This window comes from Hermetia illucens, chromosome 5, assembly GCF_905115235.1.
Source record: "Hermetia illucens chromosome 5, iHerIll2.2.curated.20191125, whole genome shotgun sequence".
In the NCBI taxonomy this organism is placed as follows: Eukaryota; Metazoa; Arthropoda; class Insecta; order Diptera; family Stratiomyidae; genus Hermetia; species Hermetia illucens.
In genome coordinates this window covers 5541551-5611504 of record NC_051853.1, presented here as the reverse complement: position 1 = coordinate 5611504, position 69954 = coordinate 5541551, and the positions used below count along the sequence as shown (strand labels likewise).

Here is a 69954-nt window from a genome sequence, read left to right as displayed (position 1 = left end):
ATTTTGTGATCACAATCAAAACCTCGTTGAGACAAGTACAACGGTACCAGTCTATACTGAGTGCATGGCTCAGCATTTATACTCGTGGATGAAAAACCTACCTAAATCTCTACCGAACTGTCGAGTACGGTATCCATGCTGCAACACACCACCACATATTAGGCCCGAAGGTCTCTGCCTGCTCGAAGGTAACCACAACCCCCATGAAACTCCCACTAGAATGCCAACCACTCCAAATGAGCTGAAAGTACATGAACCAGGAATTCTTCTGAGACATGTAAATTCGGAGGGCTATCCCGGTTCCTATGGTACCAGTATTCCCTTGGTAAGGTTTGGTGACCTACTGCTACTTCAAATGAATCCCCGTGCAGATTCGGATCTGATCGCCCTAATTAGGACTTTGGAGCATTCGCTTACTGTATCACGGCTGGCAAAACAATGTGATCTGAGTGAAAGGGGAGTGAAGGGAACAAGTGGTTCCCGAAATATCGGTATTTGCAAGAATAAATATTCACACCAACGGAAAAGAAACAACAAGTTTTTATTATTTCAATGTGATACAGCTTTTTCCGGTGCCACTGCTATGGAGGTTCCCCCCGGTCACTTGGTTTTGGTTTGGCCAACAGGGCCGCTACCCCGTCTTTCTCACCGTCACTTCTGAGTACCCCGTAGTACTGGCATGAAAGTCCTGGGGGTTTAACGTGAGTACCTGCCGTGTAGGCATAATCCCACGGTCCTCTTCGGACACGGATTGATTTTGGGACCACAATCAGAGCCCCGCCATGCAAGCACAGCGGTCCTGGTTTATACTGAGTGCAGGCTCAGCATTCATACCAGTGGATGTGAGGCCTATCTAACATCTCTGCCGCAACTAAGGGGTACGACACCCGAGTTGTACAGCGCAACTCCACGCTTGAGCTCTGAGGAGCTCTGCCCGCGATTTAGGCATAACCACAACCACCATGAAATTCCCACGAGGGGGCCAACCGCAAATAACCGGGCCGAGAACACATCCTTCAGGAATTCTCCTGGTGCATATGCTCTCAGAGGGCCGTCCCGGTTCCGATGGTACCAGATAACCTTCGGTGAGGCTTCGTGGCAGAGCCACTTCAGATGAGTCCCTTGCAGACTCGGGTCTGATCGCCCTCCTCGAGTATGTGGGGACGGAACTCTCCAACGGGTTAATTGGAATCAGCCCGAGGTGGAGAACCGCAACGGAACCTTTCACCAGCTAACTACCGCTCTGCGTACAATACAACACAAAGGACATCACAAGACAATACTAACACCAAACACACAAGATTGGTGGCTAACCACCGCGGCCACTAGGCCATTCGCCCATCAGCTGGAGCTCCCTCCTTCGTCGGAAGGCAGCACGCGCGAACACATTAGCGCATTTAAGTGTCCCACTGCTAGCAAGGCACTGGCTAATATCGAAGATACCGTTTAATACGTGAACGCCCATGTCGTCTAGATTGCCTATGTCACGGTACGCTGAACAGACACAGAGAACATGTAACCAGTCCTCCGAGTCAGTCCTACATAAAACACAGCCCTGACTGGAGGCAAGGTTGCGCTTGAAGAGGAACTCATTCAGGCTATCATGCCCCGTCAGGAGGAGGCCCATCTTGAGTCTGAAGTCCACGACGGAATTTCCTCTGGCAGACACGTTTCTAACGTACTCATACGTGACCCGACCTTTCCCACATTCATCCCATCTAAGCTGCCACTTAGATGTTACACTCTCAGTTAACAGCCTTTTGACCGCAAGCGGTCCTAACTCCTCCACCTGATCAACACTTACTAAATCGGTTTGCAGTAAAAGTACGCCCCTCCTGATCCTGTAGGTGGTGGCACGCCGGACTACCTCCAGATCAACAGGAGGAATACCCAACAAGACCTACATGGCGTCGGTCGAGACCGTACGACATGCGTTACGCGATCGTGACTCCCAAGTAGGTCACTTTCTGCCGGATCTGTAAAGACACTCCGTTCAACTTGACGTAAGGCGGACGACGTAGGATGCCTTTTAGCATCATCGCAGCGGTCTTATCTGTTGAGATCGCGACACCGGGATCACACGTTAACGACGCGCATGTATTCGGCAACCTGCTGCTCGAGCTTAAGGCGAGTGCTCCCCTCAACAAGAATGGGGAGATCATCTGCGGAAGCTACACATTCAACAATGGAAGTAAGCTCGTCCATCATCAGGTTCCATATAAATGGACCCGCGATAGATCCCTGCGGGCAGGGCAACACAGACAACCAACTTAGGTAAATGCGCCTTTGAAATCAACAAATATTCCAAGGACGTACTTGCGAGGACAACGGACAACAAAGTTCTTAATATGCATCAAGGCGTCGTCGGTGGACCTCCCAGTGCGGAAGCCATACTGCCTGTCAAACGCCAGATGGGATGATTTCACCGCCAGTCGCTGGACCATAATCCTCTCCAGGACCTTGCCAAGGGCCGGGAGAAGAGATATCCCGCTGTACGACCGAGGACTACTCTTATCCTTCTCTGGCGACTTCAGGAGCACAACCACCCTGGCAGTCTTCCAGAATGCAGGGAAATAGCCCTCCTGAAAACAACACTCAAACCAACACTGGACATGAGATGGAATGACCTGCCAGATGGCTTTGCACATCTCGCCTGTCATCCCATCCCAGCCAGGTGACTTCCGAGACCTGAGCCTCGCCATGCTCTCCTCGATCTCACAACTCGCCAGGGGAGGAATTTCTTCCCCTCCCTGAGCGTGACCGCCCGGAGACACCGAAGGCACGGATCTCGGAAAAAGTTCACCTAGCAGAGCACAAACACTGTCACGCCAAGTCAGCATCGGTTCTCCGTTCACCATGATGCCAGCTACGTTGTGAATACGCTTCCCTCTGCAAATCCGGTAGACCCTACCCCAAGGGTCATCAGAGTGCTCACCGACGAATCGCCTCCAGTCGTCTTCTTTCGACTCTCTTAACATCAACTTATAAGACAAGAGACCTCGCCTATAGGCGAGCCTAAGCTGGTCAACATCAACAACAAAAACATCACTTAGGCAACGCGCCCTTTGGAATCTCTTCCTCAGGCGACGGACCTCCCTCCGTTTATTACGAAGAGCAGTCGTCCACCACGTGACCTGCTTCCGAGCCCTCCGTTCGGGCTTCGTCAGCATGTCATCATTCACAGTACACATCTATTCATTCAACAACGCAACCTTCTCATCTACAGACAATGGGACAAACTCAGAGAGGGGTGAGCGGCCGGCTAACTCCTCCATCCGAGCGACATACTCATCCCAGTTACACCCACGCGTATTCCAACGCGCCAGCATAAGGGGGGGAGCAACACTCACATTCGCATCCCTATTGACCAGCACGACCTCAATAGGAGTGTGATCACTAACATTGCATCCATCCAACAATCTCCAAGACTGGACAAACGCCTTTGCTGCAAAGTTTACATAAGTGAAATCTATATCACTGACGCCCCTGGAGCTGGACGGGACATTCAGACAAAACAAATCGTGCTTGATCAACACTTCGGACAATACTTCCCTCCTACGTATAGCACGGTGGCAAGATGTGCGCAAGGCAATCTTGCTGTGCCACATAGGGGAGACCGCATTCGCGTCTATTCCCAGGATGAATGGCGTTCCACGAATACGTGGAACCACCTCATCTAGGTACGCTATATACAGCTCCAGGTCGTCTGTAGGCGGACAGCACATACTCAAACAATACCACCGTCCTAAAGGCCCCGTGATTGAGACACATACGCCCCACTCGTTAGTGAGACTCTCAACACAGACACAATCTAGACGCGTATCATTAACGACAACAGCCGCCTTGGCCGACCCCCTAGCACTGAACACCCGCATGTCGCCAGGTAAGCCTCTGACGCAGTCATTGACTGCCCAGGGTTCCTGCAACATCGCCACGCTAATGCTATTCTCACGCATATGCTGGCCGAGATCATGCATCACGGCAGCCGCTCTGGCGCAGTTCAGCTGCAGCAGTTTGAGCGACCGTAGCACTGACAGGTGGAATTACTCCAAATATAGGCAGTACTTGCGGAGGTGGAGGATGAACAAATGCTTCTGTTTAAATTAGTTCGAAATATTCCCGCCATCTCTCCTTTGCCGCTTGTCAATCGGTTGTGTTTGCGTATGTGTTGGCTTTTGATAAGTTGATATGTCGGTCGTATCGCCATCCAAGGATCTAGTTTATCGTAAAAATCTTTGTAATGGGTCGGTCGAGTAGCAGTGTGTTTGCCAACTCAACAGTGTTTTGTCTACGAGAAATTTATGGTAGAGACATTTCCTCTTACGGACCTTCATTTCGACATCGTCATTCCGAAGCTAAGTATCTCGGTTGATGAACCGCTTGCCAGGCTTTTGGTGGGCCCGAGAGTTGACCATTTAATTCGTGGCGAGCTAGTTGTTCACGTCAGCCAGTGACAAGAAAGCAATCAATGGCCGATTTTGCGGTGCGATGGTCTCATAGGGGATTAATTTGCAGTCAGTGACGTTGATAAAATGTCGGCGCTTTATGAGAATAGGGGTTGGTTTGCATTTTATTGCTCTCACTATTAAAATGCTCCCCACTCCCCCTATTCATTGTGAATTACACTACGCTTTAGTTTCGTTGTCATTATAAAGGTCGGAAGTGTCGCCAAGTCGACCGATTGAATTAAAACAAAAAGATTTCCATACTCAAATGTTTTTATTGCTAGAATCAAACTTCCAAAAGTCAACTTCGATATCTACGGAGCTCTTCTTATGAAATTTGTACAAGGAATCGATATTGTAACGCAATTTGGCGACAACCTCACCCGTCACACTCCACTCCTTTGTCTTCTTTGATATGTAGTCCCTGAAATAGAAAGAACCTTGTCATTTGCCCCACGAAGGAAACCCTAAAAACGAGCGGAGAATTGCTTCCCGCACCTGGTTGACGTCTTATGAAGCGAATAAATTGATTGATTCGACAATCGAACGGCGCTTTCTAGGAATCGCATGTCCATGCCGGCGTTGTGCTTCGTGCCGAAAGGTGGGTTCATTACGACTGTGTCGAAAACATTGTCCCAACTGTCGATGGTCAGGTCCCGAATGACATCACACTGGACACAGTCAATGGCAGGCAATTCCATGTCGGCTACGTTGTTCCGGAATATCTGCAAATGATAGTCATAAGTGGCGGGGAAGGTACCGTCTTTGGGTTACTTACCTCAATTGCGTCACTGTCCAACTCGAAACCCACTGTGAACTGCGCGCCTAACAGAAATGCTCCAATGCTCAGCATGCCGCTGCCGCTACCCAAGTCGGCCACGAGTTTGTTCTCGAGATCGTCGTATTTACTCTGTTCGAATGGAAGGGAAGCAATAATGAAATGAAAACTCATTTATTCCAGAAAAAAGGAGTCCCGGCGCACCTGAATGTCAAACAACATGCAGCTGGCAATGTGCGAAGGCGTTGGATACTGCTCCAGCAGGATTTTCGGCTTCTCGAAACCGTCGACGCCTTGCAAATACTCCTCCAGTTTTCTGAGTTTCATTCTAGCCATGGTAGTCGTGTCTGTTGCAAACGTGTCTCTTCTGAAGAATCTGATCCGCTTTCTTTGAGCGTCTCCTGGTAAGCGTGCGACCTAAAGGAGGAGCTGCTACTTGGGCAGGTTATTTTCGAATCGAGGGAGAACGGGCAGGATGCTGTTGCCGAAGACCGAGTCTTGCGGGACGAAAAAGCCGAAGGACTGGGTGTTGGCCTGGTTCCAGGCGGTGCGGGCAGTGGTATTCACGGGAGAATCGGCTTGTTGTGCTGGTTGCGGTGCCGATGGTAAGAACTGTAAATAGGTACCGGGAAATCCATGACAATGTGATTTTTCTGACCTTGGTATCGATAGGATACGGCCTAACGTGCCTCTATCGCAGAGCACTCACCTGTGGCATGCTAGGATTCGCTGAGACGACTGTAAGGTTCGGAATCGACGTCACCACGGGCGAGACTCCTTTCTGCAACAGTTGTTTCTTCAATTGCAGGTCTTCAAGGATCTTTCGGTTGTTTATTTCTGCAATCAAACCAGTGGCACTTCTTCGTTTACCTTCTTAGGAACACAATTCCACAAAGGCTGTCACCTACCTTGCTGAGCACTTATCGTCGGAAAAGCCATCAAAATCACAGAACAAATGAAAACAAAAGTGATTAAATATGTCCGTCAGATTATTGTTGAGATCGGTAATGGGAAAACTTCAATACGATAAACTGTAAAAGCATTTCTGCGGAGAGTCCGCACCGAGAAACGTCATAGGAAGAAAGCAACACCTTTTTGACAGTTGACTGTTGAATTTGGCTGTTCAACTCGGAGAAAGTGGAATGAGATATTGATTCAACTTGAGTCAAGGGCGTAGTGGTATTATAAATGTAGGGGGTTTGAAAAACCGATGAGTACCGATTTTCGTTAGATGTAAAAAACCCTTGAACTATGTTTTGCTGCATTTGGTTGGAAATTACGAAGGAGGTGTGACACATAACCGCGGTGGTTGTGGGAAAAATCGTCAAAATAACTAATTAATACAGAATTTGCGCGAGCTATTTCACGACGAGTAGTATTGATTGGATTGCATTCTTCAACATATTTCTCTTTTCTGCGATTTGTTCGCAAATTAACAGTACAAGGAGTCTCGCAAAGGTCCTACTATGTAGCATCTTTTCGACCTTGGACTTAATCGAGGCTTATCATTAAATACCTGTAGCTCTAGAAGACATTCCAAAGACGGCAATATGCACACCCTTTGGACTCTTCGAGTTCACCCGGATGACTTTCGGATTGTGCAATGCGGCGCAAACCTTCCACTCGGTCCTGCGAAACCTTGACTTCTGTTTCGTATATTTGGATGATCTTCCTCAGAGTCTGAGCACTTAGCCCATCTAGTGTGCATTTTTCAACGCCTCCTTGAGGCCTAAACGTTGAGAAATGTAAGTTCCTTCAAATACAGGTGAAATTCCTTGGTCACTCCATTTCCCCTGAAGGAATACAGCCCGACTCAGATAAGGTGTAAGCGATTACAAGCTTCCCGCGTCCGAAAACTGTAAAGGATTTGCGGAGGTTCTTGGGCATGCTAAACTTCTACCGTCGCTTCCTGCCCAAAGCGCCAAAGACCAGTCGTTTTGAACGCGTATTTGTCTGGCCTCAAAACTAAGGACACCTGAGGGATCGTGTGGTCTGAAGAGGCTGTCCGCGCGTTCAATAAATCCCGACAGAAACTGGCTGATGCTACACTCTTGGCATTTCCTCTGCAAGATGCATCTCTAGCCGTTTTTGTCGATGCCTCTGACACCGCACCGCCGTTCACCAAAAGGTGACGCACGTCTGGCAGTCGTTGAGCTTCTTCTCTAGGCAGTTGAACCCCGGTGAACGGAATTACAGTACCTACGGTCGTGAACTGCTTGCCGCGTACTTGAGCTTCAAATACTTCCGCTTCTCCCTTGAAGGCAGGCCGTTCACAGTGTTCACGAACCATAAACCTCTCGCATATGCGTTCCCTCGTCAGCTTCGACATCTGAGCTTTATAAGCCAGTTCACGTCCGACATACAGCACGTGTCCGGCAAGGACAATATAGTTGCTGACGCTTTGTCTCGTGTCTCCAAAGTTAACATCCCCGCCTCACTCGACTTCCCGGCTATTGCCAAGGCGCAGGAGGACGCAGCACTTCAGAGCCTCAAATCCAACCCCAAATACAAATTTCGGGAGTTGCCCATATTCGGCAGGAACCTCTCTCTCTGCTGCGAAGACTCGGAAAAGGGACCTCGGCCATACATTCCGGCCACCTTTCCCAAGGAAGTGTTCCACGTGGTTCACGACTTAGCGCATCCAGGCATCAGGTCAATAAATCGGTTAGTCACCGAGAAATACTTCTGGCCCTCCATGAACAGGGATGTCAACTCCTGGGTTAGAGAGTGCATCGAATGCCAAAAATATAAAGTTACCAGGCATGTAAGGAAAGAAGTGGGCTCATTCCTCCGCACCACCAAGCGGTTCTACACAATACACCTCGACATAGTAGGGCCTTTGCAAGACTCGCACGGTTTCAAGTTTTGCCTCACAATCATCGACAGGTTTACGCGGTGGCCTGAGGCAATACCTCTGAAAGACATTGCGGCGCAATATTGTGCCGAAGCCCTCTGTCGAGAGTGGATACCTCGCTTTGGCGTCCCTGCAGTGGTCATCACTGACCAGGGAATGCAATTTGAGTCCACCTTTTCTCGGAGTTAGGCAAACTCCTGGGGTTTAAACACCAGCGGACTACTGCATACCACCCGCAATCCAATGGGATGCTAGAACCTTGACACCGGATGTTGAAAGCCACCAATTTGGCACGCGACTATCCGTCCTGGACCCAAATTTTGCCTCTCGTCGTACGTACAACCCGCCGAGAGAAATTTGCTGTCAGCCCCACGCAGCTGGTATACGGGGAGAACCCGAGACTCCCAAGTGATCCGGTCTTCGACAAGAGATCGGGTCTCACAGAGTCGGGGTTGGTGCGTCTAATGAGAGACAATCTCCGAAGCATCAAGGCCACTCCTCCCACCCAACACTCGTCCGCACCTGGCTATGCGAACTGGACACGTGTACGCACACGTTCTCGAGCGGGGAGAACATTTCTTCCAGCTCGAGATCGGTGGACACAAAAAGGTGGTCTCCCTGTCCAGGCTGAAGTCCGTGTGCATCCCTAAACAACGGCGCGTTCGCTTCAAGGACTGATGGGGAACACAGTCCCGGATTCGGTCGCTGAAACCCCTCGGTTTCATCTGGGGGCGGAGTGATGTGGCGCGGCAGGATTCGTTCCGAATACCAGCGGACAGATGACGCCACCGGCACTCTCCATTCAGTTTAGACCTCGCCACAGGAGTGGAGAGCAGAGTGTCATGAAAGGAACGGCAGAATGTCATTTAAAAAAAAGAATTACCGAAGCAAGGACCCGGCTTCATGGCATCTCGACTTATCAGGCACCGCTGCCACCTGGGTTGGCGACGACGGCCGACTTCAAGTTCTTGCCGAAAGCCGAGGAAACGGGTTTGTCTGGATCCGGTGTTTAGGGATAACCTTCTTTAGAGCTCCGGGGTGTGGTAGTGTCGCAGCTGACACCGTCGTAAATTTAGTGATGAATCTGATAACGACGACGTGTGAGGCTTCCATGCCCCGGAGGGGCCCCAGGCGTGGCAAGCCTTCTATCTACTGGTAGACGGCAGAAATTGCCGTTCTACGAAGGGAGTGTCATAAGCTCCACCGTTTGGCATAACGTTTGCACGCCAACGAGGAGGCATGCGCCATAAAGGTACAGTATAGATCAACAAAAAGGAGGCTCCGCAGTGCTATAAATAAAAGCCAAGCTCGCGGCTGGCAGAACATTGTCAACGAGGTGAATGTGGACTTGGCTATAAGTTTGTCACCCGGAAAATCGGGGCTCTGCGGAGGCTCTGCATTCTAAGTACCGACCAGATGGACCGCATTGTGCGAGCATTGATCCCAAGACATCCTGTGCGGGTTGATGTCAAAAGTGCGGAAAGCGTCGAGGATTGTGCCAGATCCTGATGGCATCCCGGCGGAAGTTTACAAACTGGTGTTCCGCCAACGGCCAGAATTGCTGCTTGAGGCGTTTTACACTTGCTTGAAGAAGGACATTTTTCCTTGTCGTGGCCAGACTCGCGCTGATCAGCAAGGGTAAAGGACCCCCGGAGGTCCCGTCAGCATACCGACCGCTGTGTACGCTTGACACGGCCGGAAAAGTGCCCGAGGAGCTCATCACTGAAGCTATCCGCGCTGCCGGGGACTTATCCCCAAGGCAGTTCGGGTTCAGAACAGGGAGATCAACAGTGGATGCTGTTATGGAGGTGGTAGATGCGGTTCATTGAGCCAAGGCACACAACCGCCGATCTCGACGGATAGTGCTCCTCATAACGCTTGATGTTAGAAATGCCTTCAATTCCGTAAGATGGACAGATATGTTAGGTACATTAGAAAACTCATTTCACGTGCCAAACTATCTCTTCCGGGTATTGAGGGATTATCAGAAATCTCCTTGCTGTATGAGACGCTAGAGGGCCAAAGGAGGATGGAAGCACAGGGATTGATCCTATGGTCGGACCTCTGGAATGCTTCTTATGATAGTTGCTGAGACTCGATATCCCCGAAGAGTCGCGCCTGGTTTAATGTTCGACTTGAAGATGAGGTATGGGCTGATGCCCTTGGCAAGGAGGTGCATCGTAAGCGCCTTGCTCAAGTGCAGAGGCGGGGAGCTTTGCGAGTGGTGTCTACTTATCACACTGTCTTAGAAATGGCGGTGATGGTGTTCGCGGGAGTGATCCCCGTTGCCCTCCTTGCCAAGGAACGTAAAACTGTCTACCGCCGTGAGAGCGAGAACTTAAGAGAGATTGTTGCCCGTGAAAAACATCAATGCACCCTTACCGAGTGGCAACTTTCTTGAGAAAAACGAGCCAAAGGGCAGATGGACTGCGCGACTCATCGACAATTTAGACCCGTGGTTGAACCGAAAGCACCGTGAGATTGATTACTTCCTTACCTAACTTCTAAGCGGGAATTGACTGGGAAGGAGCGATCTCCTGATTGTGTGTTCTACAATGGAGAACACTGAACGCTGAACACACCTTTTTCTCTTGCGAGAGGTGGGACGGCTTTCGTCAGCAGCGTTATGCAGACACAGTGGAGCTCTCTTCAGACAACATTGCCAGAGAGATGCTGAATGGCGCTGGCAGCTGGAATCGTATTGCGCATTGTGTTCGGGCTCTTCTTATGGCGACGAAGATTGAACTCGACCAGCGGAGGGGTCGGATGGCAAGCGGTTCCCTGAGCTGACAACTCCCTTCCTCCCCTCCCCTCCCGTTGATGAAAGGAATTCCCTGACTTGAAGGCTTAAGTTTCGTAGGACAGAGTGGATTAATCTCTGGAATGTCTGCGATGCGTTGCACAAGATTTCGAAAGGTGTGTCAAAACGTATTGAAATCGCATTCGGTGGTAAATTTAGTCGCTTGAGACTTCAATTTACGGTGGTACCAACAAATTGTCGGTCAATTATGGTCCCGGCGTGCGACTACCTGAACACCCTTTTCGGGAAGTAGACCTCGGCCGTGATTGCGATCGAGATCTACTTCCCGAAGGCAAAGTACTGACTGTTGCTGTAAGCTTGGAAACTGGGTCCACCTCCTGACGGTAGTCTCCTCGTGGACTTTGTCGGCGGCAACTGTCAGCACCTCTAGCGACCCCGAATCCGCGCAGGCCAAGATAGCGCGGGTGCTGTCCGGGAGCCGCTGCAACCAGAACGTTTTCAAAAGTTCTTAGCTACCACATTTCTCGAAGCAGCGGGAGTACGGTCACCCAGCGTCAGCGTGAGTGAAGGGAGGCGGAACACTGAAGCGGAACCAGATGACCGAAGGGGAGAAAGAAGAAAGGAAAAGAGTGAAACCACGCCCCTCGACGCAATAAAACCATTGTCGTCCCTGCACTAAAAAAGGTACTACTACGACAGAAGCCAAAGTGGAACAGCATACGCCAAGGGTTGCGTGGCCATTGGGGACCTTCGTCCCTAATATTTGGAGTCTCCGTATCTTGGGCACGTTCCAAGTAAGACTCTTAATCAAGCGACCGGGATAGCTGGATATTTTTTCCAGATTAGCCGTGGGACCAAGGCATGGACTAAAATTTTTTTAAAATAAGGCCGGACAATGACGGTAGAAGCAGAGATTTTGATGACAGACGGATCATTGGAGGACGCTGGCATCCAGCGAGGAGACAGTAGCCCCCGAACAACTACTGTGCTGTAACTAATAACAGAAACCACCGGGAAGGAGGCGGTAGACGGACTAGCGGTTCCTAGCCTGGAAAGCATTGTCTTTGAACTGGATGTCGCGAGTACCAGTCACAGTGCTTTACCCCGTAACCGTCATCGTCGTTGTCCTCTAACGAACAAGCGCCAAAATCAAAGGAGTGGAATATGCAATGGTTCGAACGCCAAGGAACCTATGCAACTGTTTGCAGGCGCCAATGACGTAGCCAGAAGTCACTAACGGGTGGCGCCGATGGTTAGTAATTGAGCATTTCTTCAACGGAAATAGAGAACAGAGGGAATGTATCCCCCTAATTTGATTCCTCCCAGGTGGTCAGTGGGTTCCATGGCAAAGCCTGTGGGAACCAATTATTCAGGGTTTTTTTTGGTTCTTGAGTCGCTAAGATCAGCGACGCTTAAGAATACGTAACGGCCAACACCGATAGCTCGCATCTGGGCGCCAAAGATTTGTATGAATAAGGTCAACATTATCCAATTCGTGTGTCTCCATCCTCCCTGACCTCAGGATCCCTAAGAACGATTGAGTGGTGAATAGCGAAATTTTTCTACCCCGCATTAATGGGGAGGGCCTGGAGGCATTGGTAAAACGACTGCGAAGTGCAGTTTGGAGTCAGAAATGTAAAGGTCTTCTGGTCGACGAAGCCGGGTGATGACCTGCACCCAGTCGGTGCTTTCATCGAGCTCTTGGAAGATATGGCACGACTTATGGTAGCGGTCCTGGCTGAACTTTTGTCTGGATATTGTAGGCATCTGCGAGTTTACAGGAATCGGTAAGTAGGATCTCTTCATTTCATAAAAAGTCGAAAGGCTCCTAATGAACTTCTCTAGCTACCAGTTTGTATGCATTACCCCGCTAATGAGGGTGGTTGTAAGTCAGAACCTTCCTTGGAGGGTATGCAGTACCAGCCGTGTGGGATTATTTAATCCGTAATGCAGAGGAAAAAATGAAGAATTAAATTTTAAAGAACTCCATGTGGGATCAGAGCGGGAGTTATATGATCTGCTAGGATTCGTCATTACATTTCAAGCGACCCGCTGACGGCTGCCAAGGGTGGAGTCCTCTTAATAGTCACTGTCTTTCGATAGCTTTTGTACAGGATTCTTGCGATGTCAGACTGGACATACTCTACAATTCGCATTCATGAAGTTGCGGAGACGAGGGAGAAACCCTTAGGCACACAAAGTAAACAATTCTTTGGAGACCTCAAAAGGTATCTTTAGTTGCAGGGTGGGGGAGCTGCTATCCTTCGGGCTGGCTCTGAAGATCTGAGTGGACTGGATTTTGTTCCCCTTGCTCTTTCCACATTAGTCATGGTCTTAGGAGTTTGTGGTATCTAAACGGAAAAACAAAGCTCTAATTAGGCTCCTCGGAGCAAGCACTGATACCTACTTAAGTACCATTGATAGCTGTGCCAATACCTACAGTTGAAGCCACTATTGTAGGATGTCCGACCGACCGAGTGATCGCCCAAAAGTCCCTAGGTCTAGAGCGATTTCTGGAGAGAGCTGAAATTCAATGAATGCGTAACGATGGTGGCAGGGATGGCGTGGTTGAGGGCTTATGTTCATTGCCTCAGAATGAAGTTCCTAAGCTATTGCAAGAACCCATGGAATTTATGAATATAAACGGTTTATTCAACAAATATAAATGACGGACTTAATCAGACTTCAAAAACAACTCCTTGTGCCCGAGCCAATTCTCCTGAGTGATTGACAGTAATAGTGGCACGTTTGCAATACTGTTTCCATGCATCAGATCCTGATTCCCGACCACCGCCGGTCTGCTTCTCACCACCAAATGCTCCGCCAATTTCAGCTCCATTCGTTGTTGTGTTGATGTTGACAATACCACAATCGGAACCCTTAGCACCGATCCACTGGAAGGCTTTGTTGATATCTTGGGTGAATACGGATGACGATAGTCCTTGTTCTACTTCGTTATTCCATTCGATTGCTTCTTCGAGGGATTTCGATTTGAGGACGTAAACTATTGGAGCAAATGTCTCTTTATGGACCACTGGAGAGTTGTGGGGCAGATTGGATACTATGGTAGGTTCAACAAAGAATCCTGGACGGTCTATCACATTACCGCCGAATTCGATTTTGCCGCCCAGCTGCTTTACCTCTTCCAGGGTTTCTTTGTAGCTGCTAATGGTTGCTTGAGAGTGAACTGGGCCGATGAGGGTATTGGGCTCCAATTGGTGACCAACCCTTTTCATAACCTGTTATAAGATACAATCGGGTTATTGAAGATAATTCGCAGCAATATTTATACATCAGGCTATACATACCAACTTATATCGGTCCTTAAGGGTGGTAAGGAATTTATCGTAGATCTTTTCATGGACAATTATCCGACGAGTTGTAGTACATCGTTGTCCTGAGGTACCAATACTGCCGAAAAGCGCAGCCTCCAAGGCCATCTCAACGTTTGCGTCATCGTTCACAATCATGGCATTGTTGCCTCCTAGCTCAAGGATACTTTTACCAAACCTTTTTTGGACTTCAATGCCAACTTCTCGACCAGTGGCACAGCTTCCAGTAAAGGATACCAATTTGACACGGTTGTCTTGAACTAGAACAGATCCAACATCAGCCCCTCCTTGGCATAATATTGCTATAGGAGGCAAGTCGTTTCTTTTGAATACTTCGGAAATAACTTTAGTGGTCGCAATAGATACGAGTCCTGTTGATGATGCTCCTTTCCATAGTACGCTATTTCCAACAGCCTGAAATGATTGAGAAGTTATTAGTGAGTAATCGTTAGGGCAACGAGAGACATAAGCCCGTATGGCGGCTATTATGGATCACGTGTTCAATGCCCTTTTGCTTCATCATCCGACCGAAGTGAGTGGAATGGAATTGGACCCCATTGTCCGTCAACACCGATTCAAATCGGGTTACAGCTTCAGCTACGAAGCGTCGGAGACGACTCCGTGAAAACGAATTTCGTTTAGTGATCAAGCACGACGATAACTCCGACGTTTCCCGACTTACTTCGTGGATACCGACCAATAAGGTCGATGAACAACTTCTGGAATGGCCTATCTAGGAATGGAGTGGGAACCATAGGAGGGCGAAGCGCTTGATTGGGTGCCTTCATGGTCCTGCACGTGGTACAACTGTCCACGTATCACTTTATTTGTTCAGCCAAAAGTGGCCAAAAGTACTCGATTTTTAGACGATGTAGGGTCACATCAAACCCCCCATGAGCAGATAGGGAGTAGTCATGAAGTCACTTAATCAAACCCTCTGTCAACCCCCCCGGAAACTCCAATTTTCCAACTCGAAGCTTCCTGTATTTCTCGAGGCGTGCTTTTATAGATATACCCGTGGACCCGTGGACCGTGGACCCGTTGGATTCGAGCTACCAATAGGAGATATTCCGCAGAGAGAGTTCAGTAGTTTCCTCGTCACTGAGCATTGACATCTCGAAGGCATCAGTACCATGAACGCGGGACAAAGTGTCAGTGAACGACGTTCTGTGTTCCTTTGCGATGCTTGATGGTGAACTTGAAACCTTGGAGCTTCAATGCCCATCGTGCAAGACGACCACTCAGATCACTTTGGCTCATCAGCCATTTGAGTGAAGCGTGATCAGTGACTACTTCAAATTCATGCCTTTCCACGTAAGCCCGGAACTTCCTAATGGCTTGCACGGGAGCCAGGCACTCCTGTCTGTTATAATGTAATTGTGTTGCGCTACGTTAAGTTTCTGCGACATAAATGTAATAGAGACCTCGTCTCCTTCAGGTCTTATTTGGACGAGAACCGCACCTATTCCGTCTTTGCTGGCGTCGCAATGTATAGATAACGGTTTGGTGATGCCTGTATTATGCAGTATCCGTTGATGAAAGGCTTGGAGCCCACCATCGGTCCATTCGAACCGCCGACCCTTACATAGCATATTGGTCAGAAGAGTTGTAACAGCTGCCAAGTCGCGGATGAACCTAGGGCACCAGCCGCAGACACCCAAGAATCGACGCAATTGTCTCACTGATTTTGGTAGCCACAATGGCCTTTATTTTGCCAGGATCCGTTCGAACTACTTCATATCCGATGATATGCCTCAAGTACTTCACCTCCTTCCGTCGAGATGGCTTTCCTCCACATTGATAGTCAAACCCTTTTTAGATGAGCTTCAACCTGTTAAAGGATGAGCATGTGCTCCTTGAAAGTCTCAGATACGACCAACAAATCAACCAGATAGACGAACACTTGATCCCTCAGATGGATTGGAATCACCTTGTCCATTAACTCACACAACGTTCCATTGCACAATACGACGGGCTTTTTGGTGAACTGATGTAAGGGTCTACCTGGGATGACGAAGGCGTTCTTATCCCTTGACGTGTCATCAAAAGGTATCTGCAAGAAGGTGTCCTTAAGGTCAGAATTGTATTGAGCCTTAGGCAACCGACTCAAGATCCCATCAACGAGCGGCAAGAAATAAGCACCCTTTACCGTGCAGAGATTAACTTTCATACATTCGCACCTCGCCTGGTTTCAGGACAACCACCATTGGGAAAGTCCAAGCGCTTTGCGACTTCTTGACGACCCCCATTTCTAACAGAAGATCTACCACCACGTACAAAAACTTCTCCACAGCTGGCAATACCGGATAGTAACGTTGTTTGATCGGTTTGGTATCTCTTACATCAAAGTGATGCAATACCAACGATGTGCGTCCTAATCCTTGTTTCGTGAAAGACGGAAACATAGGTTTCGCTCCTGCACGAGCAACAGAACATGCCGCTGGCCACAGGTATCATCGACAGTCTCCAAAGTTCCAGAACCTTGCGAAGACGGAATACCGTTTGTCAGAAAAAGGCCAGGTGCCAAATTAAAAGCGGGAACAAAATCAACTCCCAAATACAGACTTTGACTAAGGCTAGGGATGATCCCTCCAGGACTCCAGGTCAGCTGTAGATCCCTTGAACCTGGCCATAGCAGAAACCTTTCCTAGTGCGGAATGAGGAGTCCCACCTGCCGTCTTTACCGTGAGGCGTAATTTTCGGATGTGAACTAATTTTTTCACGTAGGACTTGCTCAGCCAGTTCAGCGGAGGTACAACTCAGTGAAGCTCCGGTGTCCATCAGGCCCAGTACATCCTTACCCCAAAGGGTGATGTTCGCATATGGTCGTAAGTCTTCCTTCGGCTTGCCCGCCAACACTACCGACGAAAGGAATTGATGTGCCCTTTTTCCTGTAGCCCAGTAGGCGCGGACGCGGAGAGTGGAACGCTTAAGCGGGTCGGTATCATGCAGCTCCGAGATGCCCATAATTCGCTCTCGAAATTTCTGATACTTCCGCAGCTGAATATGGTACGGGAGCCAGTGCCTAGGTACGTGTCCATATGTCTCCTCCTCAGGCAAATCTGACGAAGGGATTGAGGGCGTAATAGGTGTATTAGAACTTATTGAAAGTTTACCTTAATTGCCAGTATTGGCTACAATGCTCATTGACGAATCCGAGTTGGGTGTTGCGGTTACTTTCATAAAGTTATCTTTAGAATACGTTATGGCCTTGACAGATTCAGAGGCACTACAGACGTTAAATGCAACCCTGCATTGCGAAGGAACTATGCCTGCTGATAGAGACGGAATACGGACATGACAAATTTGTGAATTAATTGATACGGTGTCTCCTATGTTCTGGAATCGCTGACGTTAGGAAGCCGTTGATGGTAGGGTGCTCCCCTTCGGGCTGTTTTTTGATGCACACACAGGGCAGGCAGGTTTATAAGTGCCAGACGCGCCGCATCCGTAGCAGAATACCCTACGGGGCGCGCGACACCGGTCCCATCGGTGGCCAGGTTCACGGCAGTTCCAGCACAAAGGAGCTGCCAAAATAGCTCCGAGCTGGTTGTTCACTTTTTCAACGTTTGAAGGGGTAAGATCTGATTCGCTCACGATGGGGTTGATGGCGGGAAGGGGGGGGGGGGGATGGAGTGAAGGGTTTGGTGTCCGAGAAGTTGTAAACCTTCCCCTCGATCGTTCTTCCCTATCCAGGAACTACAATCCTCCAGTTGCCTGCGAAGTTGCGTTACGGTGCTAAGACGCTGTCTGAATACAGTTCTCCTAAGCGCTCGTAGCACATCGAGCAGTTCGTCGTTGGTAAGGGGCGTGGATAGGCAGGATAGCTGAAGAATGGCCAGGAGATACTCATAGATTGGCGCGCCTTCTCCCTGAAACCGGCTGCTCATGAGCTTCCGGATATTTCCACCGAAGACAGGCTGATCGAACCGCTCTATTAGTTCGTCCCACAGTCGATTCAAGAGCAGAAGACCAGCCCTCCGGCGACAACGCCAATATCATTCTAGGGCAGGTCCTGCTAACAACAAGTGGAGATGCCGACTCAGGGAGTGAAACTGCCCTCCCGGGGTGTCTTCTGTCAGCAGATGTCTCCTGAGAACTTCTGTCCCGATCCGGACACTATCTTACCCACGTGGTCGTCCGGGTAATTGACTTTTCTGGAGAATCTGTTCAGGTCGGTAGTTAGTCTCCGAACTCGCAGATGGCAAATGTGATGCTCCAGCACGAGTGATACAGGTATTCTTGTACCATTGGAGACCCGGCGAGTCTTCATTGGGCGCGGTTGCTGAATAGCGAACCGTGCAGTGGTTCGGTGCGAACCTAAGTTCCCGGATTTCCTCTTGTAGCCACTCAATCTGCTGGACGAGCCAGACGATTTGTCAGAGGCTATGTTCTGTCCGGTATGTCTTGGTCGAGAGGGGATGAAGGGGTTTTTGCTTCAGCATTGAAGGGTAGGTCCGCTGCCGGTGTTACGAAGGCGCTCGGGCTTCTCTTCCCTTCTGATGTCTGGCGGCTATTTTCCCAATGGGGATTTTGGGCAATGCTCCGGCTGCTATTTGTGCTCTTCCCCAACTCCCAGAAAGCGTCAGTCCAGAGAGATAAAGAAAATATAAAGTCGACGACCACTGGCCAAACCCGTAGATTAATCAGTACTAAGCTTTTTAGGGAGGTTTGGGAAATTCTACGTTTTGTGGGGAATCTGCCCGGAATCGCAGACCTAAGTCCCTCCCAGCCTAGGGATGGGGTGACAGCGTGGCCTTTCTCCCAGCTTCAACTAGTCCGGTCGAAATTCAGAGCCAAGATCCCAACCAGACATCCAAAAAGTCAACAACCGTGACGATGAACTTTAATTTTAATATGTTGGTACCAATGGAAAACTGCGTTATGAAATTGCTTCAGGCCTTAACGCACCCTGGATGAAGTGGCGTTCCACAACTGGTGTTCTTTGTGATCGACGTATTAACGCACGTTTCAGGTCTAAAATTTACCGCAAAGTCGTCTGTCCTGTCGCCCTCTATGGTTCTGAGTGTTGGCCGATTATACAAGGCAATGAACGACGTCTTCCAGTAATGGAGACGAAGATGTTGCGTTGGACTAGTGGCGTGACACCTTTTGATTACATCCGAAATGAGAATATCCGCGATCGTTATGGGGTTGCATCGATCGTGGAAAAACTGCGAGGGAGGCGTCTTCGATGGTATGGTCACGCAATTCGTGCTAACGAGAATTCATTTGCAAAGATTGGTCTGAACATTGAAGTCAATGGTAAACGACCAAAAGGCAAGCCGAAACAATGGTGGCTTGATGCGGTGGATGGGGATTTAAAAGCCTCGAGATTGCACTCAGATCAGGCATTCGATAGAGCCAAATGGCGAAACCGATCACGACGAGCCGAACCCGATTGCGAACGGGACAAAGGGTCTATGATTTGAGCTTACTCCTCGGCAAACATTAAAAATGTGGAGCTCCTGAGTTTCAGATGGGCAAATGAATGGACAAGGTCTACTCTACTTTTTTTCTACATCCTCTACTCAGGTACCCTTGGCAATAGTTTCAGCCGGCTATGCAGAGGAATCCGCTGAAGAGCCCTGTTTTGAGCGTCAAGCTTAAGGGTTTTGATTTGTCAATTATGCTTAAATTTTTTTTCACTCCTTTGGCAACAGGTGCTCAGAGGTGGCGGTGAGGAAGACGGCCAAACCAAAACTAAATGGCTGAGGAGAACCTCCAGAGTGATGGCACCGGGAGACGCTGTACTCACTTTGGCTTGCCGGCCGTGATGCAGTAGGCGAATGCTCCAAAGACCTAATCAGGGCGATCAGACGAGTCGGCACGGGGACTCATCTGAAGTGGCAATTTAGTCACGAAACCTTACCAGGGGTATACTGGTACCATGGGAACCGGGATAGCCCCTGGACTCTCATACTTCGGGTGAACTCCTGTTGTGCAGCTCGGTTGTTTGCGGTTGGCCCCCTAGTGGAAGTTTTATGGGGGTTGTGGTTATGCTCAAGCGAGAAGAGACCTTCGGGCCTCGGCGTGGTGTTGCGTTTCAACACGGGTGCCATACACCTTAGTCCGGTAGAGATTTAGGTATGTCTTGCATCCACCAGTATGAATGCTAAGCCATGCGCTTGGTATAGACTGGTACCGTTGTTGCTTGTCTCAGCGGGACTCTGATTGTGGGATTAAGTCGTCCAGACAGGTGCTCACGTTAAACCCTCAAGGACTTAACTCCTTTGGCAACACATATGAACTAAATAACCATTTTTATCTACAACTAAAGTATCTTACCATTGCAATTGCAGCGTTCCATCCAAAAACCGCATTCGGGAAATTATAAGCTGAAATTACACCGACCAAACCAAGTGGACGCCACGCTTCAAGAATAGTGTGCTTCTTTCGCTCCGAACTGATGACCTGTCCTGCGTAAATTCGTGACAGTCCCACCGCATAATCACAAATATCGATGAATTCCTGAACTTCTCCCAATCCCTCGGAAACAGGTTTTCCCACCTCCAAACTGACTAACTTCCCGAGTGGCTCTTTATACTTGCGTAATTCCTCTCCAATTTGACGAATGATTTCACCTCTCACTGGGGCAGGAACCTCACACCAAGTATTATAGGCCTCCACCCCCGTCTTAATACATTCCTGCATTTCAGCTGGTGTGGCCTGTTTTACTTCAGCGATCACTTGACCAGAACCAGGGTCAATAGATTTCACAGTGGTCCCTGAAGCTGACCAGCTTCCATTGTACACTCCGAGGTTGGTCCGTTCCAAACCGATGTCCTTGAGAAACGAGTAGGATGGGGAGTCGATGAGGTAGTCCTTGGATCGGGTTGATGGTGTGGTATGAAGGCATGCGGCTGTTGAAGCGAGTTTTTGATGTCGGGCCAGTAGGCTAGTGATAGCTGGCAGGCGGATCATTTTGCACTACTTTCTTTTTTCACGTCACTGTTCGATTTTTAAAGCTACTCAAATCCCGGTAATATCTTCGATACAAAGATAGATTGAAAATGTGCTTCAACTATGACTGAAAAACCCGACTCTTCCCCTGATCTCGATTAGAATGGCTGGAAAAACAAGCGAGATAGCACCCGGCTCGTTCCCTGTGTTTGAGGGTATGGTCTTCATCCACTATGAGTAGATAATGATAGCTCTTATCTGCAAGTTATTTTTGTTTTCGCTTCACAAATAAGATGATGTCGCCAACAGTTCTTCCACTTTCTGATAAGAGTGAATTAGTTGAGATTTCTGTCGTATATGCCCACCAGCCGCCTCTATTTTGATGAACGTTTCAGCGCTTGTTGTTACACATATTCATACATATTTATATTGAAAATCTAAAACAATTAACTACGAGTATCTGATAAGGAAGAAAGGAATATTTTGCAAAGATAATATGTGCGCCTGAGATACAAGTGGGGCTAGAATCTGCTTATGGTTTAGGGCAGTTGCGGATACCAGTATGGATGGATTTTTCCGAAAAAGAGATTTGTTTGATACTTTAATTGTTGATTTTGAATTCAGCTGCGAGCAAGCAGGTTAAGAGATAAGAATGGCCAACATCTTCTTAATTTTTTTAATCTAAAATCACATGCAATATTATTGGAACTAATTAAAAAAAAACCTGATGAACCCAAAAGTGCTTTATTTTCGTGCATCTTTCTGGTTTGCTCGTAAACTTGGCTTGTTTGATATTGTGGTCTCAGAATATTCTAGCCAAGCCTAAAGGCGAGGAAACGAAGAAGGATTAGACAGTTGGCTCTGCTCATTAAGCCGATGGAAGGAAGGACATTTACAGAAGTTCTTAGCGAAATGCGCTACAAAATAGAGCCCGAAGACTATGGAGGAGAAGTATCTTCCAGACGAAAACGGACTTCCCGTTGAACTATGCCCGAAGAGAACTAGCAAGAACACGTTCTGCGAAGCGGTCAAGGACCCACTAGGGAAGAAGGCTTTTGTTTCTAGTTTAGAGCCTATAAGCTCTCTAGAAATCCGAGATCTTGACTGCCCTACAGAAAAGGTCGAAGTGAATATCTAAAAGTAACCAATACCCGGATAAGTATCACTTCTGTGAATGCTCGAAGCCAAAAATCCGTTGTAGTATAAGTTGCCTAGCAACATGTGAGGAAACTCCCTAACAGCGGAGTAGTATGCAGGGTACAAATGCTGATAACCCTCACCAAGTGTTACAAGTGCCTGGACTATGGACAGACATCTGCAACTTGCCTGAGACTCTACAGGAGGGCAGCATGCTCTAGATGCGCCCAGGTAGGTCATCAAGCCTGTGAGGAGTGGCCAGATCTCCCATCAGGCGCGACCCCAGCTGGCGGATTGGGGCATACCTATTGATGTGTAAATGTGTGCTCATGCACTTTTCCTTTCTGACTGTGCATGGGCTAGTGTTTGCTCATCTCTGGTGTGCGGACCAAAATGGCTATGGGAAGGACACCCAGAAAATAAAACCAACATGGACGAATTGAGAAGGAGTAAAGTTACGGTGCAGGGGCTCGGAACCCCAGTACCGGCGGCTTTTGGGAGTGAGCAAGCGGGCTCCCGGCCGTCGATATCCCTAGACCGCAGTGCCTCGGTGGTGGAAAACTTGGCCACCGTTGCATCTAATGCTACAAGTGTTTTAGATTTGGAAGAGGAAGTGTTCAGCGAAGTACCACTCTACCAAGGACACCAGTAACAAAACCGAAAAAGGGTGAATTGAAAGCAGATCGTTGGATAACAAAAACAGCAACAACATCGACCGCACATATTCAAGAGGAGCAGCAACAGGAGGTACTCCAGGACCAGGAAAAGGACCCATTCAGAAGAAGTTCGTCAACTTTGAGATCTCCGCCAATGCCAAACATCAAAAAAGATAAAACGGAGGGAAGGTCAATGAATGCCAAATGTGAAGGACTATTTAAAACTAGTAATCTGGTTAGGAATCATCATGGAGAGCAGAGCCCTGAAGCACAGGAATTACCCTTCACACAGCTTGGTGCAAAAATAGTGGAGCTGTCTGAGTTCATCAAGGACAAGCACAACGTCCACCAAGCCATAAAAAATATGGTGAGAGCAATTAGAGTGCTCTACAATAAATCGCAGCAGGAGGAACAAAATTCCAAGGGCAAGTCGAAATCTGTTGCCCCAACGGTGTCACAAGCGACCCAAGTGACACTTAATCGTGTTGCAATCGTCTTGCCACCAAACAAGAGAGTGCGGGAAGGAGATGTGGCTCCTCTGGGAAGTCAACAGGCGCCTAAGAGGAAAAAAGCCATACAAATAGTTCCGAAAAACGGAACTAAAGGCACCGAAGAGAGAAAGCAGGTCCCCGAAGTGCGAGCTCCGGCAATCGACTCGACGAAATCCAAGGGGAATGAAAAAGGTGGTTGGACCAAAGTAGAAGCGATTGTAATCTCCAGCAATGGAAGTTTGTCTTACGCTGAGATACTGAAAAAGGTCAAAGCTGACCCCGACCTAAAGGATCTAAGCGGAAATGTCAGCAAGATTCGAAGGACCCAAAAGGGTGACCTCATATTTGAACTGAAAAAAAAAACAGCTTGGGGAAAACTGATGGCTTCCGAGCTCAGGTTAAGAGCTCACTTGGGGAGAATGTCACAGTACGGACCCAAAAACATAAGGTCTATATCCAGTGCAAGGATCTCGATGAAGTGACATCCAAAGGAAAAATTTGCACTGCCTTGATGGAACAGTTCAATTTGGAGGAACTTGCCGAAGAGCCCATTGTGAGTTTGCGGAAAGCCTATGGCAATACTCAGACGGCCACATTGCGATTGCCAGTGGACGTCGCGCAGAAGTTATTGGCGGCCGGGAAGGTTCGAATCGGATGGGTTGTTTGCCGTCTGAGAGAGCAGATTTCTCTAAAGAGGTGCTTCAAGTGCCTCGCGTTTGGTCATTTCGCGAAGGCATGCACCAGTGGCATTGATCGGTCCGATCGATGCAGAAGGTGTGGGGAGAAAGGCCATATTGCCAAAGCGTGCAATAGGGACCCCAAATGCTTATTATGCGAAGGAAGTGAGGGACGGGATTACCGGCATATTGCCCGAAGTGCTAAATGCCCGGAATTTAGGAAGGCGCTGACTTCAATGAAAAAATGAGGTTTATTCAAATAAACCTCAATCATTGTAGGGTCGCTCAAGATTTACTCGAGCTGACCATCTACGAATCCGAGGTGGAAATTGCCATCATTAGCGAACCTTATAAAAACCGTCACGGTGACGTGTGGGTTATAGATTCGTCTGGTGGAGCGGCGATATGGGCATGTGGTCGACAAGCCATCCAATGTACTGGGAATCAGACATACAGCGGCTTTGTGTGGGCGAAAATAAACGGGGTATATGTGTACAGCTGTTACGCGCCACCAAGCCTGACACTGCCCGAATTCGAGGAAATGCTTGACAGCCTTGTTCTCGACGCAAGGGGTCGTAGTCCAAGGGTGATAGCTGGTGACTTCAATGCTTGGGCCCGTGAGTGGGGTAGCAGAGAGACAAATGCAAGGGGTCGCAGTCTATTAGACACTTTCGCACAGTTCGATGTCGTTCTGACCAACGAAGGATGTGTAAAGACCTTTCAGAAAGGGGGGTCTACCTCAATCGTAGACCTAACTTTTGTCAACCTTGCACTGACACGTGGTATGGCTTGGTGTGTCAGCAACCACTACACCCACAGCGATCACCAGGCAATCTTCTTTGGGCTATGGGTGGAGTCACCGGGCATAAGATCATCATGCCCGAAACCGAGAAAGATGTCAGGCTGGTCTGCTAAAGCTCTGGATGAGCAGACCTTCACGGAGGTGTGGTTAGACCAACCTAATAAAGCAGGCGCCTCTACGGAACGAGCTGTCCATGTGGCCGAATGCATCGCCAAAGCGTGTGACGCGTCCATGACGAAGAGGTGCTCATTCCCCAGTAGAAGACCAAACTACTGGTGGAATACTGAACTGGCCAGCCTTCGATCAGCCTGTCACCGAGCCAGAAGAGCCGCTCAAAGAGCGGTAGGCAGAATCGACCAAGGGCAAAAAGAGCGCGCCTATAAGGAAGCCGGCAAAACCTTCAAGCTCGCCATCCAACGGAGCAAGAGGGAATGCTTTAAGGAACTCTGTTTAGAAGCAGACGTAAACCCGTGGGGGAACGCCTATAGAATCGTGATGGGGCGATTCAGAGGCCGATCATCCCCGCAGATCACGTGCCCTATGCTCTTGTTGAAAATAATCCAGGGGTTATTTCCCCAGCAAGAGTGGGGTACTAACACTTTCTAGCGTCCCCTGAATGTGACGCCGTTTCCACCAGTCACCAGGGACGAGCTGCTGGAGATCTGCAGTCGAATAGGCGACAGCAAAGCCCCGGGTCTGGACGGCATACCGAATAAGGCGCTCAAACTTGCCGTCAAATGTAGACCGGATATGTTCGCGGAGCTGTTCGAAGCGTGCATGTCCGAGGGTATCTTTCCAGCGACGTGGAAGCGGCAGAAGCTGGTGTTGCTGCCTAAGGCTAGCAAACCGCCAGGGGAACCGTCCTCCTATAGACCCATATGTCTTCTAGACACTATGGGGAAAATGTTGGAGCGGGTTATTTATAATAGACTACTCCCAGTCGTCGAGAGCCAAGGCGGCCTTTCAGATAGGCAGTATGGGTTCCGCAAAGCCAGATCAACCATTGATGCCATCAAAATGGTTACTGGCTTGGCCGAAAATGCAATTCACGGAAGGGGTTCTACCAGCAAATATTGTGTGGTGGTCACCCTGGATGTGAGGAATGCTTTTAACTCGGCCAATTGGAACCTTATACGAAAGTCTCTGGCGACGATTGGTGTTCCCACCTACCTTGCCACTATCATAGATAGCTATTTGCACGAGCGAACATTGTGGTATAATACCGATGATGGACCCAAGGAGTACATTGTCTCCGCGGGTGTCCCACAGGGCTCTGTACTGGGCCCACTACTGTGGAACATCATGTACAATGATGTGCTTAACCTTCCGGTTCCGGAGGAGGCCACGGTGGTGGGTTACGCCGATGACATAGCACTGGTTGTTTTCGCAAAGCATCTCGAGGATGCTGAGTTGTACTCAAGCGAAGCAATCAGTGCTGTTAAGGCTTGGCTGGAAAGTGCTGGACTGGCACTCGCGGAGGAAAAGACGTAAGCGGTCCTCATCACTAAGCGCTGCAAAAGAAATTACGCCTGCGTCAGAATCGGGGATCATATCATCACTTCCAAGCCGGCCATCAAATACTTGGGGGTGATGATAGACGGAAAACTCAATTTTAAGCAGCACATAGAGCATACTTGTAAAAAAGCATCCACCACGAGTATGGCTCTCGCAAGGATGATGCCGAACGTAGGAGGACCGCGGCATACTTGCAGGCTGCTCATAGCCAAGGTGGTGAGTTCTATCATGCTGTATGCAGTCCCAGTTTGGGGAAACGCGCTGCAGGTTTTGGGAAATGCATATAAACTGAGTAGGGTTTACAGAAGAACAGCCTTAAGGGTGTGTTCTGCCTTCAGGACCGTCTCAGACGATGCAGCGTTCATCATCTCGGGAATGATGCCAATTGACATCCTGGCAACCGAAATGATGAACATTTATAACACCAGGTCCATCTCTCCCTTATCGCAGGTGAAAAAAGCCGAAAGAGAGAGATCCATAAGCAGGTGGCAACAGCGATGGAACCAGTCAGAAAAAGGTCGTTGGACTTACAGGTTGATCCCTTCCATCAGGGAGTGGCTGGAGAGAAAGCATGGGGAGATCAATTATAATCTCACCCAGTTTCTCACCGGCCATGGAGGATACCGTCAATACCTGTACAGGTTTAAATTGGACACCTCGCCTAATTGTCCAAACTGCGACAAACCCAGCGACAAACCCAGCGCAAGTATTCTTCCAATGTCCTAGGTTCGTGGAAGAAAGGAGGAACCTAGAGGAAACTCTAGGTGAGGTGCTATCACCGGAAAATTTTGTCCGGAGAATGGTAGCTTGCCAGGAAGACTGGGATGCAATCAATTTCATGATCGCAGTGATCCAGGAGAAACTGCGAAAAACAGAAGAAGTGAGGAAAGCGCGGTTACGGACCCCGCGGGAAGACGGAAGGAGACCTAGCTAAAGTAAGCTAACTCCGCCCCGTGATGTAATACCTAAAGGTGGTTCCACGGGGTAGGGGGGGAGTCGGGGGTGGTTTTAGTGGGTAAAAATCCCACACGCTGGTGTGTCCAGACCAGTGTCTTTTGAAGATTTCCACCTCCTCAAAAAAAAAAAAAAAGGGCAGTGTCTAGTTTTTAGGCCGGAATTAGAAAAGACTAGGACGCGGCGAGCATGATCCGCTTCCTACAAATTATCATGTACCGAAGTGCAACCGCTCAGTTGCTAGTGCAGTTCGTTGCGGGAGTAAAAGCTGATCTAGTGTTAACCAGCGAGCAATACCGGAGCAAAGACCCGTCTCGACTTATTGGGTACTGCTCCCATCCAAGGCCAACTTTCGACGCAGGCCGGATCCTTTCGAGGACGCCGTTTTGGGCACGGAGGGGCGAATGCTGATAGGCGGTGACTTTATCGCTAGGGCCCTTGAATAGGGCATGCCTTGCCCAGACTCCAAACAGAGGGAAACGGATCTTTGAAATGCCAGTGAGAACGGGTTCGCAGTTTCAAACCCCGCAACCACGCCGGTGTTCCGGTGTCCAGGCTGCCAAGGAAGCAACCCTGACGTAGCCTTGCGTCGGAATTTTTGGTGAGTTTTGGAACACTTCTTGGAAATCCATTGCATTTGAAATGGTTGATGCTATTTGTCGGCGTGCATCAACCCAGCGCTCCCCCTGCGCGTGGAATGTCGCAAGTGTGAGCATCGGGAGATTCGTCGAAACTCTTGGAATAGGCAGAGTCGCGCTTGAGGGCACTTCGTAGATTCAGTGATGAACGGAATAACGACATCCTTTGAAGTTTCCATATCCCAGAGAGACGCAAGCCGGGTCAAGCCTACTATGTACTGCTGGACGGCAGAAACTGCTGAACTACGGAAGTAGTATCATAGGCTGCGTCATTTGGCATAACGTTTACACGCCTGCGAGAAGCCAAAAGGAGACTCCACAACGTGATACATAAAAGCAAAGCTCGCGGCGAGCAGAACCTAGTCAACCAGATCCGTAGGAACTCGGCTATAAATTTGTCACTCGGAAAATTCGGGCTTTGAAGAAACCCTGCATACTTAGCATCGACTAGATGGATTACATTGTACGGGCATTATTCCTCAGATGTTCGGTACGAGTTGATGCCAATAGCGAGGAAGACGTCGAGGACTGCCTTTTTTCACAAAGAAAGAATTCCAAGAGGCAAAAATAAGAAGGCGCCAGGTCCTGATGGGATCCCGGCGAAAGTTTACAAACTGGTGTTCTGCCTACGGCGAGACTTGCTGTTCGGGGTGTTCAGCGAATGCCTCAAGGAGGGTGTTCAGCGAATGCCTCAAGGAGGGCATTTTTCCTTTCCTCTGGTAGATGGCGATGGTCGCGCTAATCAGCAAAGAAAGAGGGTGACTACTGTGTATGATTGACATAGCCGGGAAAGTGCTCAAAAAGCTCATCAGGAGTAGACCCGCTGAAGCGATTCGTGCTACCGGGGACTTGTTCCCAAGGCAGTTCAGGTTAAGAACAGTAAGATCCATGGTGGATGCAGTTACGAAGGTCATAGATGAGGTTCACCGTCCCGAGATACGCAGCCACTGAGTTCAACGGATAGTGCTCCTCATGAAGTTTGATGTCAGATATGCCCTCAATTTCGTAAGATGTTCAAATATGCTAGGCGCATTAGAAAACTCATCCCATGCGCCGACCCATCTCCTGTGAATATTGAGGGATTATCTGAGAGACCGCTCCCTATTCAATGAGACGCTAGAGGGCCAGAGGAGGATGGATATCAATCCCAAGAGTAGCACAGTGATCCATCCTAGGGACTGGCTCTAGAACGCTTTCTACGATAGTCTGCTAAAACTCAACATGCCAGATGAGTTGCACCTGGTCAGTTATACAAACGACATTGCGACCCTTGTTTCTGGATGCACTGTTGATTAGGCGCAAAGGAGCCTCACGGTTTCAGTCTTGCGAAGTACTCATCTTGACCAAAAAGAGAATCTCAACCCTGCGCCCCATATCGATTGGCGGGTTGACTATAGAGTTAAAATCAGCGGTTATATACCTTAATTTAATGCTCGATTTGATGATGAGCTTCATCGAGCAAATCAATGTAGGTACGGAATAGTTTGGGGGCTTTATATCTAACAGGAGAAGTGTTCTTTTCGGACTAACGCAGTTCGTTTTGCTTTACGGTGCTGAGGTTTGAGTTGATGCCCATGCCAAGAAGGTGTATCGTGGGTACCTTGTCCAAGTGCAGAGTGGCGTCTGCTTATCGCACTGTCTCAGCAGCCATGATGGTGCATGGTTGAACCGGAAATATGGTGAGATTGACTATTTTCTTACCCAACTTCTCAGTGGCCAAGTTTCACCTACACAAGCCTGGGAAAGCACCATCTCCTGATTGTCTGTTCTGCAATGGATTGGCGCCGAACACACCTTTTTCTTTTGTGAAAGATGGTGAGAAGCGTTGGTAGATGAAAGCGTGTCGGGGATTACATTCGCGGAGGGATTGGATGGCAAGGGGTTCTTTGGACTAAAAACTCCTTTCCCCTTATGCCCTCCCGTTGGTGAAAGGAATTTTCTGACTTGAAAGATCTATAAGCCGGGAGAGTCCAAGGTAGTGTGTCAAACGGTTAAACGCTAGTTCTTTGATTACGGGGAAGTGTTTAGTTGGTAGTACGACGGCGTACCGTTGCGGATATCCAGCACTCTGTGTGTAAACACATTCACTTATCCTACTCCAAACAAATTAAACCCCATGAGAAGCTTTGATCATGCCTCTGTAGCTATTGTGGGTAAATGTTTATAAATTAAACGCGATTAGTAGCTAACAATTAAACTTTTTATTTCACTCAAATTACAAACACGCGGAATTGAACCTATAACTGTCGATCGTGCGAGAGGATCTGACAGTTGACGGATATGTCTATGACAACTTATGACAGCATTGTCACACCCCTACACCTCCTCTATTTTTCTGTGCCATATGTTTCTTAGGCGACCCCAGGGATAGGGGAGTGCCTTATCCCTACCCCCCACATTCTGTTTGTTCGCCAGTGCTTGTGTTGCGCCAGAGTTTAGACAGGTGTAAAGGAGCGCATCCACTGGGACCGACACGACACGACAGTTTTTTTAAAGCCTATTGGGAACGACACGACACAATATATTGAAAACACTATTATTAACTTATGTTTGGCGTAGGGAAATGCCTCCGGCTGCCTCAAGACAAATGTCAGGGTCAGACAAATGTTTGTTTCAGACAAAATCTTTTTCTGCAATTGTCTGTGTCTGTCTCACACATCAGACAGACAACTGACTGAGTGTGGCTCAGACATCAGACAGACAAATTTCTGTGTCAGACAAATGTCTGCTTCAGCCAAATGTCTGCTTCAGGCTGCTGCTTTTTCTGTTTTAAACAAATGTCTGGGTGTGGACAGAGACAGATGTCTGTCTGACATCTGAGGCAGGTTCAAACATTTGTCTGACTGATATGTGTCTGATGTGTGAGATAGACACAGACAATTGAATGGTGCAGAAAAAGGTTTTTTCTGAAACAATTTAGTTTTGTTGGTGTTTTTCTTCAGTCCGCTCTGTTTGAGGTCTTTTCCGAATCTAGAGAAATTTAGCCAAGGTCCATGACTAGGTGAGAGAGCAAACAGATGACATCAGTGTTATCGAGGTGCGCCGTAGCTGCATTGACTTTGGTTGGTGTCTTTCCTCGGGCAGGTCCTGTGAATTCGTTGCCCTGTGGTATCTGTGGTTTCGTAGAATGCGCATCATTCATTCTTGCTTCGTCGTTTGTTGGTATGTAGCATTTCTAGCCTTTTATTTGAAAAGGTAAATTGATTACAACACACATTTTTACGTCTCGATCTTGAATTTGCAGAATAACAGTGTCAGTATTTTGTTGGCAATACTACTTGCGTGAAAAATTGCTGATACTGGTCAATGACTTGCTTGCAGATGGCAAGCATGTTTGATTACCCAAGGTGAAGGTCGCCGACTTGCTTGGATGTCAAGCGTTATCAGTTCCCGGAGATCACTTTGCGGGTGTCTTGTTTCTGGTGCGATAATTTTCATGTGGAGTGGAAATCAGGTTGGAGATATATATGTTGCTAAGTGCAAAGGGTTGATACTGATTATTGCTACAATGGTGATTAGGCCTACTGAGAAATTAAATGTGTGAGAGGGGACTTCCTTCCATGTCTTTATCAAAGAACGCCAAAATATTTATCAGAACATAAGGGCCATGATTGGAGGCATCAGGTTGTAATACGGCTAGGTCCAGGGCAATCGAATAGTAAAGGCCTTTGGCGAAAAAGTAAGCCAGGCAATAATAGCGATACCCACTCAAAACTTGGGAGAGAAGCAACCGGGAGGGAGGCTACCCGAACGGTTTAACGAATTAAGAGGGCAGCAAACTCCTAAGAGAAAAAAAGCTCAACTCCCAGAAAGTCGAGCGGCTAAGGAGGGTGTGAACCCTTCAATGAGGATGTGGAAGCCTGGATAAAGATGTCACCTCGAAAAAAGTGAGATACGAGGAGGATATTATCATCTCCAAATGGGGCGAAGGGTTATAAGTCGACATTTTTAGGAGACTAAAGGCAGACCCAGAACTAACCAATTTGGGAGGTAGTGTTAGCCGCGTTAGACGATCCCAGAAAATAGACCTTATGTTGCAGTTCAGGAAATCCAAGGATATAACCGCAGACAATTTTTTTCGTCAAATCGGTAAATCCTTAGAACAAGAAGCTGAAATCAGGGCTAGCACCGCTAGACCCGAGATCTTTATAGTCAGCAAGGACCTAGATGGAGCCACGATAAAGAAAGAGGTCTGCGAGACTTTGAAAAAGGAGTTCGACTTAATTTGACTACAAGGGTCAGCGGTAAAAACCCCACGGAAAGCCTACGGCGAGACATAAACCAGTGGAGGTAGCACTCAAACTGTTAACAATAGGCAGAGTAAAAACGATTGCGATGGCGTGAAAACGGTAAGGACTAGGCTGGAAAAGGCGGCGCAGGAGATCACTGAGGCCCTGATCCAATATGAATTGTTGCGCTAACGATTATTATTATTATTAAAAATTGGCAGTCGGACATGAGGCATTGCATCAAATGGGATGGTGCCCACGGACCTGATGAGTGGTCTAAGATGGGCTAACAACTCTCGGCACTGATGAAGGGAACAAGTGGTTCCCGAAATATTGGCATTTGCAAGACCAATAATGCTAGCGAATAGGAAAACGAAGTTTTTATTAAAAATTAAAATAATTTAATCGCTAGTAATACTGCGTAATTATACTCAGACCAGTAGATATTTTTTTTAAATCACAATTAAATCACTAGCCCCAAAAATTATTCCATTGATCGCAGCAAACAAAGCCTAAAACAAGAAGCCGGAAACAAATATCCTTTGTGAATTGTTGGGTATCCTTTTAAAACTATTCAATAAAGCAAAAGGGTCCTGACCCAAAATTTTTTAATTTTTAATTGGCTTTTTTCCCTTAAAATTAAAAAGTAAAAAATATTTCAACTTTAATTTAATTTTTTTTAGAAATTGTTTAAATTTTCTGGTAATTGTATCTTTTAAATCAGTTTTTCAGAAAAAGATTTTTTTTTTCCTTAAAATTATTTGATGAAATTCATCCTATAAGCCCTTACGCGATAGGAAGAGCACAGATAAATAATTATATCGAAATGTTGAGACCACTCACAGCAAGAATTGAACACCGGGCCGGTTGCGAGGTTATTAACTCCGTTGCCAGTTGGTGTACTACCCTGAAACAGAGTTTAGTGGGGCGGTCGTATGTGTCAGCTGCACCTCAGGGAACCGCAGATCAGAGAAGTAATGGAGCCGATGTTGGGAGTACCAAGCATGGTGCAGGTGATGAAGTCGATGCAGGGAAGCAAGTTGTAATAGGGCCCCGAGGTGGTAACCTAATGGAAGACACAGATAAGGGTGTAGGAAAAGATGCTGGTAAGTAGTCTCGGATGGTAGTGGCATTTTTTTATGATTGAATTGGAGGCTTGGTTGCGTTTGACGCTGAGCGCTCTTAGTTTTCCTTAGCGTATGGTACGGAACGGTTTAATGGTTCCAGTTGTCTTTGTAGCTTCCCCACATGTATACCTGGTTCTTAATTTCCTCTTCTATGTTGTGGACCTGCAATCGGATAGATCCGGGGTCAGAGTCGCGGTGGGCAAGCCTTTGTTATCGACCAGCTATGCATTTTTCGGGACTCAGTAGAGAAATACTCAATAGTTTCACAGCGGAGTCGTTACTGTCGATAAGCTCTGTTGCATATACGCTATCCTACTGTCAATCCAAGGCTAGTAACCCAAGAAACTCAAAAGGGAGTTAAAAATTATTTTTGAGATTCCTATTAGGCGAAATAGAACTGTCACACTGAGGGTTGTAAATGGAATACAATCGGGTTCATCAGGTCAATTACGTGTTAGACCATTTGATGGTTAAACAAGGATAGAGAAATCCCAGCCAGTTTGAATGGATGACGATGTAATTCGGTGTACCACTATCAGTTGTAACAAAAGTACCTAGCTGGTAGGGTAGGGCGTATGAAATGAGTTCACCTATAAGATCGATGAGGTCTGTGATGTAAGTGGGTAGACTGATGGATGGTGCCAGTTTTGACGTGAATAGGTCCATCTCTCTCTCTGTTGTCAACCCTTCATCCTGTTCGGCACGTGGTCGACTTCGTCTTGTGACAGCAGTAGCAGATGACTCAATACTATTACGAGGGTAAGGAATCTTGTATGAGGTTTCGCAAGGTAGGAAGGTTTCGTGGTTGAGCTTGTGGTTATCTACCCATGGAATTGACATCTTCCTTGCTTATCTCTACCGCTACGCGTTACTCTTCTCTCTCTTAGAAGGGCATCCCTCGATGGAGAGGATGTAGACACGGTCTTTTATAGAGACCAGTCGTGGTATCCAACTGGTAGCTGGTTGAAGGATTGAGACTGTATTAGGTAGAAACCAATAAACTAAGGCTTTGTTACCACTTTCGATCAGAATGCTCCCAGGCCAGGGGTGAGCTGGACTCAGGGCTCCCTCGATTTTCAAATAATCGCGGTTGAGCTATTCATTAGTTTTATGATTGGTTACTTTTGGAACCTCTTGGGAGGGGTGATGAAAGTAACCGGAACACTTGGGGGGGGGGGGGGGGGCAAGATAGAGCAAGTTTGTATGGCATGGGAGACTGGTTTCAGCCGCACTCAGACCGTAGTATTCCATTATATAGAACGTGAGAAAGCCTGTCATAGGGGAGCCTCCTTCTTTGAATCAGCCAATAGATTCTAGGAGAGGCCAGGCCAGGTCTGGACTTTTTATTGTAAGAATTCTAATACGTCTTATCAAAGACACTACAGCACTACCTTGAACGTATCCCCACCACTGCAGTTACGAGAGAGGTCAAGGTTGTTGGTAGAGGTGGGTTTACTAGGAGATTCAAGCATGTCAATTACTAAATTGATGTGTTGGGATTAACTCTGGACAAGGGGGTTCGGGACCAAACAATCAAGACAGACGAAACAAGATGGGAGGATTCAACAGTAACTCGTAAGAATCCGTTCATTTCGGGGGTACGTAATTTTGTCCGACCAAAGTGTGGTTTCTGTGCTTAGCCTGAGATTTCGAATATTTTGCTAAAAGTTCAGTACTTCAATGTCATGGTAGAAACAATTGAATTAGAAGGTTTAATTGATCTTTGAGCGAAAAAAAGCCAAGGCTGGAAATAGATGGGTATTGGAACTCTGGAGCCCCGGATCTTCAGTTTGTATTTTAGCTACTTTACACTTGTCCTCCCAGTCGAACTAAGAACTGCTTTCTCAGATACTTCCTCCTTCAATGCGCGTTCTTTAGAGTTATCAAAGGTACGAAACTTCTTACCAAATTTCCATTGAAAGGGACTGTTTCTCCCCCCATCGACGTTTAAGCTCTCTTTGTAGGAGATAAAGCCACACCTTTTTGTTCCTAAGGAACCTATTTCTCGTTTTTTTACACACATTTTTTTCTCCGCACATCGTCGAATACTGTCACGGTAGCTACTTTAAGCCCTTCCTTTGGCTATCCCTTCCCCCGGCTATTCTTTGCCCCAGTGGCTTGTTATATAATACGCTGGAGCCAGTCACCAGAGGTTTCTCTTTTAATCAATCGACAGACACGTATCATGCCGTTCGAAACGCAAGGTTAGATGTCTAGATTGGTAGGTTTCTCCCAAATGGATATAGTTCTCGCTCTGGAGCTGTTTACAGCGGACCTCGTGTCTCCCTTGCCTAATCATTACATCTTGAATCGCCCAGTGATCTCCCTTCTAACTGGATTGACGTAGGGCGTTCAAATATTTTCATGTCAAAATAACTTGAATTTATAGGTACCACGATGGCCAACATATCCGCCATGAAGTATGCAGCTGATGGGGGGAGGTAATCTTGAAGAGACACTGGCTTGAACCTTAGAGTTTGTCAGAAATTCGGAAGAGTTTGGGTACATAGTGCCAAATAGAAGCAAGAAGTCCTTCACTCAGCTGTGGTACCTTTTACTCCATATCCCATATCCAGTTTCACATAGTTGCTCAGAAGCGGGCATTCCTTACCCAGGTTAAACTTGGTCCGTAGTTTTGAGGTGTCGAAAGTGAGAAGTGTGTGCCTTCGGTGATATTAATTGTAATCTTTGATTTGCAGATTTGTTTGCGTTGACGAATCAGCGATCTGATATTTCGCTAAAAGCTCTGAAGCGGAAACGCCAATATTTCAACAGGACTTGCCTTGGTATTCCGAGCTTTTGCTAGACAACTAGCTTACTGTCAACGGCTGATCCAATTTCTAGTTTTGAAGTGACAAGAATTCAAAGGTTCCACAGTGGCATTACGCTGGGGACCAGATTAGACCGAGCCAGATATGCAGGATATCACTCAGATGGATGTAAATGCTCCCAGTGCTATGGGAGTAAATCTTTAGTCAGAAGTATGGGGTACGGAGGTCCTGGCAATGAACAAAATAGTGCTCATGATTTAGGGAAGCTTGTAGGAATGGTACTACAAGTAAATGGACGACCACCGAGAGTACGTAGGCAAGTCGGAGCAGGTGGTAGCGCTTGCGCAGCACAAGGCCTGTCTTGCGTTCCAGTCCCAAACCCTTGTCGGCTAGAGCCTTAACAATGCAAGGATATATCGTTACAAGACAAGCCCTTATTTTCGACCTGCGATGCATTCTTCGGTACTGAGTAGAGAAGTACGCCAATAGACAACCGTACTTCAATAGACAACAAATGTACTTAGCTGGTAGTGTAGGTCAACGAGGCCTGTTATGCAAGTGGGTAGGACTCCCAAACAAAATATAGGATTCGACCCTACGATGGAGCTAGTTCTGACGTTAATAGGTCCCTCTCTCTCTCTTGTTAACCACTCCTCCTGTTCAGTCCCTTGGTTGGTTTCATCTTATGATAGCAGTAGTAGGTGAGTTAGTACTATTGAGTCTTCAAACTGTATTTTTGAACGAAGGCAAGGAGTTTTCGAGAGAAGACGAGGGCAGGGACGAGATTTTGAAAAAATCTTCACTTGGCCAGTGTACAAGAGCGGAAGCGAAAGCTTGAGAGAGGTAATCTTTCCTTCAAGGCATCATTCAGCTTGAACTACGTATATGCCATGCGTTGATGGTTTTGAGTAAGCTAAACTACTTTCAAACGAAGCGGAGAAACCCAACTAGGTAGGGTAGGTAGGGTAGGTAGGTATCAGTGGCCGCTCCGAGGAGCCTAATTAGCGCTTTGGTGCGCCGTTTTGATGCCACAAACTCCCTAAGACCGTGACTGTTGTTATAGGAACAGGGAAGCAGAGTCCAGCTGGCTCGGATCTTCAGAGCCAGCCCGTAGCATTCACGAAGGAAAGCAGCTCTCCGACCTTGCAGCTAGAAATCTTATTGAGGTCCCCAAAGAATGGTTTACCCAGTGTCCGCAGCCTGACTCGAGCCAGAGCTGGGCAATCGCAGAGAAAGTGCATGAGGGTTTCCCTTCCTTCTCCGCAGCTTCGGCAATGCGAGTTGTAGGGTAAGCCGAGCCTAGCGGCATGGTCCCCTATGGGCCAGTGCCCTGTGCAGACCGCCGTAATCTTGAATGCATTTGCACGCGTCTGACATAGGAGTTCTCGTGATCGGGCTATGTTATAAGCGGGCCGAATTCTCCTTGATTTGGCACAGCTTGTAAGCCTTCGCCATCTCAGGCCTGCGGCTGCTAGGTAGTGCGAGTAGACTCGGCCCCCGATAGCCGCCAGCGGAACACTGACTGTATTCCCCGAGGGACTGCCAAGAGCAGAGCCTTGCCTGGCCAATCCGTCAGCCCGCTCATTCCCCTCTATGTTCCTATGCCCGGAAACCCAGAGGAGAGTGATCTTGAGCGTGCCGCCCAGATGGTTGAGCGTGTCTCTGCACTGCCCCACCAACCGGGAAGATGTCGTCGTTGAGTACAAGGCCTTGATGGCCGCTTGGCTGTCGGTCAGAATGGCTATGTTACGCTTCGGGCTCGAATCACGCTCCAGCCATCGACGGACTTCCAATATCGCCAGTACTTCCGCCTGGAATACACTGGTGAAACCTGGGAGACCATACGACTTGGATACACCGTGTGTATTCGAGAGAACCCCCGCGCCGACTCCATAGGCCATCTTTGATCCGTTCGTAAAGAATACCGTGTCATAGCCTTGCAACACGCCGCCGGTCTTCCACTTTGCCCTAGTTGGAAGGTCCACAGTAAAGTTTCTCGTGAAGTTCAGCTTGCGTGTGACATAGTCCGTGGGGGATGCCCAGCTTTCTCGAGGTATTTCATCCAGAATGTTGCTGTGGCCGTAGGACTTCGCTGCCCAGCATCCGGACTCACGTAGTCTGACAGCACTGCACGCTGCAAAATATTTGATGTGGAGGTCTAGGGGGAGGAGATGCAGGAGTACATTGAGAGCATCTGTCGGGCAGAACTGCAGAGCCCCCGTAGCACCCGCACACGCGGTTCTTTGAATCCTATTAAGCTTCGTTCTATTGTATTTCTTCTTCAAAGCCTGCCACCATGCAATAGATCCGTACGTCAGGATCGGACGCACTACAGCGGTGTACATCCAGAGAACCATCCTCGGCCGGAGACCCCATTTCTTGGCAAAGGTTTTCTTACAGGCATAGAAGGCTATACAGGCCTTCTTAACCCTCAGTTCTATGTTCAACCTCCAATTTAGCTTAGGATCCAGGATTACACCTAGATACTTTACATTTGAGGAAAGAACCAATCTTTGTTCATTGAGCCGTGGTAGATGGAATTCAGGTATCCTTGTCTTGGTGGTGAATAGCATCAGTTCCGTTTTGGTTGGGTTTATGCTGAGTCCGCATCTTGCGGCCCACAGGCACACCTTTTGCAACGCTCCTTCCATGATGTCGCTCATAATGGACAGAAACATCCCTGATACTAATATCACCAAGTCGTTGGCATACGCCACCACCTTCACCCCGCTGCTGTCCAATGTACGTAAAATTTTGTCCATTACTATTAACCAGAGCACCGGTGAGATAGCACCACCCTGGAGCGTGCCTCTGTTCACAGCTCTGGTCAAGTGGTTGCTTCCCAGATCGGACTGGATTATCCTGGTACTCAGCATGGATATAATCCAATGTGTGAGATACCCCTCCAATCCAATACCGGTCAAGGCTTCCTTGATGGCGTTGGTACTGACGTTGTTGAAAGCTCCTTCTATATCCAAGAAGGCAGCAAGGGTATACTGCTTGTACTGCAGCGATCGCTCAACCGTGCCAATTACCTCGTGGAGGGCGGTTTCTGTGGATTTTCCTTTGAAGTAGGCATGCTGGGACTGAGAGAAAGGCGTTCTCTCCATAATCGTCCTTAAGTGAATGTCCAGGACGCGTTCTAGGGTCTTCAGCACGAAAGAGGTCAGGCTGATTGGCCGAAAGGGCCTTCACGGACTCATGACCTCGCCTGCCGGCTTTCGGTATGAAAACCACCCGTGCACGCCTCCAGGGCTGCGGTACGTATCCTAAAGAGATGCAGCTCCGGTAAATCTCAAGCCACGGCACAACCCTTTCTTGATGCTTCTGTAGCATGACTGGCATTATGCCATCTGGGCCTGGAGATTTGTATGCGGAGAGGCTGTTTATAGCCCAGCCGATCCTATCCCCGGTAATTAACGATTTGATAGCCTCGCACAGCTGGGGTTGCCGCAAACCCTCCAAGCGAGGTTCTGACTCACAGTCCTCCTCGCTGGAGGGAAAGTGCGTTTGCACCAGCAACTCCAAGGTTTCACTAGAAGATTCCGTCCAGGAGCCTTCCGACTTTTTAAGGAAGGATGGACTCTTATGTTCCTTGGACAGAATCTTATTGAGGCTCGCGGATTCACTAGTGCTTTCAATGTCCTGACAATAGTCTAGCCAAGACCGCCTCTTGGCGGTCCTGATGGCCGACTTGTACTTCTTTAGGCAGTCCTTATATGGCTGCCAGTATTTTTGCCTGTAGCAGATGTTGAAGATTTCTCTGGTTAGCTTCTTGAGACTAGAGAGATCTTCGTTCCACCACGGTGGCAGGGTCTTCTTGCTGTACTTGGCAGGGCACGAGACTTTGGAGGCGGTATCAAATGCCTTCTCCAGAGCCCCGACCTTTGACTCAAGTTCGTCTGTCGTGCCAATCTTACCAATTTGCGCACCGGAGAGTTTGTTCTTAATTACCTGACCAAACTTTCTCCAGTCGATCCTCCGGGGGTCTCTAAACGGCTTGGAAACCTCTGCGGCGAGATCTAGACTGAAGAGTATCCAACTGTGGTCAGAGAAGGATCTCTGGTCAGACACTCTCCAGTCCTCCACCCTAAGAATCCCGTTGTCTGTTATTAGGGTGATATCAAGGACCTCCTCCCAACCGTCACAGTTCTCCGAGTAGGGGAAATGAAAGGTTGGTGTACTGCCCCTGTTACACACCGATAGATTTGAAGTAATAATAAAATCAAAGAATGACTCACCTCTTTCGTTGATTTCGGAGCTACCCCAAAGCGTATGCCTTGCATTTGCGTCGCAGCTTATCAGCAGGTTGGCTTTCTTTGCTGTTATGGTGTTCGTCAGATGTTGTAGTTCTTTTGGCGGAGCTGGTCGGTCATGAGCCATGTACGCCGAGGAAATATACACGTTCTCTGCCCCCACCTGCTCCAGCTTGACTACAACTAGGTCACTGGAACTCAGGTCCGGGCACAGGAAAGCGTGCAGACTCTTCCTCGCAAGAATACATGCTCTAGGTCTATTCTGATCAGTGTCTCCTGTGCTGTGGAATAAATTAAAATATTTGCTTTGGAGCCCTTTGATGGTTCGGTCGCTTCCGACCCAGGGCTCCTGTATTAATGCGATGTCCTCTAAGAGGAAGACGAGCAGATTAGCCGAGGCGCACTTCGAGTGCTGCAGATTTATCAGCGTTACCCTGAGCATGATCTGCTTGCGTGGGGGTTTGTCATCCCCCGTCGGACCGTCGATCGTCATCTCCTCCAAAAGCTCGTTGGCGGCGTCCAACTAGGTAAAAACTTTTATGACGTTTCGCACGGTAGCATGGTTTCGTGGTTGAACTTGTTGTTAATCGTCCAAATTATTGACATGTTCCTTACTTGCTTCTTGCGCTACTTGTTACTCTCCTCTTCTCCAGAATGGGCTCTCCTAAAAAATGAGAGCACAGACACGGTCTTTTTATTGAGGCCAGTCGCCCTGCTTCAAACCAGTGGGTGTTTCAAAAGGATCAGTCAACCTGTTCTGTATCCTGACCTGTGAGATGGAGTTGGCCATCGTCATCTTGGTCAGTTGTAATACTTTAGCTGGTATACCAAATTGCATCTCCGCGATCTATGCTGTCGTATGCCTGCTTCAAGTCGACAAAGATTTGGTACTTGTCAACGTTATAATACCAGCTCTTTCACAGGATTAGTTTGACGATTCGGCCTGAAACCGCCTTGGTACTCCTCATTGAGTCGTTCGGCGTATGGTCTTATTCTATTCTCCAGAATTTTCGTCAGTATTTTATTGGACGAACAGACTAGTGAAATACGTCTGTAGTTTTCACAAGGCAATCTACTCCCCTTTTTGGCGATTGGTCAGATGATGCTTCCAGCGGCAGTAGTTGGTGTATTGCATTTAGTAGACCCGTTTCACCCGATTTGAATAGATCGGTTGGTATTTCGTCCGCGCTTGGCGCTTTGTTTGATTTTAGTGACTGCAAGACCAGATCTTCTGCTGTCTGAGGATGTGTAGTGGGGCCAGGATCACCAATGCCGTTCTCGATTTGGTCTACTTGTGCGGGGGGGGGGGGGGGGGCAAGTGTCGGATTCAGGATTGGCCGCCCAGCGTTTTTTGATGCTTTAGGCATCGCTAATGATGTTTCCATATTTGTTCTTGCAGAGGCTAGTTCTTGGTTGACAGCCTTAATGGTATTCACCAGTCTATTTGCTTGTCTGTTGTTTTTATTAGTTAGGACTTCATTAAGGTCATTAAGGTACTGTCAAAATATTTCCGTTTCTTACTTCTAATTATCCTATCCGAAATTTGCCGTAGCTCATCATACTTTTCTTTTTTGGCTCTGGTTGCACGTTGGGGATATTGTCTGTAGGCTTCATTCTTTACGTCGAGTGATATTCTGCGTTTATTGTCAAACCAGTCAATTGTTATTCGCCGGGAAGTGTATCCCACGACTTTCCCTGCGGCTTCCTCGATGGTTTCTTTAAGTTCTCCTCGGAACCCGTGTACATCTGTGTTGCTGATGTCATGTAGCATAGGTGACAGTTTTTCCTCCAGGGCGGCTGTATATCCTCGCGCCGTGGTATCACTCAAGAGTTTATCAGCAACGAGGATTTTGGTAGGTCTGATTCCCGATTGGTGTACTGAGGAAGTTCTGCACCAATATGTTGCCTTTACCAAGTGATTGTCTGAATTGTAGTTTGCTCCTCAATAGAATCGTACATACAATGCACTGGACGCCCACCCGACCTCTACCAATGAGAACGTGGTCAATTTGGTTGACGGTATAGCGTCTAGTGATTTGCTGGTCTATTTGTGAATGCGCTGGTGCGGGAAACATGTGGAGCTTACGACAAGATTCTTGCTGCTGGAAAAGCTAATTAATCGTTGGTGGTGATGATTGCACTTTTCATGGAGGCTGTGTCCTCCAGTAGGTATCCGATGCCAGCTTCTGTTTACGATTTTCGCATTAAAATACCCCAACAGTATTTTGACATCGTTTGTTGGGAGTGGGTCAAACAGTGTCTCCAGACATGCATGAAACTCGTCTTTCACTGCATCCTATTTGACTTCAGTCGGGCATGCACGTTGATGAGCCAGAGGTTGGAAAAATGAGTCTTGATGCAAATCACACTTTCGTTGATACCTTTGAAGTCGATAACGAGCGGTTTGAGCTGTTTGCCCACTATAAATGCAATTCCAAACTGCTTGTGACCCGATGGTTTGCCACCATTGAAAATTGTGTGCGAATTTATTTTGGTACCAATCCAATTTGTTTCCTGGACTACAACCATGCTCAATTTGTAAACCTCGACCTGTTGAAGGAGGGCCTTGACAGCCCTTGTTTTGTTCAGGGAGCGTATATCCCAGGATTCGAAAGAATAGTCCGTTAGACGTTTGGTTGGTCGTTGTTCTTTATAAGTTCAATCTGAAGCAAACTTTCTAGGTTTCTTGACATGGAGTAGTTTTTAGGTTGATGGGTTGTCGCCCCATCGCAAAACCCTATGCACGGGTGATCTCGGTGATAGCTGCTTCAGGTGGTTCGAAACTTGCCAGAGTTCACACAACTATGCCGCAGGTCTGACTGCGTAATTCGTGACACCCTACTCACCTGAAACGCTTAGGTGCAACTCAGCCATTCAGGCTACAGCTATTCCTCCCTTCTCCTTTCTCAACCATGGCTTGGGAAGGGCTACGACAGAGTTGTGGGAGGGGGGCGGGGGTGAGGCTTCCTCCGTTTTGAAATAAATGTAGTTGAGTAATTCTTTAGTTTTGCCAGGAGAGGCCAGACCATACAAGGACTTTAGATTATACCCATCAATGCAGGTAATTGAGAGCTTAAGGTTGTTGGGAAACGCAGATGACGCCTCCCCGTGATAAAGCAGGCGGGAAGACAAGAAAACGGGCTAGAGACGGTACCAGTGAGCCTCTTGGACCACAGCAAGTCCCGAAGAAGAAAAAAGCCTCTTCACCAAAGAAGGCGGAGCCGGTGAGGGTACCCGCGAAAGTCGGTAATCTCACGATTGCAGCCACAACACCTACAAAAGTGGAAGAAACCAACGCCCGGAGGCCCGAACAATGGACTAAGGTGAGCAACAAGAGGAAAAAGGACAAAAAGAAGCTCCGCCCGGAAATAATAATTATTTCCAAGAAGGGAAATATGTCCTATGCCGACATCCTCCGAAAGGTGAAGTCAGACCCGGAATTGAAGGATTTGGGATAGTGTGAGCCTTATCAGGCGAACACAGAGAGGGGATCTGATGTTGGAGTTAAGTAAATCCGCCGACAAGTCCGCTGATAACTTTCGCGGGAAGGTGGAAAGTGTACTTGGAGAGGAAGCTGCGGTAAGAGCTCGGAAACAGGAGATAGTGGTTGAATGCAAGGACCTAGATGAAGTCACCTCACGGGAGGACATCTGTGCTGCGTTAAAGCAGCAGTTCAACCTTGGCGATATAGACCAGAGTGCCATAAAAAGGATGAAGAAGGCATATGGTGGCACACAGACCGCGATTATTAGTTTGCCGGCGGAATTAGCTATTAAGTTAATTACCGCGGGCAAGGTAAGAGTAGGTTGGGTCGTCTGCAGGCTCAGGGAGCAAATATCTCTAAAGAGATGCTTCAGATGCCTCGATTTCGGCCATTTTGCGGCGGCATGCACTAGCCAGCATGATAGGTCGAGGAGTTGCAGGAAGTGTGGGGAAGAGGGCCACCTCATCAAAGATTGCACCGAAGATCCACGGTGTATGTTATGTAGTGGGAAAGAGGGCGTGAACGGCCGGCATATTGCGGGCAGCAGCAGATGTCCAGTATATAGGAGGGAACTGAACCGCACAGGCAAATGAGATTGATACAAATCAACCTCAATCACTGTGAGGCAGCTCAGGACCTGCTCTCGCAAACCATTCGAGAGTCGAATGTCGAAGTCGCGGTTACTTGCGAGCCGTACAGAAACTACGGCAGTGCGACTTGGGCGGTGGATGCGTCTGCCAACGCCGCAATCTGGCCGTGCGGAAGACAGGCCGTTCAGGAAGTCATGGCCTCCCCGGCCGCCGGTTTTATATGGGCGAAGGTCAACGGTGTCCATATTTACAGCCGCTACGCTCCTCCTAGTGCAACCTTAGCACAATATGAGGAGATGTTAGACAGTCTGGTGTTGGACGCTAGAGACCGCAGCCCTAAAATCATTGCGGGCGATTTCAACGCGTGGGCCCTGGAGTGGGGAAGCCGATCGACGAACACCAGAGGTCAAATTCTGTTGGAGTCATTTGCGGAGCTGGACATCGTGCTGGCCAACGTTGGATGCGTGCCCACCTTTCGAGGAAGAGGGTCGGGTTCGATTGTTGACCTGACATTTGTTAGCACTTCACTGGTGAGGGAGATGGCTTGGCAAGTGAGTGAGCCCTACACCCACAGTGACCACCAGGCCATCTTCCTCCGCATTTGGAACCGGGGAAGCAGTCGACGACGCTCTGGTGGTGGAAAGGCTAAGGCGGTTGGCTGGTCTATCGGAGCTTTCGACGAGGAGACATTCCTGGGCGCATTGAAGGGAGTCTATGATCCGGATGGAACAGCGGTGGAAAGGGTCACACAGCTCAGCGTGTAATCGAAGCATGCGACGCTACGATGCCACGACGACGTTTGCACCACGGCAAGAGGCCAAACTACTGGTGGAACACAGAGATCGCTGCCATGAGATCCTCTTGTCTCCGAGCGAGGAGACTTGCCCACAGGACAAGGGGAAGGCCGGAGCACCAGGAGCGTGAGGAGGAATACAGAGATCTGCGAAGCAACCTTAAGAAGGCCATTCGGAGAAGCAAGCGGGAATGCTACCAGAAGCTCTGCATGGAGGCTAATACGAATCCGTGGGGTACAGCCTACCAAGTTGTAATGAAGAAGATCCGCGGGCGAAAATCACCTCAGGTGACATGCCCACGGCTCTTGTTGCAAATAATTACAACTCTTTTCCCGCAGCAGGGGCAGGACGAAAGAGAACCCCAACTGGTAGCTCAGCAGGACGTCTTCTCGATCCCTGATGTTACCGAAGAGGAACTTTGGGAAATCTGCAGGCGTATTGGGGACAGCAAGGCTCCGGGATTGGACGGAATTCCGAACAAGGCTCTGAAGGTGGAGGTCAAGGACAGACCAAGGTGGTTCGCAAGCACATTCGAATCGTGCATGGCGGAAGGAGTGTTTCCCGCCCAGTGGAAGAGGCAGAAGCTGGTGTTGCTACCGAAGCCCCGAAAGCCACCGGGGGTGCCCTCTTCATATCGCCCTATTTGTCTCTTAGACACTATGGGGAAGATGTTGGAGAGGGTGATATACAACAGGCTGCTCCCGTTCATCGAGCTTGCGGGTGGTCTTTCGGAGCGGCAATATGGTCTTCGGCGAGCCCGTTCTACGGTCGATGCAGTAGCAAAGGTCGTGGAATTGGCTTGAAATGCAATGGCCATGGGAAAATGCTGTGCTCTGGTGACGCTGGACGTCAAAAATGCTTTCAACTCAGCCAACTGGGGCTGGATTGAGGGGGCTTTGGCCAAACTGGGTGCTCCTAGCTACTTGGCTCGGCTCATCGAGAGTTACTTTTCGGACAGACTTCTCTGGTACGAGACGGACGACGGGCCGGAGAGTACATTGTGACAGCAGGTGTGCTTCAAGGTTCTGTATTGGGACCGCTGCTGTGGAACATAATGTACGACGGAGTGCTTGGCCTTCGCGTGCTGGAGGAGACAACGCTGATTGGTTTTGCGGACGACCTGGCGGTAGTTGCAATTGCAAAGCATCCCGAGGACGTGGAGCATTATGCGAATGACGCCATTCATACCATCAAGTCATGGTTACGAATGGTCAAGCTGGACCTGGCGGACGAAAAGACGGAGGCGGTCCTCGTTACCAACCGTAAGAAGAACAACACGGTTACTATCCAGGTTGGTAATCGTGAGGTCGTCTCAAAATCGGTTGTCAAATACCTAGGGGTGATGATCGATGCCAAGCTGAGTTTCAAGGGACACTTGGATTATGCACGAGAGAAGGCAGCAAATACCAGCTCATCCCTTGCAAGGATGATGCCTAACGTGGGAGGGCCGAAGTATAGTCGCAGGCTACTCATCGCGGGAGTGGTGAGGTCGATCCTGCTGTACGCGGCCCCTGTCTGGGCGGGAGCGTTGAACCACGCTGTTAACCGGAGGAAGATATGTTCGGCATACCGGCCAATTGCGCTAAGGGTATGTAGCGCATTTAGGACGGCATCGACGGAGGCAGTGTGTGTCATCGCAGCAATGATCCCTATAGATCTTCTAGCGAGCGAGGCACACTGGCTCTACGAAAAACGGAAGGCAAATCCAGCGAGGTGAATGCGGATTTCTGAAAAGCCATTAGGAGATAGTTGTGTAGCAAGTGGCAACAACGGTGGGATAACTCCGACAAGGGCAGGTGGACCCATACATTGATCCCGTGTATCGAGAAATGGGTCAACCGAAAGCACGGAGAATTGAATTATCACCTGACACAGTTCCTTACGGGACACGGTGGCTATAGGAAGTACTTGCATCACTTCGAGTTGGACGAGTCTCCCAACTGTCCTGAATGCGGTGCTACACCCGAGGACCCGGAGCACGTTATGTTCCATTGTCCCAGATTTCTGCAGCAGAAAAGGAGATTGAACAGCATCTTAGGGGCGGACATCGAGCCCACCAACCTGGTGGAAGCGATGCTGAACTCGGAGGAAAATTGGGTGGCGGTAAATGAGGCAGCAGCCGTGGTGCAGACAAAATTCCTGGAGTTGGATCGAGCTCGGAAGGCGGCGCGACGGAGATGTGACATGGACAAGCTGTTATAGCGAACCAGAGCCTCCCCGGCGAAGTAATACTTCACGGTGGTCCCGCGGGGAGCGGCGGAAGAGTGGGGGTTTTTTTAGTGGGTGTGAATCCCACACACTGCTGCAACCTGGCGCAGCAGCGTCTTTCTAAGATTTCCACCTCCACCCATAAAAAAAAAAAAGGTTGTTGGGAAAGGTGGGTTAACTAGGAGAATTAAACCTGTCGATCGCTAATTCATTGTGTTGGAGCTAGGTTAAGGCAAGAGAGTTCGGGTCTGGGTCAGACGTTCAATTGATTGGATGTGTACTGTCGAACCCATAGGAACCCGTTCATTTCGACGGTAGCGTAACTTGGTCTGTCCAAGTTGTGGTTTCTGTGTTTGGCGTGGGACTTCGAATATTTCCATGAAATGTTGTCTAACTGAGCGAAGAGAAGCCGAAGCGGTCAATAGATCGGTATTGCAACCTTTGATCCCCGGCTCTGCAGTTTGTATTTTAGCTACCTTTACACTTATCACCAACCGAAGTTAGAACTGCTTTCTCAGATACTTCCTTCTACCGTGCTTGTTCTTTAGAGTTTGCCAGGCAACGAATTACTTATTTTCATTGAGAGGGACTGCTCCTTCTTCCATCCACGCTTTCGGTCTCTTTGTATGAGACAAAGCCACGCCTTTTTGATCTTAAGGAACCTCACTCTTTTGTCCACTCACCGGTGACTATCGTTGCGGCAGCTATTTGCTCTTCCTCCAGCTTTCCTTTCCTCTGTCGTTCCCTTCCTCCAGTGGCTTGTTATATAGGATCCCGGTACATATCTAGTTCTCAGTCTTGGATTATTTCCAGTGACCTCTCTGCCTTGTTTGCCTGCTTTGTCATTACATCTTGGGTCTCCCAGCGTTGTCCCCTTTCTAACTGGATTGACGCAGTGGGTTCAAACACTTCTTTTTCAAAGTAACTTGAAGTAATAGATGGCACGATGATCAAGATAACTACGATCGAGTACGTGCCTGGTGGGGAATCTGAGCTCAGAGGTCTGCATTTTTGAGGGAGGTTGTAATCTTGATAAGACACTGGTTCCTGGAGTTTGCCGGAATTTTAACCACCCGATTCTGGAAATTTTGAAGAGTACATAGTCCCACATAGAAGGAAGAAGTTTGGGGCTGAGTGAAGATCCGTGTTATTTTTTAATCGATATCCCATATTCCGTTTTAGATAACCGCCTAGAAGCGGACGTTCCCTCGCCAGGATAAATTTGGCCGGTAGTTTTGGAGTGTAGAAAGTGAGAACTGTATGTCTTCGGTGATACTAATTGAAATTTTTGATTTACAGATATGTTTGCTTTGGCCAGTCAGCGACCTAATGGTTCGTCAAAAGCTCTGAAGCGGGAACGCCAATATTTCAAGAGCACTTGTCTCGGGATTCCCAACTTTTGCTGGACAACTAGCTTACTGTCAACGGCTGATCCAATTTCTAGTTTTGAAGTGACAAGAATTCAAAGGTTCCACAGTGGCATTACGCTGGGGACCAGATTAGACCGAGCCAGATATGCAGGATATCACTCAGATGGATGTAAATGCTCCCAGTGCTATGGGAGTAAATCTTTAGTCAGAAGTATGGGGTACGGAGGTCCTGGCAACGAACAAAATAGTGGTCATGATTTAGGAAAGCTTGTAGGAATGGTACTACAAGTAACTGGACGACCACCTAGAGTACGTAGGCAAGTCGGAGCAGGTGGTAGTGCTTGCGCTGGTGGCAACACAAGGCCTGTCCTGCGTTCGAGTCCCAAACCCTTGTCGGCTAGAGCCTTAGCAATGCAAGGATATATCGTTACAAGGCTTATAATCGATAAGATTAAAGACAACATAAGACATCTTGAAGATGAGCATGCATGTGGAGAAATACGAGGACATATACTGGATCGTATACACGAAAAAAAGCAGGCAATATTGAGCGCGTGTGAAAGGCACCGCCGATATCGTGAACATCGAAGAGGATGCCACCGGGAACGACAATGGGAAGATGACTGAGCAAATTGACACCGAGGGTGCGTATGCTCCAATTGTCACAATTTCCTCCAGTGCCGCGGATTTAGTTGCAGTGGTGGTGGTTGTGATGGTTATGGTGCATGGAATGTAAGTAAAAGGTATGGAAGCAATGCAAAGAAACACTGGTCTATCTAGGACGAAGATGGAGTTTCATTTGAATCGGTTCGTGTCAGTTGAGGTGAGTTGTGGTTTGGTTTTTGGTCAGTATTTTATACTCTCTTCTCCTTTGTAGTATGTACGCGAAAACTAGGAGGGTTACATTGCCTACTGATCCCGGTACATGCACTTCGACGAATGCATGCAACAACTCAGAGGATGTCTTATTCAATAAGGTACCGCTGATGAAGATATAGTATTAAGGCACGCCTTTGGCTACGCTATAGTAATATTAATTTATACGGAGTTTGATTTATTTTTCTAGTATTTATTCTCGATTTAAAATAAAAGGATACCTAACGAAAGTTGGTGCTGGTTTGACTTAGTTTACATTATGGCGAGTTTGCGGATTAGTTGGGGTAATTTGGTAACTCTACATCGTGGCTTGGTGGACGTGCTTGCAGAAAGACCTGGAAGTGGGTCCCTATGACCGAGGACTCAGAAAAAGGTGACCTCGAGAGTGCCGCCCAGAGGATGCCACCGCTAAGCACTAGGCCTTAATAGCCGCTTACACAGGCTTCCAGTACTGCCAGTACCACTGTTTGGAATACGCTGGCAAAACCTGGAGACTGCATGACTCTGAACACATTGTATGCATTCGAGAAAACTGCGCAGACTGCGGAGATCATCTTTGATCCGTCGGTGAAGAATATTGTGTCATAACCTTGCAACACTCCGCTGGACTTTCACTCTGCCCTAGTTAGAAAGCCCAAAGATCGATTACGTTGGAGGCGGTGGGCTTCGCTTTTTGGTCGTTTGCCAAGTATTTGCTGTTATATTCCTAAACAATCGCCTGGCATTTAGCGAGGCGTAATTCGACAGCACCGGCCTCTTCATTCTTAACAATCTTACTGAGAATATGCATGGCTTTCTGGTAGTGGATTTTGAGCAGAAGAATGTCCAGTCTTGCTAGCCCGGCCTCCAGGGTAAGGGTCCTATTTGAAACTGAAGGGGTGCCCAAGGTATTCAGATTTTGCATATTAAAGACCATGCTCCAGAATTGCAGCCCTCGGTTTATGCTGTCCCACCTTGGCTTGGGGTCCTATTAGCACCTTCTCAAGTGCAGGGAGCACGATCTTCAGGGTGTTGCTTCGGCTCATCTCCTCGTCAGATTCACTTGCCCCTAACACATGACCAGTAGGCAAACAGACGAGCCTACTCCTACCCCGGCCCGCTATACTCTTGGCTCGTCCCAAGACGTTTCTAACGGCCACCTCGAAAAGGTCGCGTGAGGACTTCCCGAATTATACAGCTTTAACCTGAAGCAAATAAGACCTAGTCGTCAAGATTGTGGGACTCAGGAGGGTACTATTTTCCCTCTGTGGCAATGTGCCTTTGTACTCTGAAAAGCCCAGTGGTAACAGACGTGAACGGATGGTGGTTTGTTTTTGACGCCACCAGAAAGCGTGCTCTGTTGACTTGGGACCCGATTTCTGACAGATTTTTGACTGCATGATTCTCCTTAGCCTGAAGGAGGATCACAATTGTGCAGTACTATGTACCAACGGAAATTTCGATATAGTGGAGAAGGATGCTTTCTAAAGGCTTCCTAAAGGTAGTATTGTGATGATAATGGGGGATCTGAATACCAAAGGTGGACTCTGGTAACACCTTGTGCCAACATGTTATGGGGCAGCACAGTTTTAGCGGTCGCAATGATATTGGTGGGAGCTTCATGAATTATTGTAGCTTACACCGAAGGCATGGATGGTCAATTGTTCGAGGACAAACCCTGCCATAAGATCAGTTGGGTTTCAACTGGCCGACGCTATACGAGCAATTAGGTTAACCATTTTGCCTACCAGTAGTAGATTCAGGAGTTGTCTTCTGGATGTGCATAACAAGAGAGACGTTGACATCTGCTTTGACAGGGATATGTGCCATGACGCGCAATGACCGTAACATACGGCTAAGAACTGTTCTTCCAAGCGGAAGGGAAATCATTTCGGCCATCAATACACTCAAGCGAAGCAAAGTCACTGAGGTTGATGGTCTGCCAGCATAGTTATTCATCGCTGAACCTGTGATTGCTTTAAATTTGCCACTCCACTCGTGCGAAAATCCTAGGAATCAGTGACCTTTTCGAGAGAGTGGAAGAAGGGGATGATCGTCATGATTGCAAAGAAAGGCATCCGTTTTGAGTGTGACAATTGGAGAGGTAGTTACGTGCTCTCTGCCGTCGTATCTTTGCGACTAAATAATCCTGGAACGAAGGGTAGTTTCCGCTCTGAATCCCCCTACATCAACACCCTACCGAACACGTTTTGGAAGAGCGCGCGGAGTTTAGATATTTGTTTCATCTCTTCATTGATTTCGAGCTTTCGACGGCGTAACAGGAGGGGCATTCAGGAGAAACTAATATCTATTATCAGAGGGACATATTATGGTGCCAAATATCACGTGCTCTACAGAGAGGTAAAATCCCAAAGGAATTCGAGGACCAAAGCGGGGTTAGCCAAAGTTGCATTTTGTTACACATATTATTTCTGGATTTAGGATTTAGTAAAAGGGGCGGGTGAAATTGGACTGAAGATAAGCATGAACAAAACCAAAATTCTCAGACCGATGGGGCATCGCCCAATTTCTATCTGTATTAAAGAGTAGAGCATTGAAGGAATCGTCTATTTGTATATCTAGGAAGCGTGGTCTCTGCCGGCGGTGGTACCGAACTGGATGTCGTTCGGCACATTAAGGGCGCTGGAGATGCAGTTACCTCACCACCAAGATCAAATTGAGGCTGCTCTGCGCTGGTATTCTTTCTGTATTATGTGACTAGCACATGGCTGACTACAACTGTTACTTAAAGACTCCAAACCTTGGTAGACACCTATCTGCTTCCTATCATCGGATTACTCTGGCCAAAACAGTAGGAGGAGTACGGGCATCTCGGGAAGTCCTGGGAGGAACTGAAACATATTTCGTCAAACCGTGAGCGATGGCATGTAGGTGTAGTTGACGTGGTATACCACATTAAGGGGTGAATTGAAACCATAAGTCAATTATCAGACATAACCGGTTATAGATAATCCGCTCGAGAATCTTGGCTATTATTACAAAAAGACAGATAGGTCTATAGGATCCTAACTCATCTTGATAGAGGAACTTACTTCAGGATCAGTACAAGCTTTTGTGGTCTCCTCTCTGCTGGAAAAAACCATTTTTATAGGTAGTCTATAAATCTGTGCGAACATGCGCCTCGTTGTGTCTAAGGTTTCGTCTACGATTGCTGGAGGTATGCCATAGGCACATGTTGATATAGTCTGGTAGGTGGTTTCTGGTTGTTAGAGAAGCAATGTCGAAACTGACTCCCACAGGAATCTAGGCTACATAATAGGAGGCGACCTATTGCCTTTTATTGCCAACATTTCCAACCTGGATGAACCTCTCTATGGATCCTAATCTACTTCATGCAGTTACGTGATATATACCGCCTGGTGGCCACTGTGCGTACGCTCTTCAATAAGATGGCACACTTGAACGTTCTTTCATTTGCGACATTAGCCGGGATTATGTGTAGGCAGGAGAAGATCTCGAGTAAAATCCCCTCCCCCCTTTCATCCGTATCCGGGTATCTCACTCCCAGGTTTTAAAGCTGCCGTTAATAGTCTTGAGGTTGTGTTCTTTGATGTCTCTCGCGCTATGCAAACTATCTTCTCATTTGGCGTCTAAGTCAGAGGCACTGCGGAAGCTGGGCAGCTGCAAATGCAATTGAAGATAGTCTTCGTCCCGTTATCGCATTCGCTGCATATAACCAAGACCATCAGCCCAATTTTTTCCAACTCGTAGCTTAAGAAGCAGCATTCCGGGGGTTTTCATTCAGACCCTGCCTAAGATGGAGCAATGGCGTAGGTCAGGACGCCAGGCAGCTTTTAGGGATATCGGATTGGTGGACCTCGGCACAAAACCGGGATGTCTCGAGTTCCTTATTAAGACAGGCCTAGATCGGATACCGGTTGTTGCGCCGTTGATGATGATGAAAGATCCCTTTGACCTCCGTGACTGACCCCTTTGGGCGAGGATTATGTCTCTAATCCCAATAATTTCGGGGACACTTATGGATCATTCTTCTCTTAAAGGCTTCATGTAAAACTGATCCTTCGATAAAACTCTCGTAGAAGAGTACTTCAAAAAATTCGATTAGGTCCCTGCAGCTATCAAGGATTCCCAAATGGACCATAAATACGGCCGGCCTTAGTTTTACCATTTATTCACATTTAATTCATAATTGCTGTAGAAAAATAAATATATCTAAACGAAAATCAAAAAAGCTTAAACTTATCAGAACCAAATATGCTGCAGGATCCATGGGCGTATGGTAACCTTGTAGAAAAATTTATATTGACTGCAACCCGTCGACAGTATTCCTTCCAAATGTCAGAGCCAGAAAAACGTCCGCCACCAGCTGCTCGGTCACCTCCTAATGAAACTGTTAGCTCCGTCCCTGTGTTAGCAGTGTTAATAGATATGACACCCCCAGCTAATCCATCAGGACTGAGGTACTGCAAAATAAAAACCAGCAGTTTATCGGAGGAAAAACCAAGGCTTCCCAGACCTTACACACCTTGAAAACATCCACAACATTCTTAGTGAAGACCGAGGAGTTAACCCTATTGGAAAAGCCATTGTTTATCTCGATCGCTTCTTCAATGTTGGCGGCCGGCGTAACGAATGCTATTGGTCCAATAATGGGGAATGCCATTAGCTCTGAGTTCGCATGGATATTCGTCACAACCGCCGGCTGGACGAAATTCCCGCGGATCACCTCCCCTCCAGTTTCGATCTTTCCACCATTCTCTCGAATTTCCTGGACCGCCTTCGTGAATGCTTTCGTGATACCTTTGGTATGCAGAGGCCCGAAAATACTTCGAGGGTCCAAAGGATGTCCACAAAATTGCGTTACTCGCTCGATCCTTTTAACCAACTCCTCCACAAATCGATCGTACAAGTGACGGTGAACTATAATGTGCGAAATCTTCTGTTTCTTCTGACCAGCAAAGTCAACAATGCCAAGTGTTGCTGCGTTCAGAGCCAGTTCCAGGTTGGCATCATGGTTCACTATCATTGCATTATTACCATAGAGGTTCAGGATCGACTTTCCAAAGCGATTCTGAACTCGCAAACCTACGTCATGACCATTGGCTGCCCGACCACTAAACGCTATGACTTCAATGCGCTCATCTTGGGCCATAGCTCGACCTACATTGTCATCACCCTGGATTAGCGTCACGACTGGAGGAAGGCCAAAGCATTTAAAGACTCCACTCACAATCTTCATAAGCGCCATGGATGAGAGGATGGTGGTTGGAGCTGGTTTGAAAACGACACTGTTTCCAACGGCCTGAAAAATGGACAAAATGACGGGGGTCGAAAATAAGATACATGAACGCAGTCACCAATGATATAGATGCGCTCTTCCCGAAAGTGCTGAAAGGAGTGTTGAAGGAGGCAATTACTCCCACCACACCCATCGGATGAAACCGCTCTAAGATGATGTGCTCAGGCCTTTCCGACTCGAAAATATTGCCGGAGAGAACGGAGGCCAATCCTGCCGCATACTCGAACATATTGACAACACCTCGAACTTCGCACAGAGCGTCCATTAAGACTTTGCCGACCTCTAAACTGATCAGTCGCGCAAGTAGCTGTCGCTTTTCCCTTATCCTTCGAGCGATCTCACGTAGAACAACCGATCGGCATGGTGGCTGAATTCCCATCCAAATCTGAGATGCATCTTTGGCAGCTTGTATGCACTGGTCAACCTCATCTCGCGTCGGTAAAGCCACGTCCACGATCTTGCTACACATGGCTGGGTCAGTGGCAGGAACTACACGGCCGGATCCGACCCAATCCCCGCCATACGAGGACTTATTCACATCGACAATACCAAGCTCGTTTAACATTTTGAAGAGTCCATGTTCGTAAAATTGGATACCAGGAATCGCCTGGTTACTGAGTTTCCGCATTTCCGCTTCGATACTTCGAAAATTGTAAAGAGAGGTCCCTTTAACAAATTTGCCATTCGGGATTCGCACAACTGGCCGATGCTCTAGTAATGACGCAGGTTGAGAACAGGAGACACTATCACACTCTTGAGGTTTGTTCACCCTCGTTTCGGGTAGCAGTTCATGAAGAGATTGGGTGATGTTACATTGGGAGGTGCCCGAGCTAGCTTTCCCCAGGGAACTGGAACCCAACTGGGGGAAGTATTTTCCAACCACTGGTCCTTTTTCCTCTGGATCCGACGAAATCATTCCAGCACTGACATTACGGAATTTTTGGGGATCAAACTTTGGCACAAGTGGTTTTTCTGACGGAATTATCTGGAGTTCATTTGATCGACTGCAATTGATGAAGTCATGTTGGATCACGCGGCTACTTACTACTATTGTTATTTGATACGGACCTACTTTCCCCCTTAGTTTCTTCAGGGACAGTAGTCATTGTTCCGCTTGGCCCTTCCTGTTTTGCCTCGCTCTTATTCAACTGTTCCGTATTTTCTTTTTCACGACCACCATCCAAACCACCCTCCATTATGGGCATAACCATTGACCCGCTTAGGTAAGAATTTTTCTGAGATTTGGGTACTACAGGATAGGGGTTTGGCACCCAATTTGGACATGGCACCCATGGCATGCAGCTTGACACACCACTTTGTTGACTTGCACGAAGGGTTGCCAATGGTGGCATTCCTTGATTATTACCTGCCGATTGAGATGATGGCATCTGTGCAGATTTATATAATAGCGGAGGTCGATAGGACCCTGTGGACTGAGCTACCATAGACTGATAAGATGGAAGCGGTTGGTAAGACACTACAGATTGATATGTTGGAGCTCGAGAGGTCTGCATGGGTTGATAGCTTGGTACTGATTGATATGCGTCTGAAGGTTGACAAGACTCAACTATCGATTGATATGACGGCACGGTTTGGTACGATCCTGCTGATTCATCCATGACCACAGATTGGTATGATGGCACGGTTTGGTATGATCCTGCTGATTCATCCATGACTACAGATTGATATGACGGCAGAGTTCGGTATGATCCTGTGGGTTCATACATCGTTGTAGTTCGATATGACGGCACTGATTGATATCCAGTTTGTTCATCCATTGCTACAGACTGATATGAAGGCACGGATTGATATGTTCTCAGTGGTTCATACATCGTCACCGACCGATATGATGCTGGTATTGATTGGTACGACTCCGGTGATTCACTCATCGGCACAGATTGATATGATGGAGCAGATTGAAATGAAACAGTTTCGGCTGACTCCGCTGAATGCAAAGATGGTGTGCGCAAGTAAGCGTCTGAGGCGGCAGATTCAGGATATGTAGAAGTCGGATGATAGGTTGGCTCATAAGCCGCTCGAACTAGAGGTCCCATGGGGGTTCCTGTAATATCATCCATTTCAAGAAGTTGCTGCGATTGTCCCATTTCTGATAATGGAATCGGCTGTGGAGAAGCTATTCGATTGAGATTGTTCCAATCTGGACATGGATACCCACATGGCCACATGCAGGCACATCGTCTTCTTTCTGATACAGCATCCTGCCTATCATCTTCTATATTATTGTCAATGATCGGAGGCTCATCAATTTCCGTTCTATCAACCAATGTGTCATTCATTTGTGGTTCTGCAAATATCTCTTCTCTCAGGCTCCTTTGCGTACTTTCCTTGGGCACACATGGACAAGGTAAGTGGGCAGGCCATGGGCAGCAACGGATACCATTACTCGAATCGTGAACTAAAGGTGCGCTTCCGAGGTTTTCACAACTAGGCGGGTTCGGTGGAGAAGGAGAATACGGAGGTTCCGAAGGACTCAAACCTTCCATGCTGTAGCCAGCAGTACCTTCAAGAGCCGGTAGTACTGCAGATCCGGAGGGTTGTTGCGAAGCGATTGGCACTGGGCACGGTCGCGGAAATTTTATTCGTCCACTTTTGGTCCTCCTCACTCTGTTGCCTGCTGGATAGCATAAAATCGGAACTTGTGGATAACCATCCTGTTGCGAAGGTTCACCGGAGCCGCCGATGCTTCCATTCGCCCCAGATTCCTCAAGTCTGTTGGAATGAGACAGGATGACCGATTGTCCTAGCGGTGCGGGGTTTTCCGACATATGCTTAGGTGATTCACATGTGGTTCCAACATTTAACGGAGGTCTATTAGTCTGAAGTCCACTTTTTAGTCCAGCTGCCCAGCCAGGTGAGGATTTGCCACTGAAAATGAAGCATTTCAAATCTGAGTACGGACGGGAAAATTATTTTCTACTTTACCTAGCTCCTTTACGTGAATCTTTATTTTTTCCACCAGCTTCAATGCTAGGGTCCTTTTGACCTGAAAATATTTAATTTTATTTTATTTTAACGGATAACAGAGTAAACTCCAATTACTCATTGTCCTAAGGAGGAGGAGAAAGGAGCAATTTTATCCTATGCTCATAACTACTTAAAGTAGAGAAGTTAAAGGACCAAGCCGTTGTGCGTTGTAATTTCGCCAAAGCCTAGGAATCAGGGAATGAATTGAAGAGAGCTAAGGAGGGTTGGATGAAGTCAAAATCAGAGGGGAGCGAAGTATAAAACCTGACAATTTTGCTATTCGATTGATGACTTCGAGGTAAAGGGGGTGTCAAAGCGAGGCTTATTGTCGAAAGTGACTTCGAGTTCTTGAGTGGAATTTAAGCAGGAATGTCCGTTAAGAGAGTAGGAGAAAGCGCTAAACCATTAGTCGAGCACCAATGAACCAGAGTGTCTAGGTTAGATTGAAGGGAAATACAGTCCATAGGCGACGATATAGTGGAAAACAGCTTAAGGTCGTCTGAATAGAGCAATAGAATAAGTAGGGGGAGGGGAGGAAATAAAAATAACAAAGGGCCCAGAATAGATCCCTGTGGAACGCCAGAGAAGGGGAGAAGGAGCGGGAAGTGCAGCCGTCAAAAGTGACGCGGTAGGATCGGTTGGAAAGCCTTAAAACAAGTGGTATAGGAACGCTTAGAGACGAGAGTTTGGATAGGAGTATCTTGCGATTAACAGTGTCCAAGGCTTTAGCAAAATCAGTGTAAATGGTATGTACTTCTTACCGTGAATTTAGACATTTGGCGACAAACTTGGTAAAGCCAAGTAGGTTGGAGGCAGTGGACCTACCCTTAACGAAGCCGTGTTGCTCTGTCACTATGTGGTGGCCAAAGTGGGCGGACAACCAGTCGCTGACATATCTTTCCAGGATTTTGGAACGGGAGGAGGGGAGCGAAATGGGACGGTAATTCTCGGCAAGCGTACGATCGCCACTTTTGTGAATGGGGATATGATGAGAGCCTCTTTCCACAAGCTGGGAAAATGATTCTCTTCGAGGTCTTTGTCGAAAATTAGAGATAGGGAAGAGAGACCGACCAGTTTTGAGTAAAAAGAGGTTTGGAAGACCATCATAGCCTGGTCCGACATTAGCATCAAGTTTGCCAATGAGGTACTCGGCAAGGAGAGGTGTAAGAAAGGGAATGGTAGACGATGCGGGGCAGGCTTCATCCCCTATCAGGAGGGATTCAGAGGAAGGAGAGGGAACATAGACTGACGAAAAGTAGCGGCAGAGTAAATCACAAAATAGTTGGGGGAGATTTGGTTGAGGAGTCAGAGAATTTAATGGACGGACGTGATAACTGGGCAGGACAGCGGAAGCTGCGAATGTGGGACGAGAAAGGTTTGAGGTTACCGCGCTTTAGTAAGTCTTGAATACCGGTCGAATATTCGTTTCTGAACTTACGTATTAAGGATTTGACCGAGGAACGGAGAAATTTGAAAAAAAACTAAGTCAGCATAGGTTCTGGAAGATAGGAACTTCTTCTTCGTAGTCTGTTTTTGACGTAGTTTTTCGTAGACTTCGGTGGTGAATCAGACGGAGTAGGAGCGTAAGCACTTAGGAGAGGAGGGAGCGTAACAGGGAAGAAGATCAGATAAAATGGTGAAGTGAGAGTGCTTGGTCACGCGTTAATGGAGAGAGAAGGAGGAGAGGCCATCAACTGAGGCCGCCAGGGCTGAGTTCAGACCTTCTAAGTTTGCCTTTTGAACTTAGTACGCTTGCGCGCGACAGGAGAGTGGAGTCGGTATATCTGAGCATCGAATTCGAAAGCAGGATGATGGGCGTCATGGGCAACGTAAGACGGGGCATGAAGGGATTGGCAAAGACAACGCGCAGGAAGGTTAGAGAGAACAAGGCAAGGAGTGTGATCTAAGTGGTTTCTAGAAACGTTAAACTGGAGGGTGGAACAGGTGTACATGAAAGTGGATAGAACAGGGGAAGGGTGGGTGGAGTTATTAGAGAGGGAGGGAAGGCCAGGGTGATGGGCCAGGAGAGCATGGGAAGATTAAAGTCGCCATAGAGGATGAAAAGAAGTGAGGGAAATAAAACGATTACTATCCCTGATAATCTGTGGAAGAAATCCTCGTACAAAGAAGGCGGGCTGAAGCAGGGAAAATATATGCACACGGAATGATTCGTATGGTAACAGGATCGTAGGTGGAGGAGGAAGAAAATATGATTTCGGCACGGAGAGGGGACTTAACAGCTATTAGGGCACCTCCGCCAGTTGTCTTGCCAAGCGCAACGCAGTCTCTGTCACAACGAAAGACAAAGTAACCTTCGAGGAGCTCGGAATCTAAAATCCTGTCATTCAGCCAGATTTCTCAAATACAGATGACATGAAGTTTGAATGTTAAGGCAGATAGTTTGGAATCCGACAACTTGATCCTTAGACCCTTTACATTTTGACAAAAGAGTGTATAGTTGTCGGAATCATTTCAGTTTGGCGAGGCAGGTGGGCGGGCCGGAAATTTTCACTAAGCTTGTTCCTCTGATAAGGTTTGACGAAGATCCTCTGTGGCCAAAAGGACGATTGGACGATAGCATCGAAGTCGTGGGGATATGTCACTTTGAAGGATGCTATCACTCGGTCAGGAGAGCCATCCTTCATCAGCTTCACACATGAGAGAGGTGACAAAGCTGAGTTGGCTTTGCTTCTGATATAGGTCAAACTTTCGTCGGACGTGGTGGAGTACGCTAGCCTTGACACGAGCAGCTTTTTCGGTCGCGAGGCGACGTTCAATTGTAATATTGTGAATTTAACCGACAAGAAATAAAGGCTTGCGCAAACATCTTTGCGGAAGATATGGATACAACACATGATGAAAGTTCAGCATTACTAACCAAGCACGGGAAAGGGTTATAAAAAAACCATGGTGGAAAACGAAGCTTTGAAGCCTATCGCAATTTCAATAGAGTATTTTGTTAGAGTAGATTTACAATGTGACATAAAATTGGCGTTAAACCAGGATTTTTTTCCTAATGAAAGCTGAATATCGAGAAAAGTGAATGATAGTCTCCCCTCAAATGGGGAAATTCTATGCCTGGTTTTCCAGATTGGAGAGGGATTCCATATATAAGTACTATCCAGGAGACTTGCCGAATAAAAAAAAGGATGGGCGAAAATATTGGGCCGAATATGGCCACCACAGGAGAAGACAGAAAACCCCTATAGAACCCTGTCGTAGGCAGCCAAAAAAGGCGAGATCCAATCGGACCCTGACCCCGAGGTATGAGCTACCAGATAATTTGCCTTGCCACGTATTCGAGAAAGGCGGTCAGACCGGAGTGTACAATTGACTTATCTGAAGGGGCTCTTGTCATGAAACCACATCGCGGGTTATCTGGTATAATGGAAACGCGATGCCCCCTGAGATCATATGTTCTAGAAGAATTCCTAGGGGATGTGCCCTCGGCCCGGTTATTTGCCCCTTGTGACTTCAAGCGTAGAGTTGCCGCACCCCTTAGTTACGGTAGAGGTGCCAGATAGGTCCCGCATCCACTGGTATGAATTGCCAAGCCTGCACTCAGTATAAACTAGTACAGCTGTGTCAGTCATGACGGGCTCAATATCTCCGTATCCGGAGAGCACCGTGAGATTGTGCTTAACCCCACAGGACATTCATGTTAAGAAGGCACTGACAGAATAGACCTTATCCAGAAGAAGAACGCTAAGTTAAGCGATCCTGAAGAAAATTCCGCCATGGTTTAGTGAAATATCTCCACAGACATCAAAAGTGGCATAACAGGAATAGGACTCCTGAACCTTACTATACACATCAGCGGAACTTTTGAAAGACAGCTGATGAGGGATAGAGAAAAACGTCGCTAGGCTAATTTCAAGCTCTGTGAAGTGCAGTACTCCCGCCAGTTCGACGAAGAACTACTAAAACAGGGGAAGAAAACAACGGAGATCTATAGTCGATGATGGGGAAGTTTGTGTCGACTACAGTAGAAAGGACTACATCGTAGAAACAAATTACAGCTAGAAGCCCTTCTCATGAAGCCAAGCAAGGGGAGGTGCTCTTTTACAAAAGCCCGTCATAAAATCCGCAACAGTCCAAGCAGAAGTCGCTAGGTTAGAAGCAAAGTTATGCGGCAGAGTCCAACTGATGGTATGTTTGTCAAAATTGGATCAAGAAGCGGCAACGTTCTGCACCGCTTTGTGGGCAAGACAGTGGTAGTGGAAGCAATAGAACAGGATGAACTAGATGAGACGGAATCCCTAAAGGTAAGGGCCATATCTGTCAGCTGCGGGGGGCAAACACCTAATAATTTCCCTATGGTGGAAAATGATATATAAAACCATGACCATCGAAAAAGGAGGAAGGAAAGTGGTAGCAGAAAAAAAGGCGTGAATTAGGTTTCAAGTTCGGAGTGATGGTAAGTCTCCTCAGGAGCTGCAGAGAATGAAAAGTTAAGCAGCATAAGCCTCACTATCCTAGCCACTATGCACAGGAGTGGAACTGTTCACGAACTAACGGGGCAGATAGCACCAGGAACTAACTGGTTACTCCTCAGCGAACGATATCGAGGTAGAGGGCTGCCATCATGCTTTTCGATACCTCCATGTTGATTCGAGACACCCTAAACTTGCGAGTGCGAAGCCACCATAGCGGGGAAATATTTCCGTCTAGGTTTATTCTGAGGAGATACCTTTTTGAGCTTTACACCACATGGAAGGAGCCTATTCCAGTTTTTTGTGAAAAGCTAGGAGTCTTAGAGAATGAGATCCGAAATTCAGAAAAGAGCCCTAATGAGAGGAGACTTCAACGTCGGGGGCCTAAATAGGGCATGATTCAACCAGACTCTTGGGGAGTGGAAACTTTAGAGATAGCTCTTAAGACGAGATTCTTCAGGATAAATAGTATATCATTAGCATAGCGTCGCTCTGACTGTCAGGGTACTATCCCCGACGTAACTTTTATTACAAAGCCCTTAGTGCCAACAGAAGTGGGAGGTACTCAGAAATTACAAGGACAGCGATAACCTTTGAAATAGTAAGCGGCTACTGGCAAATGAGCTAAAAGACCCGGACGGGGTTAGGATAGCTGCCACTACTGAATCACTAGCGAATTCAGGGATGAGCTTTGTCACAGCAGCTTGCGCTGGTCTCAGCGCCCCAAAGGAGAACCCAACCTGTATATATGTGAAAAACCTAAGTTTACGAAAGAACTATTTGGTACGACTGCATGGCGTTGGAAAGGCCAAGAGGAAGTAACCATTATATTCACAGAGTCCCAAACCCCGCCACGTAATCAATAGGTAAAAGGAGAGAGGTAGCCGAACGCTATTAATTGGGACCAAGTTGTAAGTTGGTCACCCATCGATCACTCTATTCCATGGGAGTAATTAAAACAGCGGGAATTGTGGATTCTTTATCTAAGCCGATATTATTGACGAAGGAGACGTACCGGAGATTGCCACCCTTCACTGCGGTGGAACGAAAAAAGACAGTCCTTTTTACGACGCACAAAAAGGGCCGTTAAAACAATGTCTAAGTATAGATCGGACGTACTACTGAGCACGTTCAAAAACTTGAGGCTTCTGTTAGTAACTAAAGCCAAAGCTGATCCTGATTTCTGTATGTTCGATACAATGACAAGCTGGCGAAGAACCCAGAACTTACAGACGCGATTTATGGTGCTGGAGACCTCTCGAAAAAACAGCGATTGAAGATTTGGCCCACTCATAACAAAGCAAGGCACATAGCAGCTATAGTCCGGTCAGCTAGTAGTGCTCCTTATACCGCTGGTTATAAGGAGTGTTTTCAATTTTGAAGGATGACCAGATATATTCGAAGCATTGGAAAATCATTTCCACGTCCCAGGCAGGACAATAAAAAATGAAGGTCATGTCATACCAGGGGTCGAATCTTTGGGATGCTTCATATAATGGCGCCTTGTGACTGGTGATACCCGTTGAATTCATGGTAGGGCACTAGTTGTCACACGCTCGGTTGAACAAACACAGTCGACACTGTGAACTATGATATGACGTTCTGGTAATTAATTAACAGCGGAGATTCTCGCTTTCTATGAAGAAATCCAAAGTTGTTGCCCAAACTAAAGGTTCGTAGATAAATCCTGCAGGAAGGAATCGATGGTTAGAGTATGGCGGGCACGAAATCGGAGTATTGCGGAAACTAGACTATTTACGTAAGGGATCGTTGAGAATTCTTACGAAACTTTTTCCTTCTGCAGAAGATAGGAACGTCACCCCGTCATGGATTATTCTTGCTAGGTGCTCAGGTACCTTCAGGATGAATATGTTGCCTACAAGGTATTTGAAAACGAAAAAGATACGAAGTGGATAGCAAGGAAGGCAGGATATCTGAGGTTCCATGAACCACGGGTTCTACGCTTTTCAACTGAATAGGGTTTACCCGATATAATGTATTCAAAGTTACTACCCTAAAAAAACAGGTGGTTGCACTCTGTTTAAAAGCACGAGTTTGACACTCTCTCTGTTAAATACACTTATCGTACCTGCAGGCTCGTCCCCATCGCCCAGTTCTCCTGATCCGAAGCGTACAACTGGAACAGTGAACATATCCTGCGCAGCCGCACTCAAGCTGGTCGAGGAAGTGCTACCTGAAAAGAATATGAAAGTTATGCATATAATTACCATAAAAATGGCATACCCTTATCGACAGTTTTGGCCTGGTTTTCAATACTAGCTGACGTGCCCTTAGTAGAGGCTGGCTGTTTGGAGACATCTACCAACATGTTCAACGCGAGGGCACCAAAACCACCGCATAGCGGAATATTGTCATACTTGTTTTCTAGGAAGGTTTTGCGATAATCTGTGTAGGGTATAACCTTCGACTTCGCACTGTACCCTAATAACAAATTCTCATGAATTGTGGAATCAATGATATCAGTTGGGGTGCATTCGCTAGAAGTCATATCGGAATCATCACGTTTAGGCACAATGCCAAGAATTTTATCATTTTGACCGATGATAAGGTGACCCAAATCTTGATGTACGCCAACATACTTGATACTATTCGGGTGGTTAGAGTTCGCAATGTCCTGCACTGCTGCTTGCAGTGAACCCTTGTACATTTCTGGGACTGTGAAAACATCGTCAGCAAAGAAATCTGTCAAATTCAAATCGAAAAGTTTTGAATCATCGATGCGTTGCACTGGAATAGACTTTTCCTGCATAAGTACAGAATCCTTTCTGCCAGATATTTCGGCTCTTTTCCGAGAGGTATTGGGCGGAGCAACAAAATCCAGCGGTGAAACGTCTGTGGCATTTGGTTGGTTGTTTTCCAGAATCGAACTAGTCAGGCCTTCGTCCGCAGCCAAAGAGAAAGGACGACTACTCACTCTGAATAAGTCGAATAGGTTTTCCTCGCTCCTCCCTTCAGTTTGCGTCTGGAACCTTCCGTTTAAGTTAGAATGACTTCGCACGGAATTCTTTATAGCCCGCAACGAATCGAAACGGGGTACAATTTTCCAAATTCTTTGCTTTTCAGACGAGGGAAACCGCCAGTCCGAGCCATCCGAGCTACTCGTTGTGACTAGAAGGCAACTACCAGTCAGATTCAACAACTTCAACTCTGTCGCATCTAGCATCTCCTTATCCACTACCCGTTTAACAGCTTGTTCATCGATCTCCAGTCGGCGCATTTCTGAATGTTGTGTCTTCTGGGTGGAGCTTATAGTCTCCGGGTCTCTGTTTAATCCTTCTGGGATTTTTTCCTCAGTGCAACCAACAGACGAAGATAAAAGCGACGGTTCCTGAATGTCCTTTATGTCATTTCTCGGTAGGGAGTCTGCAGGAGCAGTATCACTCATAGATGTTTCAACAGTCCTCCCAAACTCTGCACCAAACTCTTCGCTGTAGGCCCTATTAGAGTCCCCTGTAAATGATGGTCTTTTGTCCTTACCAGTCACATCAGCGCGTCTGAATAAGGACAAAAGTAGGGCATGCGGTGATGTTGGAAGAGATTCGTAACACGACGGAGCAACATGTTTCCTAAGGAAGATTTTTGTCCACCGCTGCATCATTTCTGGAGCTACTTTCTTTGTACTGGTAAATCGTCCAGAAAGTCAGTAAACGGATAAGAGGGAGCACCACTTTAACACCGACCCCACCTGGTAAACTATTAAAATTTTTTTTCCTCAGAACTCAAAACAAATTTTCACTTCTAAAACCAAAGCAGGAAAATCACTTCAGAACATATTTTCTGCTTAAATATCTAAAAGTTTGTTAAGAAAAAAAAATACTTTCAAAAAAAAATTTAGGTTGAGAAGATTCTGCCCTAAAAAGACTTTAAAACCAAAACAGTTACTTTTTATAAATACGTTTTATAACTTAAACGTACGTTTAAACAATTTGTGAGTCAAATGTGAATGTGGAAAACCAATTGAAATCCGTTTTTGAAAAAAATCGAAATCTCAAGGAGGTGTTGATGAAAATTCTGGAATTTTTCAGGCAAAGTGTCCGCAACTAAGTTTGTCATTTCTAGATGGTTCCCTGCAGTGGGGACCTCAACATGCTCTGGAAATTGACAGATGGTTATCATGACCTGTAATTAGAGCCCTAACGTTTTAAAAAAGATTGTGGCTCTTACAACTATGCTGACTCCGTCATTCAATGTAGTTTTGTGCCGAAGGTAGAAGCTAGATCCAAGCCTGTCAAACCACTGTCAAATCACCGCCCCCCCCCCCCTCTTCCTTAATTACTACTTTCTTTCCAGTCCATTCTTGGTCATTTTGGTCCGTACCTCCTTCAAACTTCGAGTTGAGGTGCCAACGATGGCAGAAACGACGTTTCCTAGATGAATATCTTCATCTTTAGTCAAGCCCTACTTGCCTCACTTTTCAAAACCAGAGCCATTTGGCCAAGATCCATTCCCCGATGAGAGAACAAACAGATGACATTAGTGTAGTCGAGGTATTTGAGGAAAATATCATGCTCCATTGACCCCCCTACGCCATCCAGACAAGGCAGTATGGACGAAACCACCGATAACAAGAAGAAATAATACCAGATGGGCAAGATGCAACCCTGGCGGACTCCACTTCGTAGGTTCAAATCCCTTGGGATTTTACCTCGGTGCAGCATGTGAGAGTACTCCAGGTACACTCCCGTCCACTCTATTGAAAGCTTTTCGAAACCGACGAAGAGCAGATGTAGTGAACGCGTACTGTTCCAAAATGATCCGATGTAGTCAATGCAGGAGGATGGGGAACGGAAGCCAGCCTGCTTCCCGTCCATCAAGCTTCCTAAATGTTCTTTTATGCCTTGATCTCAAATTGTCACATGTCACTGGGTGCCCTTCTTTGGAATTTTAATGGTCATACCTACCTTTAACTTTCTGGAAAAGTCTCGGATTCCCAAGATTTTCGTATGAATGGAAGTACCAAAGCTGCAGTGACTGCAGGTGCGACGATAGATACCTTTGTACGGAGACTGTCAAGCCCAACCGCATTATTGCTTTTGAGCGCATCAATGGCCTATATGATTTCTCTTTTGCTTGGAGGAACAATCCGTATCCGCATGGCCAATAATAATAATAATAATCGTTGGCGCAAGAATCTAATTAGATCAGGGCCTTGAAGTGTGCGAGGGCACTTCATTTATTATTATTTTTCTGTTAAGGGAAAGTCGCACCGTGTCCTTGAAGAACTATTGTGCCCCTTTTACTGGTTATAGTGCACCTGTTGATCATAGTATTTCAAGCAGGCCTGTAACCGTTAGGAACTTTAGTATGTTCCCTACTTCCAGATGTTTCAGCTTTGCATCTGGTATTAAGTGTTTTCCCAGATGTCTCGACCTACTTTGCACAAGTGCCGGACACTGTCCCAGGACGTGCATAAAGATGTTGTCCTCCTCCTCACAAAACCTGCAGGCAGTGTCCGTAGATATCCCTAGCTTCCCTAGGTGATAGTTCAGCCGACAATGACCAGTGAGAATTCCCACTATGATTCGGAGGTTCTTTTTGGTGAGGTTTAAGCAATCCTTTGTACGCATGGGTTCGTATCCCCCAATAAGCACCCTGGACTGCTCCATCCCTGGTAGGCCCGCCCAATATAGTTCCCTCAACCGCTTCTCTTCGTTTCTTAGATTCATAGCCATGAAACCGTTTCCGATTCCACAAAAGGGTTCCGGCCCGTGTAAAGGCATCCCTGCTCCCTTCTTGGCTAGTTCATCCGCTGCCTCATTGCCTTCCAACCCAGCATGGCCTGGAACCCAAAGTATCCAGACTTTGTTGGACGAGCCGAGTGTATTCAGTCTCTCAAGGCATTCCCATACCAGTTTAGAGTTCACCTGGTTGGACCTAAGTGCCTTGATCGCTGCTTGGCTATCGGTGAGAATAGCTATGTTCTGCCCCCTGTAGTTCCTTTGCAGATTAAAGGAGGCACATTTGTCTATGGTGTAAATTTCCGCCTGGAATATGCTAGTGTACCTGCCCATTGGCTCAAAGTACATTTTCCTTGGACCAATGACACCGGCACCCGCTCCCTCTGCTGTGAGGGATCCGTTAGTGCATCAAGTAATCAGTTGCTGGTTTAAGCCGTATGTCGCAGCCACGCTCTCCCAGTTTGCCTTATTACTCCAACGTGTTTCAAACTTCTTATCGAAGTGAAACCTCGTTGTCATGTTGTCCCTCGGTGTCAGTAATTCGGGATACCGCCTAGAAAGGATATCAATCTTCCTTCGATTTAGGCAGCTCCCCTCCTCACTCATACTATCGGCCATCCTGAATATTGATCTCCTTGTCTGCATCTGTATGTGCAGATGGAGAGGGGTTAATCCCAGAAGGACCTCCAGGGATGCCGTTGGGCATGTCCTCATTGCACCACTGATACACAAGCAAGCCAGCCTTTGGAGCTTATCTGATTCCCTGGCTTGTGTGCTGAGTTGGGTTCTTTCTGCCCAGATTACCGCCTCATAGGTAATCATTGGCCTTACTATTGCAGTATATATCCAAAGTAGTATCTTCGATCTGCAACCCCATTTTTTTCCTGCTATGGATCTGCAAGTCATCAGAGCCCCCGTAGCTTTCCGACAAGTGTTTCCGACATGTGCCTTCCAGAGTCATTTTTGGTCTAGCGTGATTCCAAAATATTTGACCTCCGTTTCTCGTTTCACCTCCATATCATGTAATGTTATGGCTTTCAGGTGATCCAGCTTACGCCTCCTAGTGAATGGTACTATGGTGGTTTTGGTTGGGTTGCTCCGCAGTCCCACCTTCCTGCACCAGACACTAGTAACCCTTAATCCAGTTTGGATTCGATCACATAGGGTATCTTCATATTTGCCCCTACAGATTAGAACAATGTCATCCGCGTAGCCGTGGACTTGTATTCCAGTATTAGTTAACACGTCCAGGAGTTCATCCACTACCATACTCCACATCAGTGGCGATAGTACTCCACCCTGTGGACAGCCTTGAGTGGTGTTCATGATAATAGAATTGGCACCTGTTTGTACCTCTATTTGTCTGCTTTCTAGCATTTTGCCCATCCAGAGTGCCAGGGTGTTTCCCACTCCTTTGCGGCTCAGGGTATCCTGTATCTCTGTGTGCGATGCGTTGTCGAATGCTCCTTCGATATCCAAAAACGCGCACAGTGCAATTTCTTTTGTTTCTATGGCGTCCCGCGGTACCTCTGTCAGCTGATACAGAGCAGTTTCAGTTGATCGTCCTGCCCAGTAAGCGTGTTGACAGTGATGCTGCTGCCAATGAAATGGCATATATCTTCGCCTGGATTATGGTCGTCATTTTTGCGAGAGGTCGGGCCAGTTCTATAATCCGATTCTCCGAGAACACCCCTGCGCTCGATTCATCCTCCATGACTGACCAGTCGGTGAAGATTATTAGGTCTGTAATCTGAAAAGACTCATGGCCATTTGTCGACCATTCTTCTTTTTCGGTGATTACGACAGTATACGTCCTTTTAAAGACGAATCTGGAAACCATATGATCGGTCGGCATCAGGGCTATCGGATGTTTTCCAAGGAATTTCCAGATAGACGCATGTCCGTTTGATTGGCCGCCTTTCCACGCCC

General features: G+C 47.5%; 5 protein-coding genes across 6 annotated transcripts; 1 reads left to right on the top strand and 4 right to left on the bottom strand.

The window, feature by feature from the left end:
- Nucleotides 1-4700: 4700 nt before the first annotated feature.
- On the bottom strand, nt 4701-5590 carry LOC119657060 (rRNA N6-adenosine-methyltransferase METTL5). Its single transcript, XM_038063814.1, has 4 exons — nt 5428-5590; nt 5224-5355; nt 4944-5170; nt 4701-4869 (listed from the first exon to the last, which is right to left on the bottom strand). The coding sequence occupies exons 1-4, from the start codon at nt 5557-5559 to the stop codon at nt 4710-4712; spliced, it is 651 nt and encodes a 216-aa protein (XP_037919742.1). The 5' UTR covers nt 5560-5590; the 3' UTR covers nt 4701-4709.
- Nucleotides 5591-5619: 29 nt separating this feature from the next.
- Nucleotides 5620-6329, bottom strand: LOC119657061 (SOSS complex subunit C homolog). Its single transcript, XM_038063815.1, has 3 exons — nt 6132-6329; nt 5933-6060; nt 5620-5835 (listed from the first exon to the last, which is right to left on the bottom strand). Exons 1-3 carry the CDS (start codon nt 6160-6162, stop codon nt 5656-5658), a joined length of 339 nt encoding a protein of 112 aa, XP_037919743.1. The 5' UTR covers nt 6163-6329; the 3' UTR covers nt 5620-5655.
- A 7139-nt stretch (nt 6330-13468) lies between these two features.
- LOC119657503 (putative aldehyde dehydrogenase family 7 member A1 homolog) lies at nt 13469-21307 on the bottom strand. Its single transcript, XM_038064438.1, has 3 exons — nt 20459-21307; nt 14147-14584; nt 13469-14077 (listed from the first exon to the last, which is right to left on the bottom strand). Exons 1-3 carry the CDS (start codon nt 21092-21094, stop codon nt 13517-13519), a joined length of 1635 nt encoding a protein of 544 aa, XP_037920366.1. The 5' UTR covers nt 21095-21307; the 3' UTR covers nt 13469-13516.
- Nucleotides 21308-32711: 11404 nt separating this feature from the next.
- On the top strand, nt 32712-49878 carry LOC119657214. Of its 2 annotated transcripts, XM_038064025.1 has the most exons (4): nt 32715-32874; nt 32956-33278; nt 48702-49595; nt 49650-49878. In XM_038064025.1, the coding sequence occupies exons 2-3, from the start codon at nt 32999-33001 to the stop codon at nt 49397-49399; spliced, it is 978 nt and encodes a 325-aa protein (XP_037919953.1). In that variant the 5' UTR covers nt 32715-32874; nt 32956-32998; the 3' UTR covers nt 49400-49595; nt 49650-49878. The 2 variants fall into 2 exon arrangements, with proteins under 2 accessions (XP_037919951.1, XP_037919953.1); XM_038064023.1 differs by having other exon boundaries at nt 32712-33278.
- Nucleotides 49879-53764: 3886 nt separating this feature from the next.
- LOC119657879 lies at nt 53765-66285 on the bottom strand. The gene is made up of 7 exons (XM_038065010.1): nt 64571-66285; nt 64416-64520; nt 57852-57912; nt 55977-57794; nt 54967-55912; nt 54135-54911; nt 53765-54072 (listed from the first exon to the last, which is right to left on the bottom strand). The coding sequence occupies exons 1-7, from the start codon at nt 65943-65945 to the stop codon at nt 53833-53835; spliced, it is 5322 nt and encodes a 1773-aa protein (XP_037920938.1). The 5' UTR covers nt 65946-66285; the 3' UTR covers nt 53765-53832.
- Nucleotides 66286-69954: the final 3669 nt, after the last annotated feature.

Bases quoted from the DNA above. Each gene is read 5' to 3' on its own strand.
- LOC119657060 (XM_038063814.1), bottom strand. From the start codon at position 5,559: ATGGCTAGAATGAAACTCAGAAAACTGGAGGAGTATTTGCAAGGCGTC. The intron at 5,356-5,427 runs GTGCGCCGGGAC...CCATTCGAACAG, and splicing joins GCATGTTGTTTGACATTCAG to AGTAAATACGACGATCTCGA. The intron at 4,870-4,943 runs GTGCGGGAAGCA...TTTCTATTTCAG, and splicing joins CTTCATAAGACGTCAACCAG to GGACTACATATCAAAGAAGA.
- LOC119657061 (XM_038063815.1), bottom strand. From the start codon at position 6,162: ATGGCTTTTCCGACGATAAGTGCTCAGCAAG. The intron at 6,061-6,131 runs GTAGGTGACAGC...GTTTGATTGCAG, and splicing joins GACGATAAGTGCTCAGCAAG to AAATAAACAACCGAAAGATC. The intron at 5,836-5,932 runs GTGAGTGCTCTG...ACCTATTTACAG, and splicing joins CGAATCCTAGCATGCCACAG to TTCTTACCATCGGCACCGCA.
- LOC119657214 (XM_038064023.1), top strand. From the start codon at position 32,999: ATGTTGAGACCACTCACAGCAAGAATTGAACACCGGGCCGGTTGCGAG. The intron at 33,279-48,701 runs GTAAGTAGTCTC...TTTGATTTACAG, and splicing joins GGGTGTAGGAAAAGATGCTG to ATATGTTTGCTTTGGCCAGT.
- LOC119657503 (XM_038064438.1), bottom strand. From the start codon at position 21,094: ATGATCCGCCTGCCAGCTATCACTAGCCTACTGGCCCGACATCAAAAA. The intron at 14,585-20,458 runs GTAAGATACTTT...CAATCATTTCAG, and splicing joins GGAACGCTGCAATTGCAATG to GCTGTTGGAAATAGCGTACT. The intron at 14,078-14,146 runs GTATGTATAGCC...ATCTTATAACAG, and splicing joins TTAAGGACCGATATAAGTTG to GTTATGAAAAGGGTTGGTCA.
- LOC119657879 (XM_038065010.1), bottom strand. From the start codon at position 65,945: ATGATGCAGCGGTGGACAAAAATCTTCCTTAGGAAACATGTTGCTCCG. The intron at 57,913-64,415 runs GTACGATAAGTG...AAATATTTTCAG, and splicing joins CGATGGGGACGAGCCTGCAG to GTCAAAAGGACCCTAGCATT. The intron at 54,912-54,966 runs GTGACTGCGTTC...TCCATTTTTCAG, and splicing joins AGAGCGCATCTATATCATTG to GCCGTTGGAAACAGTGTCGT.